This window comes from Carassius auratus, chromosome 30 (assembly GCF_003368295.1).
Source record: "Carassius auratus strain Wakin chromosome 30, ASM336829v1, whole genome shotgun sequence".
Classification (NCBI taxonomy): Eukaryota; Metazoa; Chordata; class Actinopteri; order Cypriniformes; family Cyprinidae; genus Carassius; species Carassius auratus.
The window spans coordinates 4979161-5051249 of NC_039272.1; the positions used below are offsets into that span (position 1 = coordinate 4979161).

The 72089-nt window shown below is 39.2% G+C and overlaps 1 protein-coding gene across 1 annotated transcript; it reads right to left on the reverse strand.

Annotated features, from left to right (window-relative positions):
• Positions 1 to 18561: 18561 nt before the first annotated feature.
• Positions 18562 to 58310, reverse strand: LOC113049933 (NACHT, LRR and PYD domains-containing protein 3-like). Its single transcript, XM_026212678.1, has 6 exons — positions 57994 to 58310; positions 55736 to 55786; positions 52338 to 54141; positions 45488 to 45661; positions 35066 to 35239; positions 18562 to 18760 (listed from the first exon to the last, which is right to left on the reverse strand). Exons 1-6 carry the CDS (start codon positions 58247 to 58249, stop codon positions 18562 to 18564), a joined length of 2658 nt encoding a protein of 885 aa, XP_026068463.1. The 5' UTR covers positions 58250 to 58310.
• Between the last annotated feature and the right edge of the window lie 13779 nt (positions 58311 to 72089).

Consider the following 72089-nt stretch of genomic DNA (forward strand, 5'->3'; position numbering starts at 1 on the left):
TGCTTTTCAAGATATCGGCATCGGCATCGGCTGTCAAAAAAAAAAAAAAAAACAGAATCGGTTGACCGCTAAAGTGTACCAACCTACTTTTGATTAATGCATCCAGAATTTGGCAAAGTTCGCGGATATCATATGCAGTATTTTATCTCTCTGAGAGCCCACTGAATGGTAAGATTGTCATTGAATAAACAGCTACTATTCCTTTAACAGACCACCAGGCGACTTTCCTTGCATGCGGAGTTGAGAATTTGAGGTCTGGGTTCATTCCTAGATGCATAAACTGCACTTTAGGACTATTATGTTTTTTTTTTCATTTTATCTTACAAAATCGGAGTCTACACACGATCTGTGGTGTGATTGATACAGCATCATTGCTCAAAGCTCGCTGTAGCTGTGCACTTAAATTAGGAGCATAATGAGAGCTTGGTTTGGCCGAAAGAGTCTGCATGCTTTTCCCACAGACTGAAACCATGGGAGTCCAGAACGGCCCTCCACGAGACAGCGGGAACCCAAAAACACTGGACCCTCCCTGTCCACAGCAACAGTAGCAATAATCAACAAACGTGGGTTTAAAAGGTTAAAAGTGCTGCACGACTACTTTTCCGTTTATTGGTTTTGTGGTGGCAGCTGTATTTTAAGACCTATCTACTCAAACCGCTAACCCGTCGGCCTTTCAGAGCCTTGCCGAAGTCATTTGAGGCTGTTTTTTTCTCCCTCTGTCGGAGTAGAAAAGATGAAACTTTTACCACTGTCTGCCTCACTCTGATGCTCTTTGTTTAGTGTATGTTTAGTTTTCTTCTGAAATGAGAAAGGGTTATGAAATGACAGTTCTCTGGGCGCACACAGAGGCTTAGGTACGCTTTGTTGTCATTCGGGAATGTGCTGACGAACGGCTGAAGTCCGAAACACAGAGCCAATGCTTCTTTCAGTCTCTGGTTTTGGGTCTTTTCCTCGTTCAGTGTCTGACTTTGTCCTTTCCTTGTCCTTTTATGCTACTCTACTTCTTTTGTCTTTGTGTTTTTCCCCTTCTGCTTAACCAGTTAGCTTAGACTTGAAAGCTTTCCTTAGTACTTGTTCTTACGTTTCCTTTCCTTTTCCCCTTCGCTTTCCAGGGACTCTTTACCGAGGGGTCTCAGAAGAGTCTCGGATCATGTCTCGAGGATGAGATTTAATTTCAGACTTCAGTTATCCACGATATGACGTAAACCTTGCAGTTTAAAACCAGATTAAAATCTTTTCCATTATGACCTAGACTTGACTTGATTCAAGCTTTCGTTCAAGATTTCAAGTCAAGTCTAGGTCATGACGGAAAACCCTTGAATCAAGTCTTAATTTGCTGAGTTGAAAGTCATATTTTGGATTCATGATTTTAAGTTTTTTCTTGCGATTTGATAATTTAAGGTTTTAAGTTTAAAAAGTTCTTCAGTGTTAAGAATGAATGACAGAATAACATTGTGAATGTGAATATGGTCGATTCTTATGAGATTTAGCAAATTATTATTATTTTAAGAAGGAAGTAGTTGAGTAGTTATGTTTTTCCCCTTCCCACACACATTACCATAAATTTATAATAATAATAATACTGACTATAAAAAATGTCTGCATTATTATTATTATTATTATTATTATTATTATTATTATTATTATTATTATTAGTAGTAGTAGTAGTAGTAGTATTAATATTTGGATTAATAATTTTAAATTAAAGAGTATTTTTGATGGATCATGTGACACTGATCTGAAAATTCAGTTTTCCATCACAGGAACAAATGTATATTTTAGTAAATTTAGACTTTATAAATACTATTCATTTATATATATATATAATGTATAAATGTAATAATTGGTATAATAAATATTAAATAATATTGAATTAAATATTAAATAAAATACAATTTTAATATATTTAAATAGAAGATTTTAACTGCAATGTTTTTTACTGTATTTTTGATCAAATAAATGCTGCCTTGGTGAGCACAAGAGACGTCTTTCAAAAACATGAAAGATTACAGACTCTGATATTGTAGAATATAATACTTTAATCAATGTCTTCTGTGTTTAATGGTTTGCAGACACTGAGTCAAAGCAGGAATGTCACTTGCCGAATGCACCAACAGTATATAACTCTTTTTATCTCCGTTTCCCTTACAGTTTTACCTTTTATTGGTGTATATCGCACATTGAGAAAAGTTGTCATCCTTAGTGCCATTAGTGTTGCTCACTGCTTTTTTGATTGACCTCATTGGTATCTTCAGTAATAGTCTGAAGACTGTTCTCATTCTAGTCAAGCAAACGAGTGCTTCACTAATAATTAGCAAGTCATGAAATCCTCGAGTTTTAAGACCACGTCTCTGCTTATCATATATGTCACCTTCTTCTTGAGTTCAAGAACACCGGGTTCAAAGTATACCACAATACACCCCAGTCGAGAATTACATAAGAGGAAAGATTTCCACAGGAATATTACGCAGAACGCTTATTTGTTTTCACCACTTAAAATATCATCATTTGTGACCCTGGACTAAAAAATATTAAGTGTCTTTAAGTGTCAATGTTTTGAAATTGGGATTTATGCATCATCTGAAAGCTGAATAAATCATCTCTCAATTGATGTCTGGTTTGTTAGGAGGACAATATTTGGCCGAGATGCAACTATATAAAAATCTGGAATCTGAGGGTGCAAAAATATCTAAATATTGAGAAAATCATCTTTAAAGTTGTCCGAATGAATTATTAGCAATGCATATTACTAATCAAAAATTAAGTTTTGATATATTTACAGTAGGTACAGTCTTTATTGAACATTTTTGGCATAAAAGAAAAATCTATAATTTTGAACCATGCAATTCATTGTTGGCTATTGCTACAAATATAAATGTTGTGCTCCAGGGTCACATTTGCTTATTTCTTGGCTTTGTGTATAATTCATTAACATAATGTTGTGAACTGGCTGTAATGCATCTAACTGATTTGTGGAGGTACAGATAAGTTCTGCTTGTAACCCAGTTATGAAAATGCTTCTGTGTCTCTGTTATATAAAGTCAGCTCTCCTCTCTCTGTGATGGATCGTCATTTCCGTCTTCTCCTTTGTTCACATGGCTTCTGTTTAATTGCTCCCCTGTTGTTTCTAACATGGTCACCAGGTGTTCAGTTTGTCATAGACGAACAAATGTGCACCTCTCGTCCAAGGCGTTGATTCTCTGCGGTTTCTGAAATAGACTACAATTCCTGACAACCGTCTCCTGGCTCCCTTTCAATGAGATCTTCAGCGTTCCTTCGGGAAAGCGGCTTCCAGCTTTGAAAGATTGGGTTGTCTGGTCCAAGCGGTGGAGTTGTCTCTTTGCTTAATGTTTTCAACTTGTCTGTACTGTATAACGGAGGTCGATTTATCTCTACTTGACCAGAATTCCCCCCTAACGTGTGTGTGTGTGTGTGAGACCTAGATTTGACACTTTACTTGCTTTCGGATATACTCTTCTCATGTCCCCATAATGGTAGACTATATTTTTGTTAGTTTTGTTTTGATTTAGTTTTATTTACTTTATTTATTTTATCATATTAATATAATATTATTAATATGCAATGTATTTTAACCTTCAATTAGTTAAAATATAAACTTTCGTTTTAGGTATTGTAATATTTTTATTTAATTTGATTTATTTAATTTATTTTTTATTTTATTCTTTTTTATTATTATTATTATTTATTTATTTTTTTACTTGCCATAAATATACTAGTTATCTTTCACTACATATTAAAACAATATATATATTAAATAACTTTGGTAGTAGTAGCTGTTTTTATTTTTAATTTAATTTTATTCATTTATTTATTTTATTATTATTATTATTATTTTATTTTATATTTTTGTAATTTCTCACTTGCCATAAATATAATAGTTATCTATCACTACATATGAAAACAGACAGTCTGTAACTGTAATGTTGTATGTTATTAACACCAGGAAAGGTAAAAGTGTTATCGGCTGTGCTGCCGCCAGGCATTTTCATGTTGAGTTGAGATGAATTTCAACACCTTGTCTGTTTATGTGGTGTTTTTCACACGCATGCAGAGCTTTTCTCTGGATTTACTGCCTGCGCCGAGGCCCTTCCCTCTCCTTTTACCTCATTACACATAACCCGTCAGACCTGAGAGAGAGAGAGAGAGAGAGAGAGAGAGAGGTGGCTCTGGAATCTGGTTCTGGGTTGAGCACAAATGTGCCGCCGGAGCTGATAGGATCAGATCAGATCAAAGGCCCCCAGCGGCTCTTCAAAGAGCTGAGAAATGCCTGACAGATAAAGCTGCACCACAAACGGCTGCTGATGTAATCTCAGGCCTGCAGCCATCCAGCCCTGCACAAATAAAGGTAGAGGTGTTCATGGACATGACGGCTTGCTTCTCTCAGTTTGTTTGCACACACTCTCACTCACAGATCACATACTGGAAGTTTGAAGCAGACCGAAGAACTTGAGTGTGGGGTTTTTATCAGATAGGGTTAATCCACTGGGCGTTCCTAATGTACACAGCAGGTGGAACAGTTGTAAAGTTTATACAGGAACGGCATTATTTTGTGTCTGTGTGTGTGTGTGCTGCTCTTTGAAGTGTGTGCATGGAAAACAGTGGCACTCCAGACGATGATAATATATTGACAGCTCCTGTGACCACAAACACGGCGTCACACAACGGCTTTCTGTGTCTTTAACTTGGGTCTCCTATTAAAAATAAATAAATAAATAAGGCTGCATTTATTTGATCAAAAATACAGTAAAAGCCATTACTCCATTCTTCAGTGTCACACAATCCTTCTATAAAATGTATTTTTTTTCTTTAAAAAATAAATTAAATGAGAATCTTAATGTTTATTACAATATTGCAATGTTTAAAATAAAATGTATAGATTTATTTCCTATTTTATTTAAATTATTGTTTTTACTAATTATTTATAAAAATATATTATGAAATAATTTTTAATCCAAACCATATCAAAATCATATTGATATAATAATATTAAAAAAATGTTATTCAAAATATAAACGTTCATTTTAAGTATAATATTCTAAGAATATAATGTTTGAAAAAATATATTTTTGTTTCTATTTAAAATGTTAAAAATTAAATGTTGATATTTAAATTTAAATATAATATTATTTTGAATCTTTAATCTATTTTGACCATTATACTGTAGCAGTATTAGTATATTACACACCTGACACTCAAATCTCTTACTGTCACTTTTGATCAATTCAAAATACCTTTTTTTTTTCTTTTTCTTAATTTAGAAGTAAATTAATAAATCTTACTGACCCCAACATTTGTATTTTCAGGCACTAATTAGTGTCTCATTTTTCTGATTTAATCTCTATACAGTTATTTTATTTCCTATAGAGGATTGTGACAACTAAATTAACTTTATAATCTTGAATTATAGCCATAAATGTATTAGTTATTGACCATATCATAAAAATAATTATTGGTCCGAATTTAAATATTGGTGTATTGCTGCAAACTTCAAATGATTTGATATTACTCACAGAAATTAAAATATGTTTGGAATCACATGCTGGATGTGAAAACAGGTAAATAAGTATTATTATTTATTTATTTATGTATTTATTAAATTGTATTATTATTATTATTTTTATTTAATTGAATTAATTTTTTATTAAAATAAATGCATTTATTTTTTATTTAATTTTATTTATTTATTTTTAATTAAATGTATTTATTGTAAATTGTATTCATTATTTTATTTAATTTATTTTTAGTTTCATTTAATAAATATTTTTAAAAAATATATTAATTTATTTTAGGACAACTCCCTTTGAATTAGCTTGACTCTCTTGGCCAAATACAAGCTGTAGTTTTTGTGAACGCACCAGTGTACGCTTTTGTGTTCTGATGCCTGGACTGTGACTTGTAGTTGATTAAATGTTTGATTTCTGTGGTCTCAGAAGTGCTAGGAAGGTTTGAAGTGACCATGCATATGTTTAATACTCATTACTGCTTCTTTTGGAAGGATTTGAACCTCTATATTTTATTTATTAACACGTTTATTCTCTCTACAGACCTCGAGCACACATGAACCATCAGTATTCGGTGGAATAATATGAGGTTTCTTCATCTTCGTGTTTTGGTGTAATTTCAACCCAGCTTTGTCTTTTGAATATTCTTGCTAATGCTAATGTGTCTGAGATAAGTTGCCTTTATTTATTTTCAGATGTTGTTCAAAGTCACCATGGAACTCGTATGGAATATTGCAATGTTTATTATAATAAGCTTTAATCCAAAACATTAACTTCCCCTAACAACAACATTTTTTTCTCTGATGTCATGCAATTAGCAAACAACAACAATCCAAAGATCCAATCAATTCCCGAAGGATAAAATCAAGTCCCATCCTACGTTTTTTTTTTTTTTCTGAAAGAGTGAAAGATTTATTATTGCAACAAAAATTATTAGTTAACCTTTTTTCTTAATTGAAATGAATATTAAATAAAATCTAAATATTAGATGAAAAACCTTAACGTTAATGAAAATTTGAAATGTCGCCTGTCATAAATTAAAGCACAAAAGCAATTTATCTATAAATAAATAAATAAATTGTAATGTGGAATTTTTTTAATAAAATTAAACTAAATTAACACAAAAACTGAAACAAATAATAATAATTATAACTTAATAATAAAAACAAATTAAGTTTTTGTGTGAAAACTATTAATATACAAATAATACTGAAAAAAACTGAAACTGAAAATATAAATAAATTAAAATTATAATAATAAAACCTAATTCAAAATATGAGTCAAAACTATATATATATATATATATATATATATATATATATATATATATATATATATATATATATAATTTTTTTTAAATAATTTTTTTAAGTATTTATATATATATTTATGTGTGTGTGTATGTGTGTGTTTTCACTGTAAGGTCCAGTTATGGCATTTAGATTGCATATTATGAGGTGCAAAAAAAAAACTTTTGCCATAAGATCTCGAACAAAAAAAAAAAAAAAAAAAAAAAAAATATATATATATATATGTATTTGTATATATATATGTATGTGTGTGTGTATATATGTATATGTAGATATATAACCTGAAAGCAGTTTTCACTGCAGAAGCAACACAGAAGCATTTTCACGGATCTTTATTTCTCGTTTGCATTGCCTTTTCAACCTTGCATTGTCTTTCTATCTCTGTGTTTTTCTCTGCATCTTTTGCTGTCTCTCTGATTAAGCAGCTTGGCATCCAACTCAACGTGTTGCTCATGACAGCTTGTATTTCCTCTTATCAGCCCTTCTGTTATCATAGCGTGGCACACAGGCCCAAGAGAGGCCAGCTCTGATGCTATCGCCAGCCAACCATCAGCACATCAAAGCGGCTGAGAGGGCTTCTCATGCCAAGCAGAGAGCTCACAGGATGAGCCAGAGCGCATGGTATGTGCCCCCCTCGGCATGAGCCTCTGATAAGATGAACAAGAGCCTGGCTTTGTGCGCTTTAGGCTTTTGCTTTTACTAGTACGTTAATAACCACACATGCATGTTGATTTCATCCACTAGAATTGATCAGGTATCCCAAACGAGTTTGTTTCCTCGTCAGAACTGGTTCGGAGATATTTAGAATTACATCAGTTGGATTGCAGTGAATGGGTGCCGTCAGAATGAGCGTTCAAACGGCTGATAAAAGCATCACCGTAATCCACACCACTCCATTTCAGCGTCTTGTGGAAAAACTGCAAGTTTTTAACGTTCAACTAAAATACTCTGTCTGTAACAATGCTTTCTCCAGTAAAGAGAAATGTGCAGAGTTTACGACTGCAAAAGCAGTTCGAAACCATTATTGTTTGGACCGTGTGCGGTATTTTTGGCAAAGGGTTAAAGATGAAAAACTTTAATGATGGATTTGTTTCTTACAAACACAGCTTTCCATGTTAACTGAAGGAATGGAGTTGTGTGAATTAATAGTTGGATAATTATAATGTCTCTTTCTGACGGCACCCATTCACTCCATTGGTGAGCATGTGCTGTATTTTTCAAATCCGTTCTAATGAAGACCAAACTCATGTACGTTCCGGATGGCCTTGGCATTTTTGGGTGTGAGGTAATTCTATACATTTTTTTTTATTTCAAGTTACAAAAATTGTTTTTTAGTTAATTGTAATAACCCCGGACCAGGCTGATTGCACCACCTATCCCAGGAGAAAATGTGCAGAAGAAGAAAGGTCGATGAAGACGATGAAGGTGCCCGGGCCTCTAAAGAATATCAGGATGCCTGAGATGCCGAGGATGGTTGCTCCTCACTTCTTTCTTTGTTTGAGTATGAACCGAGTCTTCTGTACAGACGCTGATAGAGACGTGAGGCCAGTTAGGGATCCAGGAAGATGGCGGTGACTACAATAGCTAGTCTGTTCTGTGGATAGCCGTCTGTGTTTTTATTTTCACACTCTGCATGGCTCTGGAGCATCAGGTGTATTGCACCAATCATGAGCTCAGTAGATCATGTGAGTTACAGATCAGGAGTATCTTAGTATTTTTCTATGTGTCTACAAAAGATTGAAGGTTTTGGATTATTTTAAGTTGCAATTTGCTGGTTTCCATCCACTTTTTTTTTTTTTGTTATGGATATTGCATAAAAAAAATTATGATGATGTGCACTTTTTTTTTGTTGTTGTTTTTTTGGGTTTGTTAATAAACAAATTCTCAGATGCATGCACACAAATCTGAGAGAAATTCATGTTTGTTTGTGTGCATGCATTTGTTCAGAGAATTTGTTCAGATGCATGCAAACCAGTGTTAATTTTGACACGAAATTTTTATTTAGTTTTAGTCTTAGTCTTTTGACTATAATTCTTTTTAGTTTTAGTCAAGTTTTAGTCATCTGATTTGTTTTAATTTTAGTCGACTAAAATTGCTTGGTATTTTAGTCGACTAAAATAAGACTAAAATCAATAACAGATTTACTAGACAATTTTTTACAGCTGGTATAGGAAACAAACTTAACCAAAATATATAAAACACAAATTCAACTTTATTTCAACACAACTGTGTCTTTATTTTGATTCAAAAGCTTCTATGCAGCAACAAACACTGTCATGATAATGTACACAATAACTAGCTGCCAATTGACCATCAATAAAAGAAAAATAAAGTTATGTCCAGGACCTTAAAGTTTACAGCTGAGCTGAACAATAAGTGCATACATTTAAAGTAAATATTTAATAAGTTGGGTGGATAAAAAAGTAACAAGATTTTATCAGGTATTCATTTGTCTAGCAATATTGTATGTTTTAAATACTACAATATTGCTAGATTAGTATGTATAATGATAGGATGTGAACATTCACGTTTCACATGACTAATATAGAAATATTTGTGATATTGTCAACAAGTAGAACATTATAAAATATACTAAACATTAGTATTAATCAAATGTATTTATCATGATATTATGTATTAGTATTGTGCTCTCATCTAACTTGAAGAAGGGGCTATTTTACAGTACTTTTCAGTTCGTAATATTTAATGCTACAATATCTACGCACTGCAGTCTTCCAGTTTTGCTTAGCTCAATAAACAAAAGAACATCGTTGTGAAATTACATTTGAGAAAATGTCCGGGTGGCTCGTCTGTAAATGTCTTTTCAAATTGGTTGTGTTCTTGCCACGAATGAGCGCTCCGCGTGCTTTACACTTTGTTTTGTTTTGTTCGTCGTCAAACGTGAAGTGAGCTGTGGACATTTTGTCGCTCTTTTAGACATCACCTCTTCGAATACCGTCTTCCCGGGCGCTCATTTAAAAACTGAAAACCTTCGCTTCACGTCTCAATAAGTCAGGCTCTGATTGGTTCTCTTCTCTCATGCAGTCTGTTCTGTTTTGCCGGTTCTTTTGCTCATTCCTCGCATCTCTCCCGTCTGCTGATTTGATTTTCGTCACAGTCTATTTTCGTCTCATCCTTTATTCGTTGACGATAATGTCAATCAATTTAGTCATAGTTTTAGTCTCCATCAATGCCTTCTTTTTTAGTTTTCGTTTCCTTTTCGTCCGCAAAAATATATTCGTGACGAAAATAATGACGAAAATATTTAGTCAACGAAATTAACACTGATGCAAACAAACAAACATGAATTCCTCTCACATTTGTGTGCATGATCTGCAACTTAAATTTCGGCTGCATATATAAAGAGTTTATTAGCAAAAACAGATAACTCTGTTAATGTTGGACTGGTATGAAGCTTATAAGACTACCTCGTCATTTAGCAACATTATTTTTACTTGTGCAAAAATTAGACATCTCGGATTTACATTGAACAGTGATATGATTTGACAATGCAGTAAACACAGCTTGTGTATTCTCTACTGCATTCTGTTAAATTATGAAGTACAGCGTGGTCCTTTCAGTTGAGCCTGGGGGCTAAACACTAACATCTGTCAGATATGATCATCATCAAAGCTGGAGAGAGGTTGACGGTCTGTAGATGTCAGGAGGTGCGTGTGAAAGTGACTGACAGATGGTTGGTTTCAGCTTCGAGTTGCCCTCTGGGTTTATTAAGGACTTCACATGTTTTCGTATGAATAAAATATGGATGTATGGAAGCATTTGTTATGATGGCACATAAGATGTGCTCATTTAGTGGCTTGTGCTTTCTTCTGGATGACTTGGTAAGATGTGGTAAAGCTATAGATCAGTAGTCACCTCTAGACACAGCAGTGATGAAGCGGCTCCAGGGTTCGTTAGATCATGAGGTCTTCTTTCTTATATTGAATCAAGGCTTTAATAGTTGCAGCATTATTAGAATGCAACTAAAATGATCACAAATGCAACAAATGTTATTATTTAGAGATATTATTTAGTGAGATGTTAATTATTTTGAGAGTGTTCACCAATGTTTTTTGCAAGCCACAATGAACGGTTTGAGTCGTGATGTCTGATTCATGATCAAATGACTCTTATGAACTGATTCTTTCGAATGAGTCAAAGATGCATTAAATTTACATATAGTCGCGCTTATTTTCATTCATTTCTTTTGACTAGTTTAACTACTTTAGTAAATTGTACAGAATGCTTTTTGGGGGGTTATGTGTGGGGAAATCATAAAATATTGGTTGTTGTTCAACATAGTGAAGTTCTGATGTTCCTATGATAAGATCTGTGGAAAAATATCTTTCAATGCTTTTGTGAGGGAACACAAAACTACTTTTGCACTACTTTTGAAATATTTTTGCTTCCATCGCATATTTTTCTACCACCATGTCCCCTCAGGGGCTCCTTAGGATGAATCTTTTTAATTGACTCATTTGAATCAGACTCGCTCCCTCAGTGAATCATATAGAATTTTTTTTTTTTTTTTTTTTTTTTTTTTTTTTATCTTATTGTAAAAGTTATGAAAGACACAGCAGGCATTTCTTGGAATAAATGGATTTCAATAAAAAAAAACAAATTATGATTTGTCATTGGTCAGCATAGTGAGGTCTGTAATACTGAATCATTTGCTTTTTGAGAGTAAAACCATAAAGTGGTGACATTTTAGAGCAACAATCGACTTCTTTTAAAATTCTCCCGTACAGTACAGTCCTCCAAGCGAATCATTATCAAGAACTGGTTCAAAAGATCGATTTGTCCACAAATGGGACATAACTGCTTTCACACTCCCTCACACACAGACTAGAAGTCCAGAAAACCAGTCGCTCATTACAATGAGTAAGTTAGCTTTAGAGTTGAAAAAGTCATTTTCCGGTCATATCCCCTTCAGAGGTAGTTGACCATTAGCCTGTCTTTAGAAAACGCCCTGCGCTGATCCTTCCGGTGTCCAGCTGTTCAGAAGATTGATGTCTCACTCCCCAGACCTCTCGGTGCTCTCGGTGTTACCTGGCTTACCTTTGGCAGAGGCTTCTGTAGCATTATGGGTCTGAACAAAGCTCTGTTTGTGTGGCCCGCTCTCATTGCTGCTGTACAAATGTTTGGTGGACCGTCTCCAGCCCACCGCTGACCCCAGAAGACCTTCCTCTGTCCTCTTGTTTCTCGACGGAGCCGTGTTGGTCGAGGATTGTGGATGGTGTCTGCTCTGCTTCATGTTGACTGAACTCGGTTTCTTTTCATCATTTTATCGATCTCCGCCAACTCTGGGATTTGAAGCACCTTTTCCTTTAGAAACCGTTCAATCAGACTATATCAATAACTTGTGCTTAAAATATTTAAATGCTTTAGTCTGGTTGAAATCATGCTAGTGTGTTTTTGCAAACTCAGCCCAACATAAAGCAGTTCTATTTAATTCAACAAGCAACCCGTATTGAGTAGTTTTTGGTAGCATGTGTTTTGGAAGGTTTTTTTATTCCAGTCAGAACAACAGAGTTCAACTGAATGATTTTTGGTCTATCATTTCTCCTAAGTGGCCATATTATGATATTGTGTGTGTGTGTGTGTGTGTGCTCTTGTTTTTGTGTCATATCAGGACACAACTCTGTATAAATGACATGGGTATGACACAGGTATTACAAGGAGAGGGTGACTTATGAGGACATAACCCATGTCTCCATTTTTCAAAACGCTTATAAATCATACAGAATGAGTTTTTTTGAGAAAGTAAAAATGCACAAAGTTTCCTGTGAGGGTTAGGGTTAGGTGTAGGGTTGGTGAAGGGAGATAGAATATACAGTTTGTACAGTATAAAAACCATTACGCCTATGGGATGAACACACTTTACACAAAAACAAACGTGTGTGTGTGTGTGTGTGTGTGTGTGTGTGTGTGTGTGGTGTGCTCTTCCCGTAAGCTTTGTTTACTCTCCTCACCCATATGAGTGGATGCACATGTGTTGAAGCACTTCTACACAGCTTCACCTTCTTCTCTGCACACACTGCTGCTATCTTGTTTTTAGTGACAACTATATATATACTTGTTTGACAAGTAATCAAAATAGTTTTACTCAGAATTCACCCTAAAATATTAGAAAAGCAGCTAATGTTATGAGTTGATGTTAATTCCAGAAATCCCCAAATGGCCAATGATCGTAGTGGATCAATCGATTTTAGATTTTAGCATTTATTTATACTTTTTTGTCCAACTGAAGCGAAATCTGTTTTGAGTTGAACCGCTTTTCATTTAAGGAAAGCTTTTAAACATTTTCTCCTTTCATATCTGTGCTTTCCTCTCGCTCCGTCCCTCCCCCTTTTTGATCTTTCTTTTCATGTCTTCCTCGTTATTCATTTGTGATCTGCTCTGGCCAGCTGTTTTTCCAGTTTTTCTCTGCTCCTTTGTTCTGCGTGACCCCCGGGGGCTCAGTAAGGGCTCACCTCACTCGGGCCGGCCCAGCGGAGAGTGGCTTGATCTGGACATAGTTTCTGCAGCGAGCCGCTCTCTCCCAGCAACCGCTGTCTTTGTGCCTTACCCCTCGCTGTTTGCCTTCGTCCCTGGGCCTCATTTGTTTTCTCTCTCTCTCTCTGGTCTCTCTATCAATCTGTGTCTTTCTTTGACTCGTCATTGGTCCCACAGACACCCCCTCTGTTCTCTTTGGGGATGGTTTCTGTTTGATCACTGTAGGGGGTGGCTCGGGGCCCCCGGGGGCTTTTGATATGGTCACTTTGGCATTGGTCACTCCATCCGGCGTCCTCTGAAACACTGGCCTTGGGTGTTGTAGAGGCCTTTGATTTTATTTTTTTTCTGCGCTGTATTTCTGGATGTGTTGGAAGGGATGGGATCCTCTGTTATCCCCCCCCCACCTTTTATGCATGCTGTTTTCAACCTGTGTTGGAACAATGTTGCTTACAGTTGCACTTGGATCAACCGTTATCTGACTTGGATGCTGAGACCCTTGAACTCTGCCTGGCTTAAGACAGCAAACTGCCCCCCTTAAGCTCACAAGCAAAACTCTGATGCCCGTCCCTAAGACAATGCTGTAGAAAGGCAGAATGTAGATGGAAACAAGACAGGCTGCATATTTCTCTTTAAATGTTCAGAGACTCTCTTACTTCTTACAATACTGCAACTAAGTCTGCAAAAGCTGCATACTTTTCTAACCTAATTGAAACTAATCATTCTACACCTACAGTTTTGCTTTCAATTATTCAATCTGTTACCTATCATTCTGTGAACACCTTGCTTGTTGCCTCTGATGCTCTCTGTGAAAGCTTCTTGAGATTGTTTTGTGACAAAAATTGCTAACTTAAGACTTGGTGTCTGCCCCACACTAGGGCCCAATCCAAATTCTATTTATACCCCTTCCCCTACCCCTCCACCTACCCCATCCCCTTGTCCCTTGAAACAGAGTGTCAAGTGGTAGGGTTGAAAATATTCCCCAAAGAATTGGGACACCACTACTATGCCATCACACGTCATCATACATCGTCTAGCTCCTACAATGCACACATATATTGGTGTGCTGTTGTACATTAGAGCCTTTAATTATTGTTCTGTATTAAAGGGTAGTTCACCCAATAATCAAAATTATGTAATTAATAACTCACCCTCATGTCGTTCCAAACAAGTGAGACCTCAGTTTATAAATATTTTAGATTTAGTCCGAGAGCTCTCAGTCCCTCCATTGAAACTGTGTGTATGGTATACTGTCTATGTGTACATTAGAGCCTTTAATTATTGTTCTGTATTAAAGGGTAGTTCACCCAATAATCAAAATTATGTAATTAATAACTCACCCTCATGTCGTTCCAAACAAGTGAGACCTCAGTTTATAAATATTTAGATTTAGTCCCGAGAGCTCTCAGTCCCTCCATTGAAACTGTTGTGTATGGTATACTGTCTATGTCGCAGAAGGTAAAGAAAAGGCATCCTCAAAAGTAGTCCTGTGACATCAGAGGGTCAGTTAGAATTTTTGAAGCACTGAAATACATTTTGGTCCAAAAAATAGCAAAAACTACGACTTTATTCAGTATTGTCTTCATACTGCGCATGTGTGATTCCAGTGTGAAGCAGACTGACCCGCAGAACGTCTGAACCGAACTGATTCTTTTGGTGATTGATTCTGAACTGATTCTGTGCTAATTTGATGAGCCCAGGTAAACCGAAGGCTTGAATCAAGGGCAATCATTGCTAATGACACCATTACGGTCGAACACAAAAGAACGCGGTGAACCGTTTTCTTCAACTGGTCTATTGAAATCGAACTGTCCAAAAGAACTTACTGGTGATCTGAAAAACCGATGCAACTGGTTCTTTGTCTCATGCACAAGTCAATGTTTGTTTATTATCTGGCTCGGCTCGGTGTTCATCTTCAGTTCTCTCTTCACAGCAGTTCAGTCAGTTTACTGTTTGAGTAAATGAATTACTCCAGGATATTGGTTTGTTTGAACTCACATGGAGTGTCAGCCCACATAAAAAAAAGTTAACAGCTTAAGTCATTTGTGGATTAATGCGTATTGTAGACGCGAACCGTTTAAAACGATTCAGTTCGATTTGGTAAACTTGTTCAAAAAGATTAGGTTATATCGAATGATTCGTTTGCGAACCGGATATCACAAACTGCTTTGTTTGGAACTCTATCACAACAGACACGGAAGAGAAGACAATGCTGAATAAAGTCATAGTTTTTGCTTTATTTGGACCAAAATGTATTTTCGATGCTTCAATAAATTCTAACTGAACCTCTGATGTCACATGAACTACTTTGATGATGTTTTCTTACCTTTCTGGCGATGGACAGTAAACCATACACACAGATTCAGTGGAGGGACTGAGAGCTCTTGGACTAAATCTAAAATATTCTTAAACTGTTTTCCGTAAGATAAATGGAGGTCTAACTGGTTTGGAAACAACATGAGGGTGAGTTATTAATTAAATAATTTTGATTATTGGGTGAACTAACCCTTTAATGCGCCTGCCTACTTACATGCGCATCATTCGGAAATCGTGCATCTCACACATCCATGGAAGACCACGGGAAGTCATGGCCGAATGGTTTAGAGAGTTGGATCCCGCAATCAAAGGGTTGTGAGTTTGAGTCTCGGGCCGGTAGGAATTGTAGGTGAGGGAAGTACATTTTCAGTGCTCTCTCCACCCTCAATACCATGACTGAGGTGTTGTTGAGCAAGGCACTGAACCCCGAGAATGCGTCACCATACTTGGCTGTATGTCACAACACTTTCACTTTTTTCACTTTCACATCTAGGAGAAAAACTTCTCATTGCTGCCCCACGACTTTTATTAAGGGGTTAAATCAGTTTAAATACTGAATTGCTACATTATATTTGACAGCAGCGAGAGGATAAAATCACTGTTTTTAAGTAAACTCACTCTAAAAAAAAGATACGCATAGACGCGCATACACGCAACTTCCATCTCTCTCTCTCTCTCTCTCTCTCTCGCTCACTGTTTGAGAAAAGGGTTTAGTGATTTCTAATTATTGGGGGGACTAGCCCTCCTCAATGTCTATGGTGGTTATCACCCTGATCAGTCATGAAAATATGTTGTGGTAGCCTACTATCTACAGTCTATAATGATATGAAATTAGCAAATGTTAGCAATTTTTTTCCTAACATTTCTTTGAGTAATATGACTGTTAATATGAACTCACAATTGAATGTAACCTAAAACAAATGATTACTTTTCATAAAAATCTTCATTAATGCCCAAAATGCTTACATTTGTGTATTTTTGTTCACTCAAGCAGCCATGTTGCCGAGATAATTCATACCCCATCGTTTGAAGTGTGGTCCCAAAAAAATCTTAATTTTGAGGGCTGTCTGGCCCTTACCCTTCCCCTACCCCTCCAACCAAAAGAGAATCAAGACACCACTACCTCTTCATGTGAATGCACAAAACGGAGGGGTAGGGGAAAGGGGAAGGGCTAAGGGGTAGAATTGGGATTGGGCCTAACTTTAACCATCTCTCCATACATGCCATCTTCCTCTGCATTTTGGATGCTTTTGAACCCATCAATCTCCAGAAATTGAAGGAGGTAATTGACAATCTTAAACACTCATTCTGTTCTAGTGATATCATTCACCCCAAATATTTAAAATTAATTATTTATTTGATTGGGCCAGGTTTGCGGTTTCTTATTAATAAGTGTCTCCGAAATGGCTCTGTTCCTGCCAACCTTAAAGTCCCTATAGTCACTCCTCTGCTCAATAAGCCTTCACTGGGCCCCGCTGTTCTAAAAATGTTTCATCCAATTTCTGTTTTGCCTTTCATTTCAAATGTTTTTCAACTTCAACACTTTTTGACTAGTAATTCTATTTATAAGGTTTTTCAATCTGGTTTTAAGTCTGCTCACAGCACTGACTCCGCCCTTTTGAGGGTGTTAAATGATATGTACCCTTCCACTGATTCCGGGGACTCTGTGGTCCTTATTCTTTAGATTTATCGCCTGCTTTTGTTACCATAGAACACTCCTTACTATTATCTAGATCAGAGTTTTGGGTAGGTCTAAAAGCAAATGCTCTGAAATGGTTTTTAGCGATGCTGGGAAATTTCTTTTTTGCAATGAAAGGAAGGGAAACTGGTCTGTAGTTCTCTAAAAGAGATGGGTTGAGGGTTGGTTTTTAAAAGTAGTGGAGCTATACGAGCCTCTCTAAATGTTGTGGGAAAAACACCAGTGTGGAGGGATATGTTAATGATGTGAGTGAGTGCAGGTACAACTGCAGGAGAAATGTCTTAAAGGAGATGAGATGGAATTGGATCAAGCGGACAAGTAGTAGGATGATTAGAAAGAATGAGTTTGGAGATTTCTGTCTCAAAGAGTGAAGAGATGGATGTGAATGAGTGTATGGTTTGCTTGTGAGATGTGCTTGACAGATTTTGGTGTTGAAAATTGTCCCATGTTTTTCATTAATAAAATTAAAAACATCAGTGCACAAAGTCATCATATATTAATATTGTAATGTCCTCATTCTAATATATTAATAAAATCACCTTTACATTGCCGGTAGGTGATCATTGCACAAATGTTCCAAACTAATGTGCAGTCTTCACTGCAGCTCACATGCACAGATTCAGTCATACAGATTGAGCAACACAGAAACTTCGGAAGATATGCAGGTGTTTTGTAGTTGGATGCAAAATTGAACGTTAAGAGTCTTCATTTTTTCCTGATATCAGAGGCACTGAGGAGGCAGTGGATTAGTTTCAATTTTTGATGGTAACAGCACCAAACACACACAAATACACACACAAACACACAAATGAAAGAGTGGGGTGGGGTGAACAGTAGCTCAATATAATTTAAAGAAACACGGCTAATGGGGAACAGAGTTGTTTTTGACAAGTTACAAGGGTGTTTTTTTTAAATGACCATTGAGAAATGTATCCAAAATTTGATGTTGTATGTTGTACTAAAGAATCATACCAACTTGTGAAAAATGGATATACAATGTCCAACTTTAAAGTTAGGGCTTTTTTGTTCCTTCATTTACAAGTTGTTAATGTTTGCAAAATAAGTTATCATTTTGAATATGTTTGTTTCTGGAGAAGGCTGCTATTTTTGTTGTTTTACTGTTTACTGCTCTTTAAATTCTAAAATATTGTTGCATCCTCTAAAAACTCCTAGACTCATATAGATATACCAAGGAACACTAAAAAGTTTAAACAATAAAACCTTAAACCACTTCCTGCTTGACATACTTGAATTTATCCAGTGAGCAGTTTGGGGCCTCCAGTTTTTCAGAGAGCAGTTTGACCCCTGAATCTCCCAGGTGATTATAGCTTAGATCCAGCTCTCTCAAGCATGAGGGGTTTGAAGTCTGAGCTGAAGACACATAACAACAGCCTTCCTCTGTCACCATACAGCCAGACAACCTACAAAAACATAGAGAAACAGTCCACATCACATTAGTTTTTTTGTTTTGTATATCACATCATGTGTTGATTATTCAATAAAACATATTGTGCATATTTGTCATTCTGATCTTGTCAGGATCTTGTTGGGTCAAATATGTAATATTCACAGAGTCAGAACAGACTTTATGAATATGTGCAATTACAGTAGGTGGCCATCCAAAACGGTGGTTCTACCGCTTTAATCACAAGTTTTCAAATAAGCGCATCAAAGCACATTTTCACAAATAGACGTCAGCTTTGCCTCACCGATGTATTATATGTGACTGCAGTCTGGGAAAATTAATGAAAATATTGAATATTCACATGTGAAAGTTTAGTACTAATGAAGATATGTACATTTCTTAGAACAAATTCAATCAGGATAAATGTCAAGTTTATGAGCCTGTGCTTATATTTTCTCCACACCATATTTTAAATTTGACACATTTAAATAGTGTGCAGAATTATTTATATAATATGAATTATATTATTCAAAAGAAATTGTGGTTTACTTTGCATCAGAGCATTAAAAGTGGTAGCCTATAGTAAGCTAGGCTTGAGTGTTTTATTAATTATTTTCTTTATTTTAGTAAAGCGTGAGGCACTGTATAATTTCACTCCCATTATTTAGGCCTAATTAAAACAAGAAACGGATAAATTAAACCTGCACAATTTAACTAAGTCATTGAAACTCTAACAAATGGACTGATTAATAAAACGCCTTCACGTATAAACTCAAATTCTCTCGTTATATCTCGTTCAACAAAATGCACACGATGTAAAAAAGAGCTTTTGACAACTTTTAAATGGAGTCTACTTTACTTGCTTTCATATAATTTAAGTAAAATAAATAAGTAAACTGCAGCCACACGTCACAGTTGGTAAACTGTGGCCTCAGGATTTGCACTATATGGGTGGAGTTTGTGTGTCTCACGTCAGCACTGATTGTTCATCTACACCAGCTGCTACTCATTCTTTCAAGTCAAGTCTTTCGTCTTGTGTTTGTCAGAGCGTTGTTTGCTTTTCCCCGTGTTATGCCTGGCCTCTCGTTTCTGTGTTCTTCTCTTCGTTGGATCGTCTCTGTCTTTTGGAATCCCATCCACTCCTCACTACCCATGGATTATACCTCTCACCCCCATGGCTCGCTCATCTCAGTTCCTGTGTCACGCTCTCCTGCTGCATCTCCTCACTGCCACTTCCTGGATCACCATCGGACATTGTTGCTTCCCGGATCTCCATCAGACTTCGCCTCACCCACCAGTTATCCTGTTTTATGTTACTCGTGGTCCTGAATGTGTTTATTGAATATCCTATTTACTTGCGCTTGCTTTCTCACCTTCATTTGCCGTTACACCACATTTAAATGCAGGTTTGTATAATATTCCTTAAAATATCACGGTGCAAGATTTGCTCGGTACACATGATCCTGAATGCTTGCGCAGCATTTATTCTTATTTGTCTACATATTTTATCTTCTTTACAAATCTTGTTTGGTTTTATTTTGGATAATTGCATCTAAAAAAATGTTACTTTGTAATGCGAAATCGCATACTGCAAGGTCAGCAGTGTTTTGATTTGAGTGTGCGGGCAAACATAAAGAGAACGTTGTGGTGCGTGTCCATTGCAAGATAGAACTGGCATACAACAACTAGGGCCCTATGATTTCCGCGATGCAGAAAACGCAGAGAGAATTTGTGGAAATAGTCATAAAAACAGAATTTACTGTTTAACGGAATGACACGGAATTTGCCGAATTTTGAATGAATTAATAAAAAATAGGTCATTGCACTTGCATCAAGTCACGATATGAAATAATGTCTGTAAATATTAATCCGGAACAGTCTATTTAAATATGAATCCTGCATGTTCTGCGTGTCTCTTCACTAACGTGAAGTAGTTTTACTTTTCTGTAGTTTTTAATGGCTCTCTGCATCTTACCGACGGAGTTACCGAAGTCGTCGACAGCTGTATTTATTGCATGGATGGAGCAGAAATGTAAGTGCCTAAATCATACGCACAGATCCATTGAATGATAAATGTTTTTAAACAATACAGATGAACCGAATATACAAAGGAAACTTTTAAAATTAACCACAGCATTAACAACGACCTTGAAATAAGAGCGCGAGATTTATCTGATAATCAGATGCAAGAAAGTAGCGTTTGTTTCATTAGCAAACAGACATCTGGCGTGTTTTCTCTCAGAATCATTCGCTGATAGAGAGGAAAAGTTAAATAGAGTCGAAGACGTTTTCACACTGAAAGAGAAGCGATCTCGCTCTCATAGACATGCCAGGCTATACCTGCAGCTAAACTGAATAAAATCAGAATGAACTGATGAAACAAAACAAAAAAAACACAAATAATTTATGAATGATGCAGTGCTAATTGACATTCATTACAGTACAGAAACTATAAAGTATATTTTCTACCTTATTCTGTGCAGAAAATTTAAATAATTGCTAATTAAATGTAGCCCGGTATATAAAACAATCATAAAATTGCCATTAGGAAAAAAATATTGATTACAAATGATTGATTATTGTCCAGCAGTGTATTTGATTTATTACAGCTAATTAAAAGTAAAAAATAAGATAATTCCTTATAAAAAAAAAAAATAATAATAATTATTATTATTATATTATTATATAGGCTACATACATAAAATGATTGTATTTGACATTTCTGTCACTTCTGAAATTATGGCTATGCCCCTGGTGTGACAAAATGTTAGCTAATACATAATACTCTTTAAGCTCTTTTTTTAAAAACTTACATACATTTCTATGTCGCATCATTAAACTAGCATTTAACAATGGACAAAAGTTTTTTTTTTTTTCTAACCTATGGTTCTCTAACCATAAATGCTACTGTAATTTGCCCCCTGACTAAGTATTTAAAGAATTTAGTAGAAGCATTTAAATAATCCTGTGATTGCACTTGAAGAATGCAGAATCAAATCATTATAATCGAATCGAATTTAATTGTGAATCGAATCTAATTGAATCGTTCTAAATTAGCAAAAATCGTTCTTGAATCAAATCGAAAACCTATGAATCGTAATCGAAGTGAATCGCTGCCTTGCCAAAGATACACAGCCCTATCGATTACTAATTCTAGAGAGCCAGCACTGTGAATTTCATCTTACAGCCAAGAAGAAAATATTTATTTATTAATAAGTAATTAAAATGTATATATTAAGGCTCATTGTGGATTATAGATGTAAATTTAATATAAACCCGTGTTTAGTTAAATAATGCAACGGATAATGACAAATGAACAATTAGTAACTAGAAAAATCTTACGTGGGGCCAGACCTAATTAAATACCCTCTATACATTTCTGTTAAAGTTTTCAAAGCATTTTATACTCCTTTGCATAAATTCTTATTTCAGAACGGTTCGTAATGGAGAGATGTCTTAACACTGATTTTCCTTTTGAAACACAAATTGAAAATCACATAAAGCTCAACCCTCCCCCCACGCGTTTGAGACATGCTGCCGAGCAGAGTTTTAGTTGAGTGCTGTTATTCTGCGAGGAGTGGATTTTTTAAAAGTCTGAGTGTCGTGGCTTTCACTCGCTACAAGAGCACTCACCACCACTCCATCATGAATACAATTCATGCTAACAGCCCATAATATAACTGCATATTTAGCAAGAATTCACATGATAAACATATTTAGCTACAGCTTGATGCACATAATCTTTCAGATCAGAAATATACAATGACGACAATGCTTGAGCGTTATAGGCTAGTTCTCAAGAAATTTGTCTTTTCCTTTTACTGATTATTTTCAGGTTATAGAATGATTTAAACAGATACAGCACATTCACAAACAATCGCTGTCGCAATAATGCATTCAAACAAATATAATTTTACAGTGCTTCTTCATCATCTGTAACTGATTTTGAAATCTGTAAGAAATTCATCAATCTGTAGATAAAATAACTGGTTAAAATGTACTGTTATTTTCATCACAAAACAATATGCACATCAGAAAGCAGCAATTATACCTTTTAATGCTGACAATGTTATTATGGGTTTGAGCACGCAGTAATTGTTAGGATTATTATTATTATTATTATTATTATTATTCTGCCTAGAACTGAACGTGCAGCTCAAACCGTAAGGCCTAGAGAGCTGAAATTTGGACAGATCGTAGAGCTCAATTTGGGGAGAACTGATCAAAGTCTCAGCTAAATTGGCAAAACGGGGGCGCTACAGCGCAAAAAAAAAAAATGGACATTGTTGGCCGCAGGTCGTAAACCATTAGCTGTAGACTTAAAAACATTACATCGTTGCAATCCTTGGGTTAGCCTGAACAAAAGTGTACACTGCCATTTTTAGCTGTTTACGGCGCAGTTTTCTCGCAAAATTGAGTCAAGTCTGAAAATCTACTTTTGCAAAATAGTTCTAGGTTTAACATCCAATCAGAACCAAACCACTGCAGAAATAATCTCTGGACATTCAATATCAATAATTATCGAAAAAAAGTTTAAATTTAGATTCTTACGCGAAGCAGTATCCCAAAAAGCGTCTATGCAAACGTTAGCCAAATGTAATTTTAGCTATAACTCTTGAACTGTATGAGATATCTTCATCAAACTTGGCAGACATGTGTATAATCTCAATGTTTGGTGAAAAAAAAATTGCGCACCTCTGCCACTTGGGGGCGCTATAAGATGGAAAAAAACACATAAATGGCTATAACTCCCCAATCATTGGTCAGATCAACTTGAAAATTGGCATGCAGTGTCTTTGTCCTCAAAGGTACTTATGTCCCTTCAGACATTTGCGTATCTCAAAAAACATGGCCGCCATTGGCCAAACAATTCTAAACACTTATATGGCAGGGTTAACGGAGGTCAATCGGAACGAAACTTGGTGGGCCTGTTCCACTAAAGGCTCTAAAGGTCTGTAAGAATTTCGAAAGACATTGGCCACTAGTTGGCGCTAATGAGTTTTTTGGCTCTGTAATCACGTGGTGTTTCACGTATCCACACAAAATGCATATCATTTGATAGATCTCGTCATATTGCACATCTTTGCCTCAAGAACCAATTGCTGTCAATCAAATCATTCATGAATTATTTACAAATATTTTAAAAACCTACTTTTGTGAACTAGTCCTAGGTTCTTTGCCCTATCAGTACCAAACCACTGCAGTAATATTTTGTGGACTCTCTAGATCAATAATTATCAAATAAATGTTGAATTTTGTCTTTTGGTTCGCTTTAAAGGGCTCATTTAGAAAAGGGGAGTAGCCAAACATACCCCAAAGCCTATAAAACCAAAGGAAATAGTCAAAACCTTATGAAAGTTTTATGGAGATCGGTCCATAGGGGGTGCTATAACAGTTGAAATTATCTCAAAAACACATTTTCAATAAAAAATGAATCATTTTGTAGGACATGATCATACATTCACACAAACACTAGATCTTTATATCATATGATAGATATCCTGTTTATGAACAACTATGTCCCTTGGAACATTCACAAATATATTAAAAACATACCTTCGCGAACTTGTACTGGGCTTTTCGCCCAATCGGAACCAAACCACTGCAGTAATATTCTGTGGACTCTCTAGATTAATAATTATCTAAGAAAATTATGAATTTTGTCTTTTGGTTAGCTATAAGGGCTCATTTAGAAAAGGTGAGTGGCCAAACATACCCCAAAGCCAGGGTCGGCACCACGAGGGGGTCCCAGGGGGCCTGGCCCGGCCACCTAGGTTACTGTGCCCCCTCACCTCTAGTCAGCACACCCCCCTGCCTCAGAGCGCAATTTCAGCCATTGAGACTCAAGCTGTGTGTGAAATCGCTCAATCATTCACTCATTCACTAATCCCTAAATAGTGTATGGCAGTTGAGTTCACTATATCAGGAAGGAGTGAACAAATAGATAAGTGAACAGATTCGGGCAGTGACGTATAGCCTACACTGTGCGTGAGGCTGTTGCAAAAACATTGCCATATGTACTTTTATATTACATGTACCTAATTTTAGAAAATAATACTAATAGCAATAATAATCAAAATTACTTTATATTGCAGTTATACATACCTCCGCTTCAGCTTTGTGGTTTCATCCATGGTATATAATTATTAATTTATTTTTGTAATGCTTTTATGTTCATAATCATTAAATGCTATTAAAATAACGTACTGAGAACAAAAATAAACACACAAACACTTTAATAATTATGAATTTATTATTTTTAGTATCTTGACACTTGCTCAAGCAGTGTTTTGAGCTCAAATAAGATGGTTGTAAAGCGTCCTCAGGCGACCGTTAATTTTACATCAGAATACACTACCTGTTATTAATGAAATTTTTTTTAATTATCTATCAAATTATCATCATTTTTGTAAGTTAACAACGATGCCACCATAGTAAATTAGTCAAATTTTAAACTGAGTTATTGCCTACATAACATATTTTAATATAAGTAATGTAGGAAAAACTTTAAAACAGAAATAACAAAAATGTAAACTTCATCTCTCATTCAAACTCGCTCGCTCTCGCTCTCTCTTCCAGCTCGACGCTACTCCACATTGGATTGTGAGAAATAGTGCTCCAGCGAGTGTACATCGGTTGTACACTCGAAATCAGAATGAATTGTGGGTAAAAAGTAGTTGACAAATGTAGGGAATGAAGTAGTTCACTCAGAATTCGGACTGCACTACAAAATGTCTGACATCCCATATAGTGCACTATATAGTGGATAGGGAGCGGTTTCGGACACAGCAACAGGCACAGTGACGGTTCCACTGTGCCCTCTTATTCCCTGACATATATATATATATATATATATATATATATATATATATATATATATATATATATATATATAATTTTTTTTTTTTTTTTTTTTGCATATTAATTTAGTTTTACTAGAATAAAATCAGCTTTGCAACTTTGCGTGAAAAACTCGCGACAGGCGATTAACTAAATTACGTCACTAGCAGCTTGTATGTAATTGGTTGAAATATGACTGTATACAACATGATGTTAAATATTCTTTTTTCAGTCAACTTCTATTCTTTGTTCAATTCATAATAATCTGTATTCATCTAAAACACCTAACACGCTTGATCATTCAAGCAATCATGGATTTAAGGAAGTGATTTATTACAACCTCAACAACAGTGAAAACTGTCATGCCTAGCACTAGCACCACCACCAGTGATGTCGACAGGCCAGTGACAGAGGCCCATCTGAGCGACAGTAGGCGAGCTAGCGTAACTGCTTCCAGTCATGATGATGATGACACTTGCCCAGATGATTTGGGAAAAGATGAGCCTTTGCAAATAAGACTAAATTCGTATCCCACATGCTTATTTGGCACCAGAAACAGATAATTTTTACATGCAAGGTTTCAGAAAAGAGATTGGCTCGAGTATTCAGTTAAAGCAGATGCGGCCTTCTGCTACCCTTTTTAGCGCTAGATGTGCTACGCAGATCAAGATCGGGCAGCCGCAGAGCGGGACTAGGCTTGAACTAAACTAAATGGGCCATTTCCTTTTTGCTTAATCTAAAAATGCTTTATAATGCTCAAGTTTTTACTAATTATTTCATAATATGAATAATGTGTAAGGATTATTCAATTCAATTTGACGACATTTTACTATAGCCATAATCGACATCTTTAAACTGGAAAAGGGATTTTTTAAAAAGGCAGTTAAAACAGTTCGACTAAAGATAGTCGTAATATGGGTTTAAATAGCTTGTTTTTATTTAGGCCTATTTTTATTTTTTTTAAATGTCAACAAAAAAAAAGACAAACAGCATTAATTTTGAGATATCCTTCAATGTTCAATTTCAACACAACCTTTAATTAAATCGTTGCCACCCTAGGTTCTTTTGTTGCTCTATCCTGCCAATATCATTCTGCAAGGAGAGGATACAGACCTTTTAACTGGGATGAAACTTGTATCTTCAGCTGCCGAATGTGTGCGCAATCTCCGCAGCGAAGATGAATTCTGCATTTTCTGTGACACAGTTACAGCGAGCACAAAATATACACCTGTCTCAGCAAAACGGAGGTGACAGGTAAACAAGAACCTGACTGAATATGTAGTTGAAGAAACAACTGGAGCCAACATCATTCATAAAGTTGAGCCACACAGGCTGTACTTCAGTGTTTTGGATCATATTCTTGGTGAAATTGAGGTGCGTTTCAGTGAACATAATTCAAAGTTTGCTGCAGCATCTTCTAGGTGACAGGTAAACAAGAACCTGACTGAATATGTAGTTGAAGAAACAACTGGAGCCAACATCATTCATAAAGTGGAGCCACACAGGCTGTACTTCAGTGCTTTGGATCATATTCTTGGTGAAATTGAGGTGCGTTTCAGTGAACATAATTCAAAGTTTGCCGCAGCACTTGCCGCTCTTGACCCAGAAAATGATGACTACCAGAAGACTTCTCTCTGAACATCACAAAGTTCTCGAAGCAATGCCTAGTGTTTTTTTCACACCTAAACTCGCTGTCACATTCAGGGCCTCTACCGCTATGTGTAAGAACTCATTTTCTGTGCTCAAGAACGTTTTCACGGACAACAGACGAGCAATGAACCACACACGTAAGTCTCAGCTTGTGCAACTTCCTTTTGAGCGGGACCTGACAAAGAAAATGCACAACTAATGGAAAGACCTCGTTCTGAGAAAGTTTAACTCTTCCACTCGTCGACTGCAGCTTTTCTAAAGGTAAGATGTGTTTTTGCTTTTTTGTCTTTGTTACTATATTGATTATAGCCAGTGCTGGTCCGTTTATTATTTATGACAATGCTGTAGGCAGCGTTCATGCTCTGTATAGTTGTGTCTGGTAGCCTAAATGGTGACTTGATGGTTGTTGTTGTTTTAATTAAAAGTGGGTGTACATGTGGGAGCTGACCCTTAACAAGCATGCAGAGTTTCATGGGGATCAGACTATATGTGGCGCTATAACTGTTCATGAGACTTCAATAAAACAATATTTCTGTTCTAAATGGCTTCAAACTGCCAAAAAAAAACCTCATATATTCATAGATTCCTTACATTTACCTCCATTCTAAACAAGCATGCACATATTTAGGGAGATTGAGCAAAATAAAAATAAAAAATAAACACTATAATAGTGATAAAGCTTAAAAACACATTGTTATATGATAAATTGCATTCATAACCACTAGATGGCAGTGGAAGACCACTAATGAGCTCATTAAATGAACAAAAATCTGTACTTTTCATTTGTGTGCTTGTACATATTTTAACATCACTGAAATTTAAAATCGCATTGAATCAAAGTTTGTTCAAATATTAGTTTTTACAATTATGCCAGATTATGATTACAATGAAACCTGCCAATGACATACAAACTTTAAAAGAGAAGACTGTCTCTGAATGTGTGTGTGTGTGTGTGTAAGCATGCTTAATGATTATTAATATAATAGTTTAACCATTTAATTTCTGTGTGTGTGTGAGTGTGTGAGCCTATTCTACATTTTAGATGTGTTCTATTGTCAGCCATACATCCAGGTTGGCCTAGACCTTAAAACCATAACACATTTTAAGCCCTGGTAAATGCTCGAACCCCGCTAAATGCTGCTTACAGCTTTAATTAGTTTGGCATTTGGTAGGAAAAAAGTTTGCACACAATATCCGGTCCCACTTTATATTAGGTGGCCTTAACTACTATGTACTTACATAAAAAAATAAGTACAATGTACTTATTATGTTCATATTGTATTGTAAAACACTTTTGCTGCTACTGACGTGGGATGGGGTAAGGTTAGGGAGAGGGTTGGAGGTATGGGTAAGTTTAAGGGTGGGTTAAGGTGTAAAGTATGGGTCAATAGTGTAATTATAAATGTAATTACAGAAATTAAATACACATGTAATTACATGTAGTTTTTTTTTATATAAGTACAATGTAAAAACATGTATGTACACAATAAATACATTGTACAAAATTATTAATTAAAATGTAAGTACATAGTAGTTAAGGCCACTTAATATAAAGTGGGTCCCAATATCCTAATCCCCTTTAAAACTCTCCTGTTATTTTCTTTATTTATTTTTATTTTATTTTATTTTTTTAGGCTACATTATGAACATAACATTTCAACTTTATCCATGGAGTGAAGGCGAAAGGTGTTTCTGGTATCAGTGAGTGCGGATCGGAGTGATTATGCTCTGAGCGCAAAGGGAAATTGTTGCTGCTCCACTCTCACATACTCTGCTACCAAGTGAGAGAGATTTTTCATCCTACGAAATGAACAAGGCCATCTGATGTAGACCCGGTTAGTCAGTGTCTCCTATATTTACAAATCATTTATATAAGAAATACAAATAAATACATAACTTTAACCAGCAGAATAACAAGATGAAAATATAGACTAGAAAATATATTTACACAAGCTATACAGAACTACTACCACCCCCCCTCCCCCCTTAAAAAACTGAATTGGGTCTGTTTTTTGGCTGAAAGGAACAGTGTGTTTTCATGTGTTGAAACATGCTGTCTACACTCACAATAGCCCTACTCTTTTTATTCATTATTTTCACGTAGCTAATATTATTATTTTCAAGACCAAAATAATAACAAATTATAAATAGATAATGAATCATTATTTTTGTGAAAATCATTGTTGTGAGATGTTTGTGAAAGGCTTTAAGACCAAGCGGAATCCTCCATGAGCTGATTCCCCTTCACAGCAAGAATGACTGACAAAACTGACTAACTGTCAAAGCTTCACCATCAGCAAGTTTTGATTTTACAAAATCAGTTTGAGTGAATACAACTTATTTATCATGAGCCTAACATTTAGCAAGGCAAAAAAAAAACACGTATGTCATTGAGCTGTTTCAGTATCGATGGAAAAAAAATCATAATGAGCAAAAATATGCCAAAGTGGCATGCTCGCGCCAAGTGGCTTTCGACTATGTAAAGGAATATGTGCACGTGAGGCACCAGCGTCACGATTCACAAGTTTTGGTCACACAGTAATGGCATAATGTAAAAATGCAAAGTGTTAGCAGTTTGAAAAATCAAGAATAATAAAGATGATAGTTATAAGAATTATTTCTAAATGCTGGACCAAAAAACAAACAACAACATGAAGCCCCCAAAGGGCGGAGCAGAAGACCACCACAACCGTGTGGTCAGAGCGGAAGCCCCTCAGGGCAGAGCAGACAATCACCACGTCCTTGTGGTCGATGCCAGAGTCCCCCAGGGCGGAGCAGAAGACCAACACAACCGTGTGGTCCGGGCGGAGCAGAAGACCACCACGTCCTTGTGGTCGATGCCGGATTCCCCCAGGGCGGAGCAGAAGACCACTACACCCCTATGGTCGAGGCCGGAGTCCCCCAGGGCGGAGCAGAAGACCACCACATCCGTGTGGTCAAGGCGGAAGCCCTCCAGGGTGGATCAGACCTCCCTGCGGCCGGACCAGTGAAACGACGAAGCGGTGGTAATCCCCTGGTGTTTTTACTGGACTCCAGAAGATCGGTGCTGGTCTGACTCTGCTCGCGAAGATCATTGGTGATTGGCACTTGTTCATGAAGATCCCCAGTGACTTGACTCTGTCCTTGAAGATCACCGGTGACTTGACTCTGAAAGGTCAACGGTGACCAGCCTTGTCTCTGGAAAGTCCATGGTACCTAGCCCTGACTCTGGAAGGTCAGCGGTGACTAGCCCTGACTCTGGAAGGTCAGCGTTGACTAGCCCTGGCTCTGGAGGATCATCGGTGACTAGCCCTGACTCTGAGGGGTCCACGAACACCTGACTCGACTCTGGAGAGTTCACTGGAACCTGACTCGACTCTGGAGGGTCAACTGGAACCCGGATCAACTCCAGAGGGTCAGCTGTGACTGTCATCCTGTGCAGCGGCGCTGGGTAAGCAGCCATCTTGGACCATGAATCTGGACAGGGGGTCCTCTTGGGTTGTAGTGCTGGGCCGGCGAGCATTTTGTGCTGTGGCGCTGGACCGTGGCCAATTTGGGCATAGGCGCTGGGTTAGCGGCCATCTTGTACTGTGGCGCTGGGCTGACAGCCATCTTGTGCTGTGGCGCTGGACTGGCGGCCATCTTGTGCTGTGGCTCTGGACCAGTGGCCATCTTGGGCATAGGTGCTGGGTTAGCGGCCATCTTGTGCTGTGGTACTGGGCTGGCGGCCATCTTGGGTTGTGGTGCTGGACCGGTGGCCATCTTGGGCATTGCCGTTGGGTTAGCGGCCATCTTGTGCTGTGGCGCTGGCCTGGCAGCCATTTTGGGCTGTGGCACTGGCTCAGCAGCCATGACGTGAACCGTTTTGGGAATCTCTAGGATCTTTAAAAGCATATCGAAGTAATTGAGAAATGTGTCAGCGGCCATCTTGGGCGTTGGCGCTGAGCTGGCAGCCATCTTGCACTGTGGCGCTGGACTGGTGACCACTTTGTGCTGTGGCATTGTGCTGGCGTCCATATTGCCTTGTGGCACTGGGTTGATGGCCATCTTGTGCTGTGGCGCTGAGCTGGCGGCCATCCTGTACTGTGGTGTGAGGCTGGCTTCCATCTTGCCTCGTGGTGCGGGGTTGGTGGCCATGCACCGCAGCGGCGCTGGGTCGGCGGCCATCTTGTGCTGTGGCGCTGGACCAGCGGCCATCATGGGCAGTGGCGCTGGCTTTCTCCATCTGCCATGGTGAGACGGCGGCTCTGGTCCCTCCCACATGAGCCCCGAGTCGAAGGGGGGCCATGGTGGAGAGCGATGCTGAGCTTCGTCTCGCCCACCTCCTCCTCTGCAACCTCCCCCGGTCCCGCGAAACACGACCAGGCGGGATCCCTCAAACTGATTGCTTCTCTCCCGCTCGGTGGCTGGGGAGGAAACATTCATCGACATACCGCTGGATCTTTGGTGTGACGGAGTCCTTCTGTCACGTTTGGTGATACAGGAAACACAGAGAGATCCAAGTGCAGGTATGATATTTATTTAAGGGCAAATCCAAGGAGAGTAAACAATTCCAGGCAGGGTCAAAAGAATTTCCAATAAACATGAACACAGACAAGAACACAAAGCTAGAGCAAGACTACGGATTAGTATCACACATAAGACAAGGACTCCGTGACACATACTCAGACAGACTGGGTATAAATACACAGACGGTGATGAGGGAACTGGAGACAGGTGGGGAATCATCAATTAACTCAAACAAGGAGGAAGGTGACCAAATAAGGTAACAGACAGTTAATAAAGTGCCAGACACCGTGGGAAAGGAGGACACCTAGTGGAAACCCAGGGAACACAACCCAGACACTGTGACAACCACATCTTTTTCTACCCTATGCCTCCCTATTAATGTGTTTGGACACAGAGCTCTGTGAACAACCAGCCTCTTTTGCAATGACCTTTTGGTAAATGGTCATTTTTTGAACAACTGTCAAATCAGTCTTCCCCATGATTGTGTAGCCTACAGAACTACACTGAGAGACCATTTAAAGGCTTTGCAGGTCTTTTGAGTTAATTAGCTGATTTGAGTGTGGCACCAGGTGTCTTCAATATTGAACCTTTTCACATTATTATAATTGTCAAAACAGATGGTAATCATGCAGATTTATTCACATTCAACATACAACACACTCATACATATATAGAAACTGTTGAAAAATAAAACAAATAAAGATGATGACAGGTGCGTCAGAGTGCATCACGAGCCATCACGAGAGAGCGCCAGAATTCAAATAAACTATCTTCCACTTTTCTTTCAGTGTTTTCTTTGTGGATCATCTCATTCTGATTGTGAGGCTGTACAGTGCAAAATCATACCGTTTTTTTTTTACTAACAAGACACAGTTTCTGACCTAGAGTTATTCCATAACGGACACAAACAGTTCTATCGCTGAAGAACTGAAATGTAAACAAAGGAATTATGATTCATATTACAATGTTATTGCTACGCGGACCCTTACCTTTCTAACTAAACAGGGATTTACAGCTGTGGATTTATGACTCCTTGTCACGACAAATCTGGTATGTACTGCGTTTTTATTCTTCATGTTTTGATTTGTACTGCTTACACAAATCTAGCAAATACAGTTTTTATAACCTTTACATTGAAAAACAGTGATCTGTCGTCGATGCTTGAGGCTTAGATCTTTATAAGATACATAGTTTGTCAAGATTAAATTTGTTCCATTTAATTTTATCCAGTGGTTTTCAACCTGTGGGCCGTGTTATCGGTGGTATTGCAGGTGGGCTGCCAATTACTATAAAAAGAAATGATAATATTGTTAATATATGTAAAAATGTCTGTCATAACATAATAACATAATTTCATATAATTAAATAACAAAAAATAATTATTAAACTGTAACTAAGGAATAAACCACCAATTTATATTTTTGCTGCATATGCTACAGAACAACAAATTCAAACATGCATAAATGGCTGTCAACAGGGGTCAACATAAACGGCTGTCAACATGTTCCCTCCTGGCGCTTGCTCCACTGACTGTCTACCACTGTTGAGCTCTGCCTGAATCTGGTTTTCCCGTTTTGCTGAGCGGTGCCAGTCCAAGTTATTTTCTGTTCATGGTCAGTTCATTCTAGGGCTGTGCGATTAATAGAAATAGTCATACGATTTGAGCGTACGTGATTTCTAAATGGGTTTATAGCAAGATTTTCTGTGGCCCTGACCTCCCGCAGTATGCTATCCGATCCAATCAGAATGCAATGCACCTAGCTCGAGAACTGAACAGACTGGGCATATGCCTAACTCCAGGTTCACACACTGTCTGTGATGCGTCTTTTTCCCGAGCCCATGTTAATAGATCAGAGTGTTTACACTGCATGCGGTAAAAGGCTAGAAATAAAAACGTGCGGAGAATCTGCGTGCGAACAGATTATTTTAATGTGCTTTTGCATTAAAATAACTCCCTGTTGCTTCTCTACTGCTCACACATACTGTATACACACTGCAGACAGGCTATGTGTGAACCTGTATAATGTGTAATAAATCAATTTCAACACCTGAGTTTTATGAACAATACATGGCAAAAAAGAAAAAAAGTCACTGGACCCAGGATTTATTTTTGCCATAAGTCTACAAATTTTGTTACACCTTTACTATAGTGATTATTTTGACTTGTGTCTTTTCTAGAGATGTCACATTTTTTTTGATAAAGCTCTAATTGGTTTTCTTTTGGAAATATGTTTCAAAATCATCCTGAATGCATTTATGACTGTAAAACATATCCATGTGTGTCAAAATTGTGATTAAAATCAAAATCTCAAATTGTACCAAAGGAATCGCTGTTGTTGTTTTTTTTTTTTTTTGTCCATATCGCATATCCCTAGTTCATTCAATAAATACAGTTAACAACCTAGCTTCTGAGTACTAAGTTATTAACCCAAAAATAGAGGGGTCGGTAATTTTATTTTTTTTGCAGTGGGCCGCACAAACATATGTGTTTGGTTGTGTGGGCCGCGAGTTGAAAAAGGTTGGGAACCACTGATTTAATCTATTCGAAAACATTAACATGTGCGAGTTGAGTGGTGTTGAGGATGCGGGCATCAGGATGCAGGCTAACAGGTTAAAGGGTTAACATTTAAGATCACACTGGTGTGATTAGAACTTTCAGATCACGTCATCAACTGCTGAATTTAAATCTGCTTTCACGCTTTGGTTGGTGTGGAGCCAGGTCGGATGCACTGAGCGCTTATCGAGTATCATACATTTTCAGTGTTTTTAACCATATAATATTTATTTTAGGTTTCAGACATATAAATAAACACAAGTACTAGCAAAACCATTTATTAACAGTTTGTAAAATACACACAGATGTCTATGGAAATGACAAAAATTATTCTTACAAATATAATTTGAAAATGTTTTATTGATATCATATTCAGATTGTGTAGGTAACTACAAAGTTTATTCTGCTCTTCTTCCAGTTTACCGGATACCTAGTTTAACGTGTTTCAGGATGAGAAGAAGAATTTATGTGTTGTAGATCCACAGCTCTGATTCAGCGCAAACTAGATATAGATGTCTGCTAGATAGTGCTGCTAGTTGTTCAGTGCTATTAGAAGCTATATTTAGAAATGCAGCAATTTTGCAGTTTGTTAAGTAATTGATTCAGGGAATTTCAAACTTAGTACAATCCACATCTACAAATATCTGCATAAATATGAAAAAAATGCATGCAAATGTTGTTTTTGTCTATATTTTTGGAATTCCATTGAGAGCAGATGCAAAAATTTTGACAAAATTCAACAGTCTAAATGGTAGCATTTTGTTAATTATTTTATGATCAATTGTTTACCTCAGTATCTCCAGCTGACAGTTTGGACTCCTCAATCCATCAGAAAGAAACTTCACTCCAGAATCCTGCAGGTCATTGTTACTCAGGTCCAGCTCTCTCAGGACAGAGTGTGAGGATTTAAGAGCTGATGACAAACTCTCACAAGACTGAGCAGTGAGGTTACAGATGGAGAATCTAAACAAGAATAAGACCGTAATTACATACATAAAATCTTAACTGTTTAACTTTTTTTTGTAGTTACTAATTATTTAGCATTTTCTTGCAAGTTAAAAAAAGGTGCCATGAATCAAAGATGGCTAACCTACAGCTAGAAAACCTGCTGGAGAAGACTGATGCACTAACCAAAGTGAGAGATTATTTGGAGCTGGTTTCAGATTCGGATCAATAGTATAATCAACATTAACATCTTAGGAAGGTAAACTATAAAATTAAATTATCAGGGACTGATGGTACATAATAGAAGGAAAGTTTAGTACTAGTGTGGCCCTACTCTTTTAAGATGCTGTTGTGTGCACGTCCACTAGCCTGTGTTTCCTTTCCATAATTTGGCTTTAACTCTTCATTTATATTAATGTGAGAATTCAAAACTCAATTTATACATTTACTAGATAGTAGATTAAAAACACAGCAGACATTCATTTCCATAATTTTTCAAACCCGATTCCAAAAATGTTGGGACACTGTACAAATTGTGAGTAAAAAAGGAATGGAATAATTTACAAATTTCATAAACGTATATTTTATTCACAATATAATATAGATAACATATCAAATGTTAAAAGTGAGACATTTTGAAATGTCATGGCAAAAATTGGCTCATTTTGGATTTCATGACAGATACACATTCCAAAAAAAGTTGGGACAGGAAGCAATAAGAAGCCGGAAAAGTTAAAAGTACATACAGCTTGAGGGCCAATTTGCAACCTATTATGTCAACTGGCAACATGATTGGGTATAAAAAGAGCCTCTCAGAGTGGCAGTGTCTCTCAGGTGGCTTTCACACTGGCAGTTTAGTGCGAAACAGGGCACGGTTCGCATGAAAAATCGCTAATGTGAACGCTGTCATTGGACCCTGGTGCACACTGGGGTAACGAACCCGAGACTACCTGGAGAAGATGGTCTGAGTTTGATTGCTCTCAAACTGTGGCAGGGTTCGCGTGAATGTGCAAGCAACATGGACTCGGGTGCGCACTTGTTCAGAAAGTAAAGTATCCCACGCATGCTTAACACTGTTGATATCATTGTTTCCTCAACACATTTGAGAGCCGAGGTTGATTCCACACACTCCTTAAAGTCCAAATTAAATTATATTAAAAGGAATTATTATGCTGTGCATAATAGCTCCAAAAATTTTTTTTAATACAACTATGCTCAGTCGCGTTGTGTTCTCCATGCATTTTCTGTGTGTGTTTGCGATGACGTAAGGTGACTGTAAACGCTCCTGGGTTTGATACAACTATTGAGAGTGAAAGCAGACCAACGCTGCGGGCTGCACCGGGAACAATCGCGCTCGGGCTCAGACCGCAGCAAGAAGTCAAGATGGGCAGAGGATCACCAATTTCCCCAATGCTGCACTAAAAAATAGTGGAGCATTATCAGAAAGGAGTTTCTTAGAGAAAACTGCAAAGAGTTTGAAGTTATTATCAACAACAGTGTATCTGGAATCTGGAAAAACGTCCGTGCGTAAGGGTCAAGGTCGGAAAACCATACTGGATGCCTGTGAACTTCGGGCCCTTACACGGCACTGCATAACATACAGGAATTCTACTGTGATGAAAATCATAACATGGGCTAAGAAATATTTCAGAAAAACATTGTCGGTGAACACAATCCACCATGGCACATTCACCGTGGCCGGCTAAAATGCTATAGATCAAAAAATAACCTATCATATCAAACATGATGCAGAAGCGCAGCCATTTTCTCTGGGCCAAGGCTCATTTAAAATGGACTGTGGCATAATGGAAAACTGTTCTGTGGTCAGACGAATCAAAATTTTAAGTTCTTTTTGGAAAACTGGGACGTCATGTCATCCGGCACCATCAATGCTGAAAGGTATATCCAAGTTTTAGAACGACATATGTTCCCATCCAGATGTTGTCTCTTTCAAGGAAGCCCTTGCATTTTCCAACATGACAATTAATGTTCGTTAATTAATGCTGACCACATACTGCATCAATTACAACATCATGGCAGCATAGAAGAGGGATCCGGGTACTGAAATGGCCAGCCTGCAGTCCAGATCTTTCACCCATAGAAAACATTTGCCACACTCCTTCATTATTTTAGCTGTGTGCTTAGGGGCATTGTCTTGTTGGAAGGTGAACCTTCTGCCCAGTCTGAGGTCCTGAGCACTCTGGAGAAGGTTTTCGTCCAGGATATCCCTGTACTTGGCCGCATTCATCTTTCCCTCGATTGCAACCAGTTGTCCTGTCCCTGCAGCTGAAAAATGCCCCCACAGCATGATGCTGCCACCACCATGCTTCACTGTTGGTACTGTATTGGACAGGTGATGAGCAGTGCCTGGTTTTCTCCACACATACCGATTAGAATTAAGGCCAAACAGTTATATTTTGGTCTCATCAGACCAGAGAATCTTATTTCTCACCATCTTGGAGTCCTTCATGAGGGCTTTCAAGTGTCTTGCACTAAGGAGAGGCTTCCGTCGGTCCACTCGACCATAAAGCCCCGACTGGTGGAGGGGTGCAGTGATGGTTGACTTTCTACTACTTTCTCCCATCTACCGACTTCATCTCTGGAGCTCAGCCACAGTGATCTTCGGGTACTTCTTTTCCTCTCTCACCAAGGCTCTTCTCCCCCTATATCTCAGTTTGGCCAGACAGCCAGCTCTAGGAAGGGTTCTGGCCGTCTCAAACATCTTCCATTTAAGGATTATGGAGCCCACTGTGCTCTTAGGAACCTTAAGTGCAACAGAAGATTTTTGTAACCTTAGCCAGATCTGTGCCTTGCCACAATTCTGTCTCTGAGCTCTTCAGGCAGTTCCTTTGACCTCATGATTCTCATCTGCTCTGACATGGACTGTGAGCTGTAAGGTCTTATATAGACAGGTGTGTGGCTTTCCTAATCAAGTCCAATCAGTATAATCAAACACAGATAGACTCAAATGAAGGTGTAGAACCATCTCAAGGATAATCAGAAGAAATGGACAGTTAAATATATGAGTGTTACAACAAAAGGTCTGAATACCTAGGACCATGTGATATTTCAGTTTTTCTTTTTTAATAAATGCGCAAATAAATGTTTTTTTTGTCAATATGGGGTGTGCTGTGTGTACATTAATAAGGAAAAAAATAAATTATTTTAGCTAACGGTTGCAATATAAGAGTAAAAAATTTAAGGGTATTATATGTGCGTGTACTGTTGTACAGCATTCTCATTGTGTACAATACAAGTGTTCTTCGCCCTCATTTTGCAACTCATACACAAAAACTAGTGCTTGCATGCAATGTTCCCGCTAAGCTGTGCGCCTGCGCGGCCGCGCAGGCCAGTCGAAGTTGTTGCGCAATAGATTTTTCAGACCGTGCACATTTTTCAGATCGCACAATTTTTTTTCAGGGGTTAAACATCTGAGCATCAAAGACGATGTAATAAACATTTAAAATACTGAGATGTGACAACCAAGCCAGATGTACGTTAGAATGTTTACATACAAGTATCCTAGGGCGTGCCCCAGCAGTTATAAAGTAGGCTACCATGGCTAAGAAAAAGGCAGAGCAGGTGCCCAAGAAAAAGGTCTGCCTAACGTTTAAACATGAGTGGCTAGATGAAATAGTCCAAACTGACACAAAAGATGGTCCAGAGAGAGCACGATCCGACCCTGAACAAATAAAAATATTGATCGACAATGTGATGCTAGTAATTAACACCAACATGTCCATATTATCAGTTCAGGATATACACGATCATATGGCAAAATACGTCGACCTACCTCAGAGTTGGAGAAGCAAAAATTATGCTTTTGAATTTGTGGAATGCATCAACTCAGTTGTGCAGACTGCGATGATAAGCAGCATAAGAAATGCTCGTGTCCACACACTAATTGTGGATGAAAGTACCGATATCTCAGTGCACAAGATGCTTGTGCTTTACATTAAGTTTCGGGAGCAAACTGATATCAGTTACAAGACAGTTTTTGCTGGAATCATTCAGCTTTCAGGATGCACTGCAGAAAACATCCTTGATGCCATTACCAAGTTCTACGCAGACCATGCGCTAGACATGTCTGAAACCATAGAATGACCATAGAATGGTCATGTTTACTTCAGATGGTGCTTCTGTCATGTTAGGCAGACATCAAGGACTGGCTGCTTTACTGAAGCGTCAGGTACCACACCTGACTGAGCAACACTGCGTGGCCCCCCTGAAAATGAGCTAAGAGAGTGGGCTGCATTTGAGCCGGACACGTTGGATCATGCAGTTGTTGAATTTGATCATGGGCTGAATGACGTGACCAGTCTGGCGAAGAAGTTTGAAGCGCTTATGGATGAAGCAAACGATTCGGTCCTGGGGCGCATTTGTCAACAATACAACGAAGTCAAGTTCATGGTTAATGAAAAAAGGAAAATCGGACTGCTCAGATAATTTTCTGAGATTGTAACCTGGTCGCTGAAAAGTGAGCATTTTCCAGATCTGGCAAAATTTCTTGACATTTGTGGCACATTCCAAGCATCCAGCGCTGACTGTGAATGCGGTTTCAGTCTAATGAATGCCATTAAGACCAAATCACGCAACCGCCTTGAAGTTTTCCATTTGGACCAACTGATGAGAATTAAATCAAGGCAAAAAGACAAGGTCTACAACCACTGGAAAGGGGACAAAGACGGACGAGAGAAGGTTTGAGGTAGAAATTTATTTCCAATATTTTCAATTAGACCTATTAGGCCTAATATAGATCAAAGTGATCTTGATTACTGCAACAACATTTTGACATAATTATGTTTAGTCATTGAATCATGTAGGTTAATTCTGTGTAACACTAATGAGCTGATGGTATTTCAGCCATCTGTTCCATATTAATGAATCCTGACTCTAACACATTCTGCACTTAAAGACCAGAACGTGAGTAAACAAGGACTTTCGTTTGACAACATAATTCACCATTTTGGGCACCCTGATGTCGGCCACATCCTGCCTTGAGTGACAGTTATTAAACCTATTGAGACGGTCCAGGGATACCCGTGCGAGCCTCAAAGGAGAAACAAAACCCATTTCACACACAAACACACACGCACACAAACAAACTTTTCTGTGGTCGCTCTTTATGTAAGTCCTTAATAATATGTATCTGGAATAGGTTTGTGTTGCATAAAATGGTTAGTCCTTGTTATGCGAGGATTATAATTTGCTGACTTATAAATTGGAAATGTGTCTCCTAATTTGAATGCTCTCAAATAGAATCTGAGTGTAACCCTACCCCCTTTGCAGCTCATAAAACTTTATGACCCCACTGGGAAACAGGACAGGAAGAAGCCAAGTCACTGGCATCTTTTCTCAATGTATCCTAAACTATTACTTTTTCAATGTGGTCTCAATGTATTAAGTATTGCTTTTGGTGCATTAGAGATTCCCCATATAAATTGGAGAATCTGCAGTTTTTATCGTTTGCTAATCAAACGTTAAATGTGTGTAATTCTGCATTTGAATGTAACTTCGTGTTTCTCTCAGTTATATATGTACTTTTTGGAACTTTTTCCCGCTTCAGATCGAGGACGTTCATTGGTTGTTCATGCGAACAGAGGCATGAACCAGCTCAAGCCATAAGAGCTGACCGAACAAGGTCCGCCCTCTCTTCGTTCTCTTACTCCCTTCCCTCCTGCTTCAACCCTGGTCGCTTCCGCTCGTCCCGCTCTAAAATCGCCGTCCCTCTCAGGCGGGAGGACATTCTCATGGCTCCTTCGGAAGCTTTCGTTTTCTTTTCTTTTCTTTACTAAGTTTATTCGCCTATTCGCCTCTCCACATGAGGAAGATGAATTCTGAAACACTGCCTTGTTAAACCTTTCAAACACCGCGCGATTCCGCAGCCTGGAAGATGTACGAACACTCCTTGATTTAAATGCTGCTTAAAGTTTGCCTATGATTTGATTTGTTTGGTGTCTTTCACGGGTACTGTCTGTGATTTTGCATAACTGAGCTCATTTCTCTCTCATTCATTCTCTCTCTCTCTCTCTCTCTCTCTCTCTCTCCCTCATTTGGATTTCGTTATGTCTTTTACAAAGTTTACTGTCTGCATTGTCGTACGCGTATTTACTCTGTGTGATTTGTAGTTTGATGTATTATTAGTTCAATTTTTAAAAACCCATATATATCCATGATTGCCTTTGTCTAACACGCTCACATTACGAGTCAATGAGATGCCTGATCTAGCTACAAGCTTTATTTTTGAGAAACTAAATTTATCATAATGATAGGATAATGTTTTCATGGCCAGAGAATATTTTTACTTGAATTATAAGAAGTGATAACTTTATTGAAAATTGATAAGTTAATCTTACGGCCGTTTGCTGGACAAACCACTGTTTGATTTGCAGTAATTTACAGTAAGAGATATCACAATAATTGATATGAAGAATGGAATATTGACATATTAATGAGTAAATTACAGTGCTCTGTAATGAGTTATTGGCATAGGCAATTGAGCTATTTTTTTTAACCTAGTGTGTTGCACTAGTTTGTTGCAGTTATTAAATTGTTTATATAGGCTACCTTTAGGAAAATTTACACCATGTCAATTAAATAGGCCTATTATTGTTAAGCACTGCATTAGCATTTTTCATTCAATAAATTTCCACTTAAATGTTGTACCTACTGAGAAATGACTAAACATCTTGGATACTTTTATTTTTTATATATCATTATCTGTCATAATAACCAGTGAACCAGTCATAATAACCTCTCTAAACCTTATTGAAACCTTATCACCCAAAGATCCTTTAAAAAAAAAAGTGAAAGTGAAACGACATTCAGCCAAGTATGGTGACCCATACTCAGAATTTGTGCTCTGTATTTGAAGTGCGCACACACACACACACACACACACACACACTGTGAACACACACCCGGAGCAGTGGGCAGCCATTTATGCTGCGGCGCCCGGGGAGCAGTTGGGGGTTCAGTGCCTTGGTCAAGGGCACCTAAGTCGTGGTATTGAAGGTGGAGAGAGAACTATACATGCACTCCCCCCACCTACAATTCCTGCCAGCCCGGGACTCAAACTCACAACCTTTCGATTGAGAGTCCAACTCTCTAACCATTAGGCCACGACCTTTAAGTTCAACTAAACTGACTGGTAAAATACCATCATTAAAATCTTCCCAAAGTCCAACCATTATAAAGGATATTGAATAAATATCAACCTTGTAAACAAATTGATGCATTTGCTGTCATCTCTTTGAATCCCTATGGCTAACGCAGGCTCGTAGTCATTTTCGGCAGGTCTTGTGGTTACGAATTGCTCACAGTACTGAAATGTGCGCTCAGAAAAAAAAGAATTTGCTCAGTGCTGAAAAACATTAGAGGGAACATTGCTTGCATGATACAACTAGGATCTTAAGCAGTTAAAAAAAATGATGGACAACCTCTGCTGCTTTTAACCCTCTGAAGTCCAGGGGGGTTTGGGGGCCTGGAGAAGTTTTGAAATGTCCTGACTTTTGTGCTTTTTACAGTTGCTTCTAAACATTTACAGGTGCTGGTCATATAATTAGTAAATACTTAGTTGGGGCTCCTTTTGCCTGAATTACTGCAGCTATGCGGCATGGCATGGAGTTGATCAGTCTGTGGCACTGCTCAGCTGTTATGAAAGCACAAGTTGCTCTGATAGTGGCCTCTTCATACATATCACATCTTCTTCTTCCCAATACCCCATAGATTTTATATGGGGTTAAGGTCAGGCAAGTTTCCTGGCCAAGTAAGAACAGGGATACCATGGTCCTTAAACCAGGTACTGGAAGCTTTGGCACTGTGTGCAGGTGCCAAGTCCTGTTGGAAAATTAAATCTGCATCTCCATAAAGTTGTTCAGCAGCAGGAAGCATTAAGTGCTCTTAAACTTTCTGGTATACGGCTGTGTTGACCTTGGACCTCAGAAAACACAGTGGACCAACACCAGCAGATGACATGACACCGAAAACCATCATTGACTGTGGAAACTTTACACTGGACCTCCAGCAATGGGATTGTGTGCCTCTCCTCTCTTCCTCCAGGCTCTGGGACCCTGATTTCCAAAGAAAATGCAAAATTTACTTTCATCAGAGAACATAACTTTGGACCATTCAGCAGCAGTCCAGTCCTTTTTGAAGCGAGACGCTTCTGACGCTGTCTGTTGTTCAAGAGTGTATTGACACAAGGAATGCGACAGCTGAAACCCATGTCTTCCATGCGTCTGTGTGTAGTGGTTCTTGAAGCAATGACTCCAGCTGCAGTTTTGTTTCACAATCCTCTCCAGGGTGCACTTATCCCTATTGCTTGTCCACTTTTTTCTACCACATCTTTTCCTTCCCTTTGCCTCTCTATTAATGTATTTGGACACAGAGCTCTGTGAACAGCCAGCCTCTTTTGCAATGACCTTTTTTTGTATTGCCCTCCTTGTGCAAGGTGTCAATGGTCGTATTTTGGAAAAATGTCAAATCAGCAGTCTTCCCCATGATTGTGTAGCCTACAGAACTAGACTGAGAGACCATTTAAAGGCCTTTGCAGGTGTTTTGAGTTAATTAGCTGATTAGAGTGAGGCACCAGTTGTCTTCAATATTGAACCTTTTCACAATATTCTAATTTTCTGAGATACTGAATTTGGGATTTTCCTTAGTTGTCAGTTATAATCATCAAAATTAAAAGAAATAAACATTTGAAATATATCGGTCTGTGCGTAATGAATGAAAATAATAATATAAGGTTGCCTTTTTGAATGGAATTAGTGAAATAAATCAACTTTTTGATGATATTCTAATTATATGACCAGCACCTGTACATGGCTAAACTTTTGGAATTTGAAGATCAAGGTAAATTGTACTTAACTTGTGTAACGGGAAACATACAAGTATCTTCTGGTGCTTACGATGGGCAGAACTAAATGGAGAAATTATATTTCAACAAAATAAGACAAATTTGGCCATCTTCATCGGCCTCCTTCATTGGCCTCCTTGATGACGCATTTGTAAATGAAGATCACCCTAGACAAAGGCTGCAGATAGCACACTTTGTTTGTTATTTTTATTTTATAAATGCACAAAGTTTTACTGTTATTATGTCTGTATACGAAAAAGTAGTTTATGTATTGCTCTTATCTGTACGATTAAAAACGAAAGTGTAATTTAAGTTCATTTCGGGGTTATCAGGAGAAAATGCCTCATAACGCGTATACGCGTTAATCAACTACAGAGAGTTAAAAATTCTACAAAGACACTAATTAATTATTAAATGTGCATCAATTCAGTTTATACATAAGCATTTGTTTGCTGTTAATTAATATTTTTCTTTTTCATGAACCATTAACAACTAATTTAATATGGGTGTAAAATACATTGCATACAAGTTGTTAACTTGGTATAGTAAACAAGTTGTTAATAAAGCATGAAGAAAAATTATGTCTTTACTAACAAGCTGAACAAGCTCAACAATAAATTGTTACAGTAATAATAAATTACAAACTCAATATTTGTTTATAGCTTAATGTTAACAACTTAAAAACTACAATTAACAAACTATTAATTAACTATAAATTAACAGTTTACAGTTACTTAAACATAAATGTGATAATTAAAGTGACAATTAAGAACTTGGTTAAAAAATATTCGTTTGCATGTAGTCTATTAATGTATTAACAACCGTCTATAAACTGTTATATTACTGTATACTTATAAAGTGTTAAAAATGTATAAATAACATGTTAGGGCCTGTCTCAACATCTCCAAGGACAGCAAAATGTTTTGGCAGGAACTCATGAGAGTTAAATTCATAACTCATCAGAGCATTTCTGCTGAACACTGCAGCAAATTGTTCATGAATCAAAGGGATCCAGTTCAGTTCACTTTTGAGTCAGTTACAGTGGTTGTCAAGTTATCAACACTATGAATCTGGCCGACTGAAATGAGGCAGGAACCTCAAGAATAATATGATCCTCTGAGCAGAGGATTTCACTCCTTATGTGAAAAATAAAGCTACTGTAATAATCAAATTCTTAATAAAAGGGAACATTTTATTTTATTTTTTTACGAAACAGTTAAGTTAAAAAAAACTGTTCAAATAAGTCACTTAATGAAATGTAGGTATTATTTCCTTCTCATTGGAAAACACATTCATACATTCATACTACAATATAGACAGAGGAAATATCTACTAGCTAAAGATATTATAACATCTATTAATCCAAATATTCGAACATAGTGATTCAGTGTATGTAAAGGTCAAACCTCAGTATGTTCAGTTGACAGTGTGAACTCTTCAGTCCATCAGAAAGTAGCTTCACTCCATAATCCTGCAGGTGATTGTTACTTAGGTCCAGCTCCGTCAGATGAGAGTTTGATGATTGTAGAGCAGAAGACACAGTTTCACAGCACGTTTCATCAAGACCACAGCCGTCAAAACTGCCAAAACAGAATGTTTAACCAGATTATTTTCAGATGTTCAGTGTTTCTGCAAAAAAAATATTATATCCTTAATAATCCTGACAGGAATATATTACACATTTTATTTTGACATTTAACCCTTTAGGCACCAGAGGTTTTTTCCTAAAACGTTCGATTTTGATATCTTAATTTCTTAAAGTTATTATAATTAAATTATTTTATCTTAAAAGTGATAAAAATAGACTGTCAATTATAAAAATACTAAGGATGACCCAATGTTTATGTAGGGGTTACATTTTCCCATTGGATTTGCATATTATGACGTCATATGGTGGTGGCCATCTTGAATTATAGAATTTTCATGAAAAGTCACGTTTAAATGATAAAATGCAGCACTTCTTTCCCCCCTAAATGTCCCTCACCTTCTGTGTTGCAGTATTGCACAATACTAAATGCTAAGGTAAATAGTAAGTAGTAAACAAACTGTGTAAATCATTACTAATAAATGGTAGAAACAAACCGGATGCATGTAGCGGTTGGCCTTTTGCTGTAGAGATTTTCAATTTACTACATACAGCAGGCACTCTTATCCCACGTATGGGGCACATATATATTATTCATATGACACACAAACACAAGTACACAAGACCTGTTTAGTTCAAAAGCTATGCCCCGTGTCACATCGCCTCTGCTTCTGTTACGGGCAGAAAATAATATAAAAATATTAATAATATCAAAAATATTAAAAGTTATAAAAACTTAAGTTCCTTGAACTTTTTTTTTTTTAAACAAACTGAATTTTTTTTTATTTGATGTAAAATACCTGAAATCAGTCCTGGAGCAATCTAGAAAAGCAATGGGTTGAAAGTCAAATGTCTGGTGTTTATGTTTCAAATCTGAATAAGATATCATGAAAAATTATAATTTTTCTGAGACTAAGTCTAGTCCACCCAACTAGCACTAGAAAAAATACAGTAAGAATAATTTGAGTAAGAAAAATAAATAAGAAAAATAATAAAAGATTTAACTTTGTATGCCAATTACAGAATATCCTGAGTGTCACGAAGACGAACCCCGTGAGTCCCTCTGCTGGCCAGCGGAGGGCACCCTCACCTCAATACTGACACACATGCATCCATTCATTCACTTACACTGATAACACTACACTTCCCATAAGCCCCGTCCTTGGACTCTGATCACCTGCCCAGGTGATCGTCATCAAGACTGTGTATTTAAGCTGGACTTCCACCACACCGTCTCACACCGCAAAATCGTAATGGCGGCTGGCTTACTGCACAAGGAGAGGATCCAATTCTACATCCTTCCCACATCTCATACACCTGTGATTCTTGGATTACCTTGGCTGCGTCTGCATAACCCCCAGATCTCTTGGAGGGGAGGTCAGGTGGTGAGATGGAGCAATTACTGTCAACAGAACTGCCTTTCCCTGGTCAGACCTATTCCTGTCTGTTCCATGTCAATTACCTCCATTCAAGAGTACATTCCCGATCGGCCAGAGGAATACGTAGATCTTCTGGAGGCCTTCAGTAAAAAGCAAGCCAACACCTTACCTCCTCACAGCAAGTATGACTGTGCCATCGACCTTCTGCCCGGGCATTCTCCTCCAAAGGGTCGCATCTTCCGGCTGTCTCAACCTGAGTCTGTTGCCATGAAGGAATACATCGAGGAGCTGGAAAAAGGGTTCATCAGACCATCCACATCCCCTGCTGCATCCGGGTTCTTCTTCGTCAAAAAGAAGGATGGTAGTCTCCATCCCTGTATTGATTATCGCGGACTGAATGAGATGACAGTAAAGTTCAGATATCCACTCCTGTTGGTTCCTTCAGCCCTCGAACAACTTCGTACCGCCCAATTCTACACCAAGCTGGACCTGAGGTGCGCCTACAACCTCATCCGCATTAGGGAGGGAGACAAGTGGAAGACCGCCTTCTCCACCACCACTGGACACTATGAATATCTAGTGATGCCGTTTGGACTAGTCAATAGTCCATCTGTGTTTCAGTCATTTATTAACGAGGTTTTCAGAGACATGCTGAACATATCTGTAATTGTGTACATCGATGATATCCTGATCTACTCTAACACCCTTCCTGAACACATCCAACACGTTCGAGCAGTTCTCCAACGCCTCATTCAGTACCAGTTATACGCCAAGGCTGAGAAGTGCGAGTTCCACACAACTTCCACCACTTTCCTGGGATACATAATCAGTCCCGGAGGGGTAGCCATGGACGAAAAAAAGGTTAACGCTGTGCTCAACTGGCCTGAACCCTCAACTCTTAAGGAATTACAACGATTTCTGTGATTCGCAAACTTCTACAGAAGATTCATTAGGAACTTCAGCACTGTTGTCGCTCCGCTCACCTCAATGGTCAAGAAAGGGACTCATTGACTCCAATGGTCAGATTCCACTCACAAGGCTTTCCAAACCCTGAAACACCGATTTAGTAATGCACCAATCCTCTGTCACCCTGACCCCTCATTGCCCTTCATTGTCGAGGTGGACGCCTCCAACACAGGCATTGGAGCTATCCTGTCACAACGCCCAGATCCTGCCCCTAACATGCATCCCTGTGCCTTCTACTCTAGGAAACTCAACTCGGCAGAACGCAATTACTGTGTCGGGGATCGAGAACTCCTTGCCATGAAGGCAGCCTTTGAGGAGTGGAGGCACTGGCTAGAGGGGGCCACACATCCATTCACAGTACTAACAGATCACAAGAACCTGGAATACTTGCGCACCGCCAAACGCCTCAATCCTCGTCAAGCCCGATGGTCCTTATTCTTTACATGATTCGACTTCTCGGTTACCTACCGACCCGGCTCCAAGAACACTAAAGCAGATGCCCTGTCACGCCAATTTGAGGAGGAGAACATTCCATCTGTTACTGTTACTGGATATCATGACGCTACTTCAACAACACAGGGAACAAAACGAGAACCCAGAGGCCTGTCCAGCCAACAAAATCTTCGTCCCTGAGAATCTTCATGGTCAGGTCATCAGTCAAGTCCACTGCCACCCATCATCCGGTCACCCAGGTATCACTGCCACCATCAACCAGTTAGAGAACCGCTTCTGGTGGGAATCGCTCCACAAGGACACAACCAATTACATCCAGCAATGCAATAACTGTAATACAAATAAAGCATCCAAACAATCTCCCGCCAGTCTCCTGCAACCATTACCCATTCCTCAACGACCCTGGTCTCACATTGCCATTGACTTTATTACAGATCTTCCCAGTTCACAGGGCTATACCACCATACTCACCATCATAGATCGGTTCTCCAAGGCTTGCAGATTCATCCCACTACCCAAATTACGTACCGCTCTCCAGACAGCAGAACACTTATGCAACTGAGTCTTCAGATTATACGGCCTACCCAAGGACAATGTGTCAGATCGAGGACCGCAGTTCACTTCCTAATTATGGTCAGCCTTCTTCAAAGCCCTAAACATTAACGTCAGCCTTACCTCTGGGTATCATCCTCAAGCAAACGGACAGGTGGAAAGGCTCAACCAAGAGCTCAACCGCTTCCTCAGAGCTTATTGTAATCAGAATCAGGACGACTGGGCACGATATCTCCTATGGGCCGAATACGCACAAAACTCCCTCATCATACCATCTATGGGTCTAACCCCCTTTAAATGTGTGCTGGGATTCCAACCACAAATGTTTCCATGGTCAGGAGATCCAACGGATGTACCGGCAGTACACGATTGGATGACCCGCAGTGAGGAGGTATGGAATCAGGCTCATGCACCTGCAATACGCCGTAAGGAGGCAGAAGGAGCAGGCAGACCGCAGAAGGCGCCCAGGTCACAATTATCAACCAGGCCAGTGGGTATGGCTATCCACAAAGGATCTCCGTCTCCGACTCCCATGCCGCCCAGGCCCAAGGTCGTAGACCTCCTCGCGCCAAGAGTCGCTCGCAGGGGGGGGGCTCTGTCACGAAGACGAACCCCGTGAGTCCCTCTGCTGGCCAGCGGAGGGCACCCTCACCTGAATACTGACACACACGCATCCATTCATTCACTTACACTGATAACACTACTCTTCCCATAAGCCCCGTCCTTGGACTCTGATCACCTGCACAGGTGATCATCATAAAGACTGTGTATTTAAGCTGGACTTTCACCACAGTTCAAACGCGAAGTCTTTATTTGCTGTGTCTGTCATTTCTGAGCGTTATTATCCGTGTTTGATTTCCTGTTACCGATTCTGCCTGTTATTTCTATGTACCTTTGCTGCCTGCCTACCCACCCCTTGCTTGTTACTGGATTATTGATTCTCTGTTCTTCCTACGCTGTTGAGATTGCTGGTTCCGACAATTGCCTTCAAGACCACGAGTCTTCACAATAAAGCCTGCATTATGGATCCCATGTCGTGTTCTGGATCATTACACTGAGATTGCTAGAAATGCAGCATTTACAATTTATTCTGGTCATATAGGCAATTATCACGTGCTGATGGCCAGTTATAGAAATGGTAATCATATGCGCCATAAAGTGAATAATCACACTCTATTCATATAGATGGTGTTTACATTGATAGCTGTGATTACACAGTAATAGCGAGCTGATTTGCGCACAAACAGATGATAATCATGCAGATACAGGCACATTAAACATAAAACACACTCACACATTTATAAAAAATGTTGAAAAAAAAAATAAGGAAAAGGGTGATCGCTAAGTTCTGTTTCCATCACATGACAGGTGCGTCAGAGCGTGCGTCACAAGAGAGCGCAAGAAGACTTCTTTTTAGTGGATCGTCTTGATGACTTTATGATCTACTTTACTTCTAAAATCGATACTATTAGGGATATAATTTTATTCAGCCATCAGCTACGGTATCGCATCAGACTGCACTGTAGATCCCCTGAGGAACAGTTCCACTCTTTCTCTAATATAGGAGAGGAAGAATTGTATAAACTTGTTAAATCATCTAAACCAACTAGAACCTAGAACCTTACTAGAACCAGGAAGTATGACCATATTAGCCCGGTCCTGTCATCGCTGCACTGGCTCCCTATCAAACATCGTATAGATTTTAAAATATTGCTTATTACTTATAAAGCCCTGAATGGTTTAGCACCTCAGTATTTAAATGAGCTCCTTTTACATTATACTCCTCTACGTCCGCTACGTTCTCAAAACTCAGCCAATTTGATAACACCTAGAATATCAAAATCAACTGCGGCCGGCAGATCCTTTTCCTATTTAGCACCTAAACTTTGGAATAACCTACCTAACATTGTTCGGGAGGCAGACACACTCTTGCAATTGAAATCTAGATTAAAGACCCATCTCTTTACCTTGCTTACACATAACATACTAATATGCTTTTAATATCCAAATTCTTTAAAGGATTTTTAGGCTGCATTAATTAGGTAAACCGGAACCGGAAACACTTCCCATAACAGCCTATGTACTTTCTACATCATTAGAAGAATGGCATCTACTCTAATATTTGTCTGTTTCTCTCTTATTCCAAGGTCACCGTAGCCACCAGATCCAGTCTGTGTCCAGATCAGAGGGTCACTGCAGTCACCCGGATCCAGTACGTATCCAGACCAGATGGTGGATCAGCACCTAGAAAGGACCTCTACTGCCCTGAAAGACAGCAGAGACCAGGACAACTAGAGCCCCAGATACAGATCCCCTGTAAAACCTTGTCTCAGATGACCACCGGGACAAGACCACAGGAAACAGATGATTCTTCTGCACAATCTGACTTTGCTGCAGCCTGGAATTGAACTACTGGTTTCGTCTGGTCAGAGGAGAACTGGCCCCCCAACTGAGCCTGGTTTCTCCCAAGGTTTTTTTTTTCTCCACTCTGTCACCGGTGGAGTTTCGGTTCCTTGCCGCTGTCGTCTCTGGCTTGCTTAATTGGAGTCACTTCATCTACAGCGACATCATTGACTTGATTGCAAATAAATGCACAGACATTATTTAACTGAACCGAGATGACATCACTGAATTCAATGATGAACTGCCTTTAACTGTCATTTTGCATTATTGACACACTGTTTTCCTAATTAATGTTGTTTGGTTGCTTTGATGCAAGCCCATTTTGTTTAAAGCGCTATATAAATAAAGGTGACTTGACTCATTCTATTTGTGACACTGTACGCACTGTACACATTTTTTTTACTAACAAGACGCAGTTTGTGAACGTGAGTTATTCAATAACGAAAACACAAAATATTTTGTCCCTGAAGAGCTGAAATGTAAACAAAGGAATTATGATCCATATTACAAAGTTATTGCTTTGTTGTACTAAACATGCTCCATGAGATGCCGTTCAGTGGACCCTTACCTTCCTAACTAAACCAGGATTTACAGCTGTGGATGTGTTTATGATTTGTTATTACAACAAGTTTTGTATGTACTGTACTGCATTTTTATTCTTCATGTCTTGATGTGTACTGCTTCCAAAAAGCTAGTAAATACAGTCTTTATAAGCTTTCCATTGAAAAACAATGATCTGTTGTCGATGCTTGAGGCTTAGATCTTTATAATGATATATAGTTCATCAAGATTACATTTGTCCCGTTTCACTTAAGCTATTCATAAACATTGACACGTGCAAACAAGGAGTGTTCAGTCTGTCCACGTCTGGGTGCGGCTTAACAGGTTAACTGAACAGCAGTCAGTGAAATTACTCACAGGGATTTTCTGCAGCATCTCACAGCTGGAAGAAGTCTCTTGTAGTTTGAAGGTGATGTGAACCTTTTTGGGTTGAACTCATCCAGCACCTTCTCTGACATCAGCAGTACTGAGGTCAACACTGTGCACATTGAAGATGAGAGATCTCTTCCTGGATGTGCATCTGAACTGATATATGTCTGGATTTCCTCATATAATGAATTATCTTTCAGCTCAAGTAAGCAGTAAAATAGGTTGACTGAAGTTTCATCTGAGATGTTCTGTTTTTGTAATTCCTTAATGTGTTCAGTTGTTAGTCTGATGCTCACACTTGTATCTTTAGAGTGTGTGATCAGGCCTTTGAGCAGGTTCTGACTGGATTCCAGTGAAATGCCCATCAGAAACCGCAAAAACAGGTCCAGATGTCCTCTCTTACTCTGCATGGCTTTATCAGTGGCCCTCTTTGTTAAATCATGAAATTTGACATTTCTAAAAAAGAACTGAACCTTTTGTATGGCTGTATTTTGTGAATCTTCATAGAAAAACCGAAGCTCTTGCCTGTTCTTATCCAGGTAGCAAATGAACACATGCACTGCAGCGAGGAACTCTTGAACACTCAGATGCACAAAGCTGAAGACCTTTGTTTTATAAAGTCCATTTTCCTTCTTAAAGATCTCAGCGATCATTCCTGTGAACTCAGTGTCTTTACTCACATTAATACCACATTCTTTCAGATCTTTCTCATAGAACACAATGTTTTCCTTCTTCAGCTGTTGAAATGCTAACTTGGCTAATTTCTGAATTATTTTTCTATTTGAACGTAAGAGCTTGGCACATTCTTTTTCTTCTTGCTCATCATACTTCTGGCTCTTCATGTTCATTTGTATCCTTAGGAAGTGAATGTACATTTCAGTGAGAGTTGTGCTGATGTTCTCTTCACCATTCTCAGTGAGAATATCCTGAAGTACTGTGGCTGTGATCCAGCAGAACACAGGAATGTGGCACATGATGTAGAGACTACGAGACGTCTTAATGTGTGAGATGATTCTGGAGGCCAGACTCTCATCTGTGATTCTTTTTCTGAAGTACTCCTCCTTCTGTTCATCAGTGAATCCTCGCACTTCTGTGAACAAACCCACATGTTCTGAAGGGATCTGATTGGCTGCTGCTGGTCGTGATGTCACCCAGACCAGAGCTGATGGAAGCAGCTTACCTTTGACCAGACTTGTAAACAGCACATCTACAGATGCTCTTTCCTCAACAGTGTCCAGTGTGTCGCTTTTAAAGTTCAATGGCAGGCGACTCTCATCAAGTCCATCAAATATAAACACAAGTTTACAATCTTTATATAACTTTGATTTCTCCAGGTCTTTCAATCCAGGATAAAATTTCAGCAGAAACTCATGGAGACTGATCTCTTTATCTTTAATCACGTTGATCTCTCTGAATGGAAGCAGGAACACACAGTCTATATCCTGATTGGTGTTTCCTTCTGCCCAGTCCAGGATGCACTTGTGCACAGAGACAGTTTTTCCGATGCCAGCGACTCCCTTGGTCAGCACAATCTTCTCATCATTCTTTTTCCTCAGTTCAGTAAATATATCATTGCATTTGATTGGTTTGTCCAGTGTTTTTTTATTCCTGAAAGCATCATCAATCTTCAGAATCTCATGTTCATGATTGACATCTTTCATATCTCCCTCTGTGATGAACAGTTCTGTGTAAACAGTCTTGAGATCTGTATCGTTTTCTTTGTTGCCCTCAAAAATATATTTAGCTTTCTTCTTCATGTTGTTTTTGTGAGTTTTCAAGAAGTTTTGCAGCTCTATAATAAAAATAAATAAATAAGAATGAAAAAAACATTAAATAAATGTGACAAATATAATATTTCTCATATCAGCATGATCTGATGCAGAAAAATTAAATTCATACAACTAAAACAGCACAGTCCATCCCTAAAAACCTAATTTCAATTTTACAATTTCTGAATATGTTTTCATGTTTTTTCCAGATTACTTATTGATTCGGATATATGCCATGCTGACTAATGTTACTAAAAGCTGATACATGGTTTCCACAACTTCTAGCACATCAACCAGGATGTGAGGCTGCATTTGCAACATGTTTTGACCTTTTTAAATCAACCTTAGCATGTGTGATTGTAATCATGCCTTGATGACACCAAATCAATTTGGTGACAGTACTACATAGTGTAACTTTAATAAACAATGGGCTAGTTGCATATCTCCGCCATCTTGGATTTTCGGTCTTGCGAGTGTGTGCGTAGATATTTCCGGTTGTGCTTAAAGGTGCCATCTGTAATGTTTGGCAAAAAAAATAAAGTCATACTCCACATTCCATACCAGATGGGGGCAGTATGCCTCAATAAAGTGAATTGGTCTACTCTAGAGTAACAAACGAGAAACGGCATATGCTGTGTCCAAATTCAGGGTCTACATCCTTCGTGAGATGTGGGCTGCGATTTATCTTCAGAAGTATCCATTTCTCAATTGTACACATACATCAGTCTGTTTCATCGTTATTTTCACAACATATTTTATTATTTTACACAGTAAAAAATATGTGACTAATTTTAATATCAGTTTAATCTGATAATTAATGCAAAACAATAAAAATATACATGGCTACTCATAGACAGATAATGATTTATGCTGCAGATCTTTCACAAAACAAATAAACAGATAAAAACACACATGAATGCAAACAAGTGATCTTTTTATCTACCATAATTATATTACGTTTAATTGTACAGTTAGTTATAAATTATGTTATCAAATAAAGTTAATAAAACATGCTTTATCAGAAATCTCTGTGCGTCTTGTTTGACAGTCAGAAACATTTATCTTACATAACAGAACAAAACCAGCTCTTCGAAAATGAAAAGTATTGCATATTTGAGAGGTTTGTGTTTGAAAGAAGAAATCCCTGTGGACCTGACCTGACGCTGATCCACATAATCAACAGAAGAATAAAGCAATCTCCGCGTTGTATCTTGATGAAGGTACGCAAAATATAGGGAGGATGTTTCCCCATGTTTTTGATATACCACTATCTGCTGTTAAATTTGAAAATCATTAATTATATACATCTAGCAAAGTTTCGTATGTGAGTTTCCTTTACAGTCAATGCGAGCGTCGCAAGACCGGAAATAAGTACGCACACACTCGCGTCGGTGAAGCTCACCGGCGCCATCTTGTGCACCTAGCCCATTGTATCACATTATAAGATGTTTAATTAATGCTTTTAGACCAATGTAGATTGGGTATTACTGGGGACACTGTTCTATTCAATATATTTTTACAAGATCTGCCGCAGACGTGATTGTCCCTGTAATTGCTGCTTCAGTTATATTTTCTCATTTCCATTTACAGACAGTGATTGTTTACTCCAGATCTGACCTGAATCAGCTCCGACAGGGACAGATGCGTTCGTATTGCCTTCAGCCTGAGCTGTGAGAGAGACAGAAAAATACTCACTGAAAAACATTATCACACAATCACGAAAGGAAAGTTTATTTCAAAGAATCAGACCACTAAACCAGGCACGTGCACACATAGACATCAAAGGGGGCTTGAGCAACCTGCCCTTTTTATTCCTGGAGAGAAAGTGCCCTTTTTATATATATATATATATATATATATATATATATATATATATATATGTATATTCCTGTTTGAGCACAGCTTCCCTGTCCAACAAATATGTTTATTGAAGAATAGTATATCTAAATATCAGGTCAGGAGTTCTGAAGCGCTCATTGACCACAAAACCCCCTGCCCCCTCCCTTCCCCCTTTGCCCGCAACGGCGCACATCAGATACACAGACACACACCTGCAGGCAGCAGCAGCCCCTCCCAGCAGTGTTTTTCTTGGCTTGTGCTGAGGTGAGTGGAGCTGGTGATGAACAAAAGATTAAAATACCAGTGCCTCGAATAATGCTCGAATTTACTGCTGATTAGCCAAAGGCAAATATAACTTAGTTAACCTGTGTTTAGCTAGCATGCATGCCTCATGAGCTACTAGACTTGAGCTGTGTAAGGGATAATCGCTATACATTATCCTCCTGCTTTTTACATGGCTACCTACCAAATAAACAAATAATTTGACACAAAATATTAAAAGGGAGTTTATTGATTTAAACCCGATTGTATTGCTTCCGCTAAAGAAAATAGTACACTCCGTCTCTACGGTTAGAATCCTGTGAGTCCATAGCAACGCTCTGTTTTTCATGGCAACGGTCTGTTATACTCCGCACAGCGGTCTGTTATCAAGAAATAACAGACCGCATTCTACATTGGAGATCAACCAAGCCATGTAAGAAAATAAGTTAATAAAATAAGAACGTCCCCAGTTAGTTAATGACTTACATCAAGAGTCTTTAACCCTGAAATTTAGAAATCTAAATTGGTGAATCTAGAAGAAATCTACAGATGCAAACAGATGGAGGATAGGCTACACTCTAAAAAATGTAGTAAATCTGAGTAACTGCATCTGTACATTAATAAATAAAACTGAGTAGAAATAAGTTAACATTAAACATTAAAAATAACTATATTTATAAATTAACTTTTTATTTATGAACTTTTTTTTTATTTCCTCTAAACCTTTATAAAATAGTATTCCATACAACCACAAATACATACATGACATTGGCTTTTATTTAATTTTATTTAAATTTTACTCAATTATTTTGGTAAGTTTAATTCAAACAATCAAGTAAGATTTTCAGAGATTTTATTAAGTTAATTAAGTTAAATATTTACTAAGCCACAGAATATTTTTTGAGTGTAGTAGGTTTAAAACAAACTCCATCTAAATGTGGATTTTGAAGGTTTTATTTGATGATGGTGATGATACAGTCCTCCCTCAAATGTGAAACTAAGTCCTTGTCAGTCACCATCAGTTATTGTGTATGTGTACATGCATAGCAATAATAATATTAATGTATTTGATTAAAACATTAAGGCAATTCAGTATTCTGATGCTTAGTTGTGTGAAGCTAAAAAGTTATTTTGCTTGTGAAACAAAAAGTATTTAAACAATTAATTTTAATCATGCTTGCAGTGCAGGGCCAGGCAGGCAGCATAATGCAAAGTTAACAAAATAGCAGCAACAACCCTCTTCAGTTTAGAGTGAATATTTGTGTTGATTTAAAAGTGTTATGTGTTCTGATAACACCAAAATAATTAAAATGATATAGTGCCTTGTGCAAAAAAATAAACAAATTATTAGTAAAACACACCCCTCTGCTTGATGCAGTTATTTTGGTAATTCTAAATATATACTTGAAACTAGTAGCATAGAAAATGTTTTCAAAACATGCACATTGTGGCATGGTTTCCTTTGCTGCTCTATAAACCTAGTGAATACTAAGGAGACCATGGTTTCTGTGTGAACTGATTATTTTGTAGACATCTTTTGAAAATTAGAGTTTGAGGAAGATAAAATTAATTAACTTTTTTATGATTTTTTTTAAAAGGAGGTCAGTGTTGCGTTAATATACATACTTTATTGTTTAAAAAAAAAAAAAGAAAAAAAAAACGTAATTATGAGAAGTGTCCTTTATTTCACTTGAGCCCCTGCCCCTCAAAATGTCTGTGCACGTCCCTGCACTAAACAATCAATCACGCTACAGTCACAGTGAATTAAACATTACCTTTCTTGTGTTTGTTCTCTATCTTTTTAGCCAAGTTATGGTTTATCTTGTTTAGGATGTCCAACGTGATCTTCACAGCTTTTTCTGGTCCAAAACATGCCACCATCTTATCCACTGTTTTTAGCCTATCAGCGTTCTCCATGTCAGACTTTGATATACACTCATGGTGTTCCTGTAAGTACCACTGAAAATCCTTCAGTTCAGCAGCATCTAGCTCCTTCAGTGAGTACACAAGTAGCTCTTTAACAGATGCCATCGTCCTTTACCAACTTACAGCTGCAGAACAAGAAGAAAAACAACTGAAGTTTCACTCTGAACATGGGGACCTAAGCGCTCAGGTGTTATTTGAAGCTGTGAGCGGACACAAATAAATCATCAGAAGGTTATGTGAAGCAAATCTACTGAAATAACAATATTATTATTTTTTATTTTTATTTTTTAACTACTGATGTACATAATGTCTCATTAAATTGTACCTTTTAAATTTACAGGTATATATGGCTTATATACAACCACACACACACACACACACATATATATATTTTGGAACAACAAAAAAGATATGATTTTCCCTTAAGTAAAATGTAAAAACATTTCCTGTGACGCAATGTACTGCACTGTATGTGTACCGGTAACATAAAATTAGCACAGAATCAATCACAAAAAGAATCATCAGCTCCTGGGTTCTCGAATTGGACGCATCTGACAGAAACGGTTTTTGACTTGTGAACGAGTAGGGTTGCCACCTTCAATACAGAAAAATAAGGGACGCCTGGGGGGGACACCCCTCGGGGCCACGATGACCAAAGGTCCGATGATGTGCCAGTGGTGGTAAATCACAACTTAAAAAAACATGTTTTCATAAAAATAATAATTGCTAATGAACTTTAGTGATTGTATAAGGTGGCGTGAACACTGATTTTGGATAAAATATTTGTCATTGTTTGCAGACAGTAACACCAGTGTATTGATGATGTAACGGTCACAAAAACTATCACTGTCCGGGCCAACCAGAAGCCATGGATGACGGGGGAGGTCTACAGACTCCTGAAGACATGGAATGCTGCCTTCAGAGCTGGAGATGAGGTGGGCCTGAGAACAGCCAGGGCCAACCTGTCCCGTGGCATCACAGAGGCTAAGAGACAGCACTCAGGGAGGATAGCTCACCAATTCAGCAACAGCAGAGACACTAGGAGCCTGTGGCAGGGGATACAGACCATTCCGCAAAGCTCCGGGTCCTGACAACATCCCTGGGCGTGTACGGAGAGACTGTGCAGCAGAACTCACTGATGTCTTCACAGACATTTTTAACATCTCACTGAGTCAGGCTGTTGTTCCCACATGCTTTAAAACTACCACTATCATCCCAGTCCTGAAGAAGCCATCTCCATCCTGCTTCAATGACTACCGTCCTGTTGCACTTACCCCCATCCTCATGAAGTGCTTTGAACGGCTAGTCATGCACCACATCAAGTCTGCCCCCCCCCCCTCCCTGGACCCCTTCCAGTTTGCATATCGGTCCAACCGGTCGACCGATGATGCCATCTCCACTGCCGTCCACTCAGCACTCACCCATCTGGAAAAAAAGGACTCTTATGTCAGAATGCTGCTCATAGACTTCAGTTCAGCATTCAACACAATCATCCCTCAACAGCTCATCTACAAGCTGAGTCAGCTGGGGCTCAACACTTCGCTGTGCAACTGGCTGTTGGACTTTCTGACTGGAAGACCTCAGACAGTACGGGTCGGCAGCAACACATCCAGCACCATCACACTGAACACTGGGGCCCCCCAAGGATGTGTGCTGAGCCCCCTCCTCTTCACTTTGCTGACCCATGACTGCACACCGTCACACAGCTCCAACCTCTTCATTAAGTTTGCAGATGACACGACTGTGGTGGGTCTCATTAGCAACAAAGATGAGACAAACTACAGGAGTGAGGTGAGCCGCCTGGCCGGATGGTGCAGTGACAACAATCTCTCTCTGAACGTGGAGAAGACGAAGGAGATTGTTGTAGACTTCAGGAGAGCACACACTCAGCATGTTCCTCTGACCATCAACGGTGCGACTGTGGAGAGAGTGAGCAGCACCAAGTTCCTGGGTGTGCACATCACAGAGGACCTCTCCTGGACTGAAAACACTGCAGCACTAGCCAAGAAATCACAACAGCATCTCTACTTCCTCCGTAAACTGAGAAGAGCCAGACTCCGCCCCCCATCATGTACACCTTCTACAGAGGGACCATCGAGAGCATCCTGACGAGCTGCATCACTGTGTGGTATGGCGCCTGCAACGTGTCCTGCCGAAAGACTCACAACGCATAGTGAGAGCAGCTGAGAAGATCATTGGTGTCTCTCTCCCCTCCCTCCAGGACATATACGGAACACGTCTCACCCGCAAAGCCCTCTGCATCACAGGTGATCCCACCCACCCATCACACAGCTTCTTCAGCCTGCTACCATCAGGGAGGAGACTGCGGAGTCTCCAGGCCAGGACCAGCAGACTGAAGGACAGCTTCATCCACCAGGCTGTCAGGAAGCTGAACTCCCTCCCTCCCCTCTTCTTCTTCCCCAGGCACCACTGAACTATGAACCCTCCCCCCCCCACTAATTATATGATGACATGCACGAGTCACTTGTGCAGCATTGGTCTGCTCACTCACCGCTCACTACCTCATTCGGCATGGAACTGACGTCATTCCACTACCTCATCAGTCAGTTAAATAACTGCTCTTGGTCACTTGTCACTTGTCACTTTAATCAGACTTAAGATATTTTTAATAAGTGATTTTTTTGCACTAAAAAATCTTTTAACTGCACTGTTGTTCACTTCATTGATTTGCACTATATCTGTCATTTACCTTTATTTAACTTTATTTTTAACTTTTATTTTTATTATATGTCTTTTTTTATAATTCCCTTATTGTATTATTGTATCTACATTTTATATTTGATCTAGCTATTTTTTTAGGCTTTAATGTTAATGTTATCTGTATGCACCGGGGTCTGAGAGTAATGCAATTTCGATTATCTGTATGTATGTACTGTACATGTGGAAATTGACAATAAAGCAGACTTGAACTTGAACTTGAACCATCCAAACAGTGAAACCACATAATAAACAACCAATCTACAAACATTTCTAAATTCATGTAAAACACACAATTTTTTTTATTATTATTATTGGTATAATCTATTTTATGTAGTCTATTGTTAATTCTTTAGTTAAGTTGTTTATTTGCTTCACATAGGCACTGTATTTTTTATTATTAAATATACCTCCCTTGTCTATTATTAAAATAATGCTTATGTATCTGACTGTCCACCTTAACCGTAAAAAACAAATCGGTAACACTTTTAAAATAAGGTTCATTAGTAAGCTACATTAATTAACCTTAACTAATAATGAACTGCACTTATACAGCAATTGTTCATTTTTGTTCATGTTTATTTCCACATTTAATAATACTTTATTAAAATCTTGTTAATATTAGATGGTTCGCTGTGAACTATCATGAACAATGAACAGCTTTATTTCTATTAACTAACATTAACAAAGATTAATAAATACTGTAACAAATTTATTACTTAGTCATTGTTAGTTCATGTTAGTTAATAAACTAATGTTTAATAAATGAACCTTATTATAAAGTGTATCTGGAGCAGCCTCCGGTTCTCTCTCAAACATGAGATGCTGCGTTGAAGACAACTCTGAAAATACGGGACAAACCCCGTCATGTATTTATTCAAAACGGGATGCGCTATTTTATTCTCAAACACTGGACGATTCCGTATTTTAAGGGACGGGTGGAAACCCTATGAACGAGTCATTATCTAGCTCGGCTCGGTGTTCCTCTTCAGTTCTCTCTTCACAGCAGTTCAGTCAGTGTACTGTTTGAGTAAATGAATTACTACGGGATATTGGTTTGTTTAAACTCAGTGTTATGGGAGAGAAAGAGGATCAAAAAGGCGAAACTCTCAATCACGGTCTTTTAAAGTAAATGAGGCAGTCACAGAATAAAATGGGAAACATAAATCCACTCCGGAGACAGAGGTATCAGTCAAACAGAAATCTTAGCTCATAAACCCTGAGCTTTAACTTAAGGTAGCAGATAAACAGGTTACTGGGATTTGGGATGAGCGGCAGGTGAGGCAGGTGCAGTGGGAGATTCCGACAGAGGGTACGGCGAGAGGCGAAGCCTGCAGAGAGCGTGGGTACCATAGCCTGGATATCGCGTCCGTTCAGGACCACAGCATCTGAGTTGGTTGAGCACAATAAGGACAGTGAAGGGGAATGACTTCCAGACAAACCGCTTAGGACAGGACAGGACAGGACAGGACAGGACAGGACAGGACAGGACTTGATACAGCAGGTAAGAGATGTGTCTTCAGCATTGATCGCTAGGAATAAACTGACAAAAGGATTAGAGAAAGCAGAGGTAGAAATAGCAAGAGGAATCAGGGGAAAAGGGGAAACAGGTGGAAGGATTGGGTAAGTGGGAACAGCTGGGACTAATGAAGTTAAAGTGATGGTGTAGAGAAAGAATGTGTAGGATGACCACAAGAGGGGGACAGAGAAAGGAAGAACCCAGATCATGACACTCAGAGGGAGTGTCAGCCACATTAAAACAGTTAACAGTTTAAGTCATTTGTGGATTAATGCGTATTGGAGACACGAACCGTTTAAAATGCACAGGACAGCCTGGGAGATGGGAGCGCCGAGAAAGTGCACTTTGTCAACATCTCATATCGTCCAGGCTGAACCAGTGACGGCAATACTGGACCACCAGAGTGGACATCGCCATCATACGCAGTGCATGCATGAACCATCCACGAACACCATCAGCGTGCTGAATGCCCAGCCATGGAAGACAATGCTCATTGCTGTTGTCAGAGAACAGGAAACGACCGCATCCAGAAGGACATGGATGAAATGGCGTTTTTAAAAAGATGCCAATATATACTTATCTGTATATACTACAGAGTTGATTGCTATTGTTTTAGCTTTACATTGGTTAGAAGATGCACAGAATAAGAAAGCAGTTTTATGCTCTGATGCTCTGGCGGCTCTAAGAAGTATTCAGTCAGTGCAATCAAATTGCAGAAAAGATATTATAATAGAAATCATGCAACTGCTATATAGACTTCATGCTCATGACAAGGTTGTTTCATTTTTATTGATTCCAACACATATTGAAATAGATGGAAATTAAATGGCAGATTAACATGCTAAAAGATTGGTGAATAAAAATATTGTACAAATTGATGTAAAAATCAGCAAAGCAGAAGCAAAGACAATTATTAAGCACGCTTTAATTAAATCTTGGCAACATAAATGGGATACAAATAAGACAGGTAGACATCTGTATAAAATCCAAAAGAGATTAGGAATTCAAAAAAATAAGACTGAAAGTGACTTAAAAAGAAGAGAAGTAATAATGGTAAGATTGAGATTAGGACATTCATCGTTAAATGAAATTTGCATAAAATCAGGAAACATCCTTGTGGATTATGTAGATTTTGTGGCGAAATTGAAACAGTGGAGCATATTTTATTACGGTGTAGAGCATATAGTAAAGAGAGACAGATGCTGGAAACAAAGTTACAATCAGAAGGTGCAATTAATATGACATTAGAACTAATATTAGGTAATAGATAATTCCGAAGAATGATAATAAGTTATCTAATAGACAGGAATCTTCATAAGAATATAAGGATGAATTTTATTGAATGTATGTTAATAAATTAAAATTAATATTAAAGTTTCAAAGATAATTACAATTACATAACTTATTTTTAAAAAAAACATAAAAATACATAATTACAAATGATGCAAATATTTATTAAGCACATTGCAACAATGTACAGTATAAAATAAAATTCAAACTAAAAATTTATCCCACTCATGTGTATATTTAATAATAATGTACAGGCCTACTGGCCTGCAGAAAGGTTTTAAAATTAACAGTTCTCTCATAAAAACAAAGTGCATTTAGGTGAAGTGCATTTGAATTTTTTCTATGTAGGACTAGAAAGTGCATTACTTCTCCAGTAGGCAAGACTGTTATCACTTCTGGGGATGGGGACTTTAGACAGATAACCATCTAGCTGTTGAGCAGTTGAGCTTGTCATCTGCCTGACATTTGAGAAATATTTGAGAGAGTGTATTTAAATAGGGCCAGGGCATAAATAAACATTTTTATCAAATTAAAGCAGAAATCTAGCAGAAAATCTAGCAGAAATATGGCTACAATCTGATATTATGTATGTATATATGTTTGTGTGTGTGTTTGTGTGTGTGTGTGTGTGTGTGTGTATATATATATATATATATATATAGTAGCCTAAGAACAAAATAGCCAACGTATTATTATTATTTGAGGCACTTTCTTGCAGAATTCTACTGAACATATCAGACAACGATGGTGCATGCCACTCATCTGGTGCACAGACCAGTCTTTTTTTCTGCGCTCTGATCTGTCTCCTGCGCTTGGCGCTTCTCCATCTCCATGCGGGTTCTCCGCATCCAGCGCGGCCTGGATCATTTCTCGTGCGCGCTGCCTTATTTCCGCATCCAAGTAATGGTCTTTATAACGCGGATCAAGCACATTCGCGATGAAGTGCAGAGGATCCGAAAAGATCTCAGTGAGACGTGTGCTAACAGACTCTATAAGACTGTACTTTTCTTTGTTTTTACTTCGTCGTCCGTCTTAATCTCTTTGTTAGGAGACGTTTTAGTGCTGTGAATAAAGGAATACGAAGAGAGAGAATGTTCTCACTGGTGTTAAGTGAATGTCGCGTGGAGCTCGTGGTCTGTGCTATGCAGGTGCACGTGCAGGTCGCTGTTTCTGTTTGCGTCATCACAACATTTCGGTGGCCGATATTTAGGTGCATCCCTAATATATATATACACTGCTTCTCATTGTCACTCCACACTCCAGTTCAGTTGGTGGCGGTAATGCACCAAAAGTTGGGTTGCCCACTGCTTATAAACACTACAAGAAGAAGAGGAGAGAAGGCAGGACGTGCCTGGTGGTGGTTGATCTGCTGCCATTGCATTCAATGGACTCTCCTATTCCACAAATGAAGCCCAGGTTCCAAGGTCTCCCTCTCTGAACACCGGTGTACTGCAGCTGGATTTCTTTCAACACTCTCTAATGTTGCCTAAAGGGCCGTAATTATATTTTATTAACACACAGTGTGAACGTGTGTCCATTTGCTGTCTATGGTGTTGGTGTTCATTGTGGTTGTTTGCTTCTAGCCTCTGCAATACCCATGGCTTATCCATTTTGGGGTTCTGGGCCCAGTGCTGCTGTGAAGACTGCCTTGGTTATAATGGAATCTCCGTCAACGCTTTCTGTTTGCTGCCTAGAGTATCGTAACGTTCTCCTGTGGGTCTGAAGACTGCCGTGACCCACTGGACATGTTGCAAGAATTAGATGTTTTGTTTCCAGTCAAGACTTGGAGAAGACTTGGAGATGAGGATTCGGTTGCGTTGCCTCCCTCGAGAGTGCCAGCATTGCCCGAGTCTGATCCTGAGCTGACGGCCGTGCTTTCCTGAGCAGCGGAGAGGATCAGGCTTGAGTGGAATACTCCGCCCTGTCCCTTGCGCTCAAGGCTTGATGATTGGTTCCTGGGGGCTGCTCATGCTAGTCGCCAGCGCCCCCCTCTGGTTCCTTTCTTCCCGGAAGTGCACCAGGAAGTAACCAGTTCATGGAAGGCACCTTTAACTGCCTTGGGTCAGGTGATGTCCACTTTGGTGGTCCAGGAGCGCCACCTATGGCTGGACCTGATAGACATGATGGAGTCTGATCGACCCAGCAGTTCTCTGCTGCCCAGAAGCAGTCTGAGGCCATCAGACACATCCTGCCCTGGAGGCCCACTGTTGCCTCCACCCTGCCGCCGGCGCAGCTGTCTTAGGAGGAGACGGCCGCAAAACGGCGGCGCAACCCCTAAGCCTGCCAAACGGCAGTCCTGAGACAGGCGACCCGAAGTTGGAGACGTCAGCTCGTCAGGAAATGGTAGCAGGACCACTCCTTCCCCTGGAGAAAGGCCGGGGGAGAATCCTTTGTTCTGCCCCTGCGGCTGGTGGTACCCAGACCTTCACTAAAAGAGCTGTTTCCTCTACCTCCGGGTCCGAGGAGGCCACGAACGGCAGTTGGCGACGTGCTTCTTTGCCGCTCTCGTTCTCCTCTCCCCTTGCCAGTTTCCATGCAAAGCCACCCCAAGAACGCTTCGCCTTCTCATGCCCTCTTTGCTACTTGGAGTCAGACGAGTGCCCACACTCCGCCCCCACTAAGGGATGCTATGCCTCCCATGCTGAGGCTGTCAGCTCCACCGCACTGCCCCACCGTGGGTACGCCTGTAGTCCCCTTGACCCTGCTGGTTCAGTTTCTGGAAGCTGAGTTCTAGTTTCTGGCTAGAGCTTCCCAGGCCTTCCCACTGTCTCATCCGGATGCTCAGGCTCGGCTACGCCATTCAGTTCGCCCGACGTCCCCCCAGATGCCACTGTCATGCATGCGGAGGTTGCGACTCTGCTAGCAAAGGGCGCGATAGAGCTGGTCCCTCTAGCTGACATGTAGTCTGGCTTTTACAGCCCTTACTTCTTGGTACCCAAGAAGACATGTGGGTTATAGCTTTGCGTGCCCTGAACCGAGCTCTGCACAGACTCCCGTTCAAGATGCTAACTCCCAAGTGCATTCTTCCTCGACACAGACCATTTCTTCGGTTTGCTTTCAAGGGGCAGGCATTTCAGTACAAGGTTCTCCCATTCGGGTTGGCCAAAACTTCACCCCATGGTTTGACCCCTCGTTTCTTCGGGCTGGCGTGTCCAGACATGTTGTTGTGTCAACAGATGCCTCTGCAACTGGCTGGGGTGCCATATGCGACGGCCATGCTGCATCAGGCCCCTGGATGTCGCAACTTGCTCGCCATCTCCTCTTGTGGAGTCAAAAGCATCTGAGGTCACTTCATGCTATTCACATTTCGGGCAGGCTCAATCGTGCAGCCAACGAGCTCTCACGGCAGCAGTCTCGCCCTGGGGAATGGAGACTCCACCCCCAGTTGATTAAGCTGATTTGGGAACACTTCGGAGATGCTCAGGTAGACCTGTTTGCCTCTCCAGGAAATTCCCACTGCCAGTTGTTTTACTCCCTTACCGAGGGCACTCTTGGCACAGACGCCCTGGCACACAGCTTGCCGCTGGGCCTGCGCAAATATGCATTTCCCCAAGTGAGCCTTCTTGTACAGACGTGTGCAAAATCAGGGAAGATGAGGAGCAGGTCCTCACGGTTGCGCCCTTTTGTTCTGGCCGGACCTGGTTCTCCGAATTTGTACTCCTCGTGACAGCCCTTCCCTGGCCAATTCCTCTGAGAAAGGACTTTCTTTCTCAGAGACGGGGCACCTTCTGGCACCCACGTTCCAATCTGTGGAACCTACATTTGTGGGTTCTGGACGGGTCACGGAAGGTTTAGGTACGTTGCCACTACAGGTGGTAGCTACCATCACTTCAGCTAGGGCCGTGTCAACCAGACACACCTATGCTTTGAAGTGGAAACTCTTTGACCCTTGGTGTTCTTCACGGTGTGAGAACCCCTGGAAATATCCGATCAGTGCTTTCCTTACTTCAGGAGGGGCTGGAACGAAGGCTGTCTCCTTCCACCTTCAAGGTCTATGTGGCCGCCATTTCAGCTCACCATGACCCTGTTGAAGGTAAGTCTCTTGGGTGGAACGATCTGACCATCAGGTTCCTGAGAGGATCAAGGAGGCTTAATCTGCCTCGCCCTCAGCAAGTCCCATCTTGGGACCTCGCAGTGGTTCTGTCGGCATTGCAGAGGGCTCCCTTCGAACCCTTGCTCTCAGTAGAGCTAAAGTTTTTATCTTAAAGTTTTTAAACTGCACTCCTGACAGCTTTGGCTTTGTTGAAGAGGGTCGGGGACCTGCAGGCATTTTCAGTTGACGAAGCGTGCCTGGAATTCGGGCCAGCTAACTCTCACGGTATCTTGAGCCCCCGGCCTGGGTACGTGCCCAAAGTTCCCACCACTCCTTTTAGGGATCAGGTGGTTAACTTGCAAGCGCTGTCCCTGGAGGAGGCAAACCCAGCCCTGGCACTGTTCTGTCCAGTACGTGCACTCCGCACCTACGTGGACAGAACTCAGTGCCTTAGGACCTCAGACTAGCTCTTTGTCTGTTAAGGAGGCCAGCAGAAGGGAAAGGCTGTCTCCAAGCAGAGGTTATCCCACTGGATAGTGGATGCTATTGTCCTGGCTTATCAGGCTCCAGACCTGCCATGCCCCCTAGGGGTGAGACCTCACTCAACTAGGAGTGTAGCTTCCTTCTGGGCGCTGGCGCATGGCGCCTCGCTAACAGACATCTTTAGAGCTGCGGGCTTGGCAACACCTAACACATTCGCAAGATTTTACAATCTCTGTGTAGAGCCCGTGTCCTCCCAGGTACTCGCCCCTTCGGGCCAGTAAGGACCTGCTCGGTGTCAATCCGCTTGCTGCACCATTCCACTCCGCGGACTGGATGCGTGCGCTATTCCCCTCAGGTGAGTTTCTCAGTCAGAACCCTGGGTTCCTCCAGCACTGTTGATGTCCAGCACTTGCGTACATGCCCTTTGGTCAGCCCTATGTGGGACTAGGTGTTTCCATGTGTTGTGATTCCCCTTTCTGGGCAATCCCACGTGCGTATGTCCAGAGTAAGTCTCTACAGAGCATGTGTCTTTCCCTTGGCTAGCTCCTTGCCAGCTCTGTCATTGAAACTTCCACCCTACGCGCCTAGTACCTCAGAGTTCATATGTATCACCACTTTGGTGGATACCTGCATGTTGGAAAGGTGGGGTTGTGCTGAATCCAGCAATATCAAATATGTAAATATATGATAAAAGAGAAGTGTTCTGTCACTCAATGTATGAGGTGTCCAAAATGAATGAAAATGGAACACTGACATAATTGAGTCCAAACCCATTCATTATCAGTGGTAAGGAGAATGTTGAGAAATTCAAATATAAGAGACATCAAAAAATATTAAATATGGCACCTTGTACTATATGGAAACAAAGATTGAAATCGAAAGATAACACCTTACCATAGCACAAACAGGAGACCAGGAGTTTTAACTTAATGAACTTTTTAATAAAACTATAACTTAACTTCACACAATACAACCTAAATTACTGTCTTAAAACAAATGGCAATCTAATAAAGAAACAAATACTCTTCGGGGAAATGAGCCCTGTCTTCTCAGGCTGTTTAGTTTATTTTCTAGCAGCAACCATTTGGAACATCAACTGCTTTTGGTAACCATTGGAGAAGGGTCTGGCTGCAGACTTGCACTTGCACTCTCAGACACTGCTTCTGCTAGCGACGTCACTTGCAGTCTTTATTTTTTATTTTGTTCTATTTATTGATAACTTTTTGTTTGAATTTCCCAACATTTTATAACAGTTGCCATGTGGCGAAGACAAGAAAAAATAAACTAAATTACAATGTCAATTGCAATCGCTACTTGCACTCTCCGCTACCTGTGACTTCACTTGCAATCAACACAAATCGTGCATGTTGCCACTGGAGACAAGACGCTGTGGTTGTGATTAAATGATTAAAACTAATTTAGTACTATAACGTACAGGGTCCTGCAAGAATAAGACAAGCACAGACCTTGGCCACAGAACAGCAGAATATGAACGCAATGCACAAAGTCTTTTGTTAAGCGTTTTCCTCCTGTAGAAAAAACCTAACACTTAATATGGCATAATGTATTCAGACACATTAAGTTCAATTAAAAGATCAAATTCGATATATAGTTATTATTCAATGTACTGCAAGTCAAGCAGATGGCTATGAACACAATGTGCAAACTTTGTCCTCCCATACAACATAACGCTTAATGTGGCCTAATAACAGACTAAGATGATAAAGACAATTTAGTAGGCCTAGCCTAGCCTAGATGTCTTGTTGTTGACTCTAAGTATATACAGACCAGCAAATATGAACAGGCATTATGCATTAAGTGATTTTAAAAGGATCAACTCCGTACAGGCAAGAAGACGAGTACAGAACGCAGTGCGTTAAATTGTACATTAAACATTTTCTTCCTATAGAAAATCATTATAAATAAAACACATAATGTAGGTTAATGGACAAAGACAGTGATATAAACAAGTTGTAGACAGTTTATTCTATATGGAAAAATGCTTAATGTGAAACTTTGCGTGTTGCGTTTATTCTGGGCTCACTGCTTGCCGGTACATATTAGTTATGTATTTTAATAAAGTAGAGAAGCATGAGTTTGGCCTTTCTCATCTATGTCCATTATGCCACATTTTGCGGTATGTGAGGAAAATACTATATACATATTCCTTATATTAATGAACTGTACATTTAATTTGATATTTTAATAGCATCTTAATATATTAAGCCATGTTAAGTGTTTTTTTTCTACGCTTAGCTAGAGACTTTGTGTTATGTTCATATTCTGGTGTTCTGGCCATGGATTTGCCGATCTTGTCTTATTCTTGCAGGACCCTGTACGTTATAGTACTAAATTAGTTTTAATAATTTAATCACCACCACAGCGTCTTGTCTCCATTGGCAACATGCACGATTTGTGTTGATTGCAAGTGAAGTCACAGGTAGCGGAGAGTTCAAGTAGCAAATGCAAGTGATATTGTAATTTAGTTTTTTTTTTCTTGTCTTCACAACCTGGCTTTATAAAATGTTGGGAAATTCAAACGAAAAGTAATAAAAAAAATAAACAAAATAAAAAATAAAGACTGCAAGTGATGTCGCTAGCGGAAGTGCAAATGTCTGAGTGTGCAAGTCTGAGAGTGCAAGTACAAGCCTGCAGCCAGACCCTCTTGAAACATTTTGGGGTCAACCCCCCATGATGTTACAACTGCAACACACCACTCATCCACATGGTCATCAGTGACAAAGTGGGTCATATTTGGACAGTCAGGGCAAGAGCAAAACCCTGTGCAGGTCAAGCCCACAGAAAGACACTGGCATTTGGTGGCATCGTTGCAGTTTTCGTTTTTACAGTAGAGGTGGGTGAGGACTCTAACTCCTTTAGGTGCTGGTGCCTTCTGGAACATCACAGATTAAATGCAGCCACCTTCTCTGAGCCTCCATCCTCTACCAACTGGGTTCCAGAGAAGAGGTTTGGCCAGAAGCCATCTTCTGTTGGGGGTAGATTTGCTGCTGACACCTCAGCTCATCCAGGTTGGTGCTAGGATGCCCATCTTGGTGCCTCTTCTTTGTCTTTCAAGATCTTTGATTGAGTGTTGGTGGTCATATCTATCAAAAACTATAACGACACAGCTGTTACCTTCCTTTCCCATTAAAGTTGCGATCTTTTTCCAGACACACTCACCCAGGTCATTGTACGTTTGAAAGGCTGAATCATTGAGCATTTGAAGAAGATCCATGCCATCAATGATATATGCTGATGGTTCTTTTAAACTTGGCAGCTGCTGTTGTCTTCTTTATGCTTCCATCATCAAAAAACAAAGAGGGTGGGACAAAATCATGTTTAATCTGAGATACAAGATTTTTATGACTTGGGAGCGGGGAGATACGAGGTTATGCACTCATTGATAAGAATGATACAGACACAGACGTCGCTGCTGCCAGCAGTGTTCATCAAAGTCTGCGGTCGTGTCGAGCCTTTTGACAAGAGATAAGGCTTTAAGGGGTAACTAAACCCCTGGTCAGAGCCTGACTCCACCCACTGGCAATATTTGAAAAATGCTGAAAAGTGGGCAGAGCACAGCGGAGATAGAGGGGACAAACCAAGGGCAGGGCTGAGCCGGTGGGGCGTGAACCTGAGACCCTCAGTGACAGATTAACTGACAGCTGCTGTTAGAGTCGCTAAAATGGAGAGTGACACTAGTGACGCAAGTAGTTTTGCAACAGAGCGTTCATTTCAAGTAGAGGACTTTTCTCCCCCACCTTCACCTGAAGTGGAGGATGTCGAGGTGTCTGAGGACACAGGGCCAGGGCCTGAGCTATATCAATTCAAGCCACTGGCTCAAACTGCGGTCTTAACTCCCGGATTCTGATAGGCATCCGATGATGCTAGCGAAGCATCCGTGC

Excerpts from the sequence above, each read along its gene's own strand:
- LOC113049933 (XM_026212678.1), bottom strand. The coding sequence starts at position 58,249 with ATGGCATCTGTTAAAGAGCTACTTGTGTACTCACTGAAGGAGCTAGAT. Across the intron at positions 54,142-55,735 it reads CCCTGTCGGAGCTGATTCAG|AGCTGCAAAACTTCTTGAAA; the intron begins GTCAGATCTGGA and ends TTTTTATTATAG. Across the intron at positions 18,761-35,065 it reads TGTCAGCTGGAGATACTGAG|GTTGTCTGGCTGTATGGTGA; the intron begins GTAAACAATTGA and ends ATGTTTTTGTAG.